The sequence below is a fragment of the Bos grunniens genome, chromosome 19, assembly GCF_055505025.1.
Source record: "Bos grunniens cultivar Pamir isolate PY7600 chromosome 19, Bosgru_T2T1.0, whole genome shotgun sequence".
NCBI lineage: Eukaryota > Metazoa > Chordata > Mammalia > Artiodactyla > Bovidae > Bos > Bos grunniens.
This window is the reverse complement of record NC_141183.1, coordinates 57,156,198-57,228,286: the sequence shown is the minus strand read 5'-3', so window position 1 is coordinate 57,228,286 and position 72,089 is coordinate 57,156,198. Positions and strand designations below refer to the sequence as shown.

The following is a 72,089-nucleotide window of genomic DNA, read 5'->3' as shown; positions in this document are numbered from 1 at the left end:
CCAGGCTCCTCTGTCCATGGGATTTTCCAGGCAAGAGTACTGGAGTGGGGTGCCATTGCCTTTTCCACTTAAAATGCTAAGAGTAAATAAAGTTGTTATTAGTGACAGTGATAAATGCTGAGTTGAGAGCAATAGTTTAAATAATGATGATTAGGATGTTCATTCCTAGATTCTAGGTCATGTGATAGCTTATTTACATACATTACAGCATTTAACTTTTCCAACAACCTTATAAGTCAGAGAAATAAGACCTACATATGTGAAGTGACTTGTCAAAGGTCACACAGCCTGTAAATACTAGATTACATTTTGGAATCAAAGACTTTTGTCTTCTCAGACTCTTTGATTTATGTACTGGCAAATCTGATGCATAAAATGCCCTTCCTTCTCCCAAGATGACGCATCTCACTTCTATCAGAACTTGGATTAACCTCACCTCTTCTAAGAAGCATTCACTGCCACCTATCAGCCTTGAGTTTTAGGAAAAACTCTTTAACATGAGTTTGTTCATCCATAAAAAGGAGGTCAAAACACTTGCCTCAAGAGTTGTTGCAAAGATCAAAGGAATCAACTTTAAAAATCTGGCTAACAGCACACGCTTTCCTGATTATGATTTATTTTTCATACTGATTGTTAGACTTTCTATGCTTTGTCCTAATCATGAGGAATGCAAGCAACAAAAAGAGAGTCATATTAAGCCAATGCTCACAGGATTTTGATGTCAGCACATTGTTCCAGTTCACTCATATTAATGATGAGTTGTAATCTTGTCTCTCTGTCTAAAGCTCTTATCAGTTTTGCATTGAACCTTAATCTTGTCACTGCTAATGGAGAATTAAATATCCTAGAGAAAGAGGTCCAAAGAGAAGTGCAAAACTAGCATGAAGCAAAACTTATATATCCTCAGAGAATAAAACTTTCCCCCAGCACATTTAATGTATAGTTTTCAAGATGTTTGACAAATAGATTTGAGCCAATTGGTTATCAGGCAACTGTTCCAACATATTTTTCCATCAATATCTGATGAGGCAGTGGTGTCCAAGAAATATTGAAATAATGCAAAGAGAGTAAAGACCCAGCCAACCCTGAATGCTGCATCAGTAGTTTCGTCCAACCTTGGCTTAAAGAAGATGTTTTGTCAAAAAAAAAAAAAAGAACAACTATATTTTTCCTTCTGTTTCCAAAAGAGAAACTGTAATTTGACATGAAAAGAATAGTATTTAAGGGTTCATTTCATAGTCCCCAAAATAGTAGTTGTCTTTTTAATTTTTTCTCTCCTCCTGTGAAAGAGTCATCTTTTTCCTTAAAACAAACAAAATGTTCTTATGACTTGAGACTGAGTTGAGTCTTATTTTTCTTTTATTTGGAAAGTTTCACTAGGTATGACTTTCTATCTGTTGGCACCACAGAACCCCTTAGAGTAAGCAGGGTTAGTTTCATCATCTCTATCTTATAGATTGGGGAAGGAAGCTTGGAAAATGTTGTGACACATCCAGATGTCTTCGCTTGTAAGTTGTGGGGCCAGGACTAAAGCCTGTAAGTTCTGACTGTGGTTTCCAAAAGTCAGAGATCCTCATAGAGCTTCTGTTTGCACTTTTGTTGTTATTGCTGTTGCTGTGTCTGTATGTATCCTCCAGACATATGGCGTATAGAGATTCACTATCCTGAATCATAAAAGAATGAACCCCAAAACAATGAAACTGTTACTACCTAGAAACTTACCTTCTGGTTGGCCTATAAGTGACACTATCCTGAACAGAAACAAAGTCCCTGTAACTAGATGCTGGGAAAACTGAGCAAACTGATGATAGAACTTGCATGAGAGTCAACAGAGAAGGATCCATGGTTCTCCGAAATCCAAGGCCCTGGTTTTTCCAACTGCTGAGACAACCACGGCTGGGGGTACTGTCCTATGAGTGGTATGTGCTTTTATGAAGTTCCTCACTGAGTGCTCTATTAAAGAGATTTTATTACCTGCTACTGCCTTGATCCCAGGAGTAAACTCGTTCTACTCATTGTCCCTAAAAGATGACAGGGCCAAGACAAGTTACACTGTTACTGCTCATGAGATTTGTAGGGCCTCATTGTGGATGGATATAATATTTGAAAAGGTGTTCTAGGGACGTGGATCAAGTTTCTCGAATTCCCAAAGAGTCAGTTAGGAGTAACCATAGTCTGGAGAGAAATTGGGATCAAAAACCTAAAGACTGAACCATGTGTTAATTTTACTGGGCAAGACTAGGATAAAATAATAGCTAGGCCATGTAAGCTGGTATACAACAGATCAGGAGAATGAAAATAAGAATTGATGCATGCAGTAGAGGAAATCTGGTGATTCTGTGAGAAAACACTGAATACCTTGGATTTGTGTGTGTTTGTGTGTGTGTTTGGCTACAACTAAGCTGTCAGAGCTTATCAGAGCAAGTTGGAGAGTTTCTACCAAGTTACTTGCCCTTCCTTCCCTCCTATCAATTACTACAGTTCTTAAATTCCCTGAAAGTCTTAGTTCTAATAATTTTCTCCTGCAGAGAATTATTCCAAGCCACCTAGAAGATAAGGATCTTGCTCAGTTGAAATATATTCCAAACAGCTCTGTATCTTCATTTCTTTTGTTATATATGAAGTCTATTCTATAAAAAGAATATAACCTTATTAAAGCAAAAGTGAGAATGTGATGCCCTTTGAAAATCCCCAAGGCCTTAGTAAAATAATCATTAAAACTGTAGCAAACACACATTGGGGTCTTACATGTGCCATGCTGTCCTCTGAGCACTTTTCATACATCTCATTTGCTCCTGGTAACAACAACGTGTACCACCTTATTATTATTATTCTATTTTATGTAGGAGGAAACTTCGTCCTGGAGAGTTTAAAGCTATATCCCCGAGGTTTCTTAGTTTCAACTGCTGAGATGTTAATTTCTGCATTCTCCCCAGGCCCAGGACAGTTTCTTTCAGGCTTTTCCTGGCTCAGATGCCAAGGAAGTAGGTGTTACATGCATTCTGAATATAGCACCTGGATGTAGAGAAATGCTTGTCTGATGATTCACACTTTTAAATAAAATAGGAAAATGCTGGCTGGACTTCTTCAGTGTCCCAGTCCTGGGATGTGGTTACTGTGGTTCCAAAACAAACTTGGAAGATATTCCTGCTCAAATAACATAATTTGCACATTCACTGGGAAGTATTGGACAGTAGTCTTGTGATCACAGTCCCTGTCCAGCACCTGCCAAAAGTTGGCTTATGCTTTGGTTCCCTCGTTGTTGAAAGAAAAAACAAGACTGGGAGCTGACTGTGGCTCAGATCGTGAACTGCTTATTGCCAAATCCAGACTTAAATTGAAGAAAGTAGGGAAAACCACTACACCATTCAGGCATGACCTAAATGAAATCCCTTATGATTATACAGTGGAAGTGACAAATAGATTCAAGGGATTAGATCTGATAGATTGCATGAAGAACTACGGATGGAGGTTCATGACATTGTATAGGAGGCAGGGATCAAGACCATCCCCAAGAAAAAGAAATGCAAAAAGGCAAAATGTTTGCCTAAGGAGGTCTTACAAATAGCCGAGAAAGCAAGAGAAGCTAAAGGCAAAAGAGAAAAGGAAAGATACATCCAACTGAATGCAGGGTTCCAAAGAATAGCAAGGAGAGATAAGAAAGCCTTCCTTAGTGATCAGTGCAAAGAAATAGAGGAAAACAACAGAATGGGAAAGACTTGAGATCTCTTCAAGAAAATTAGATACCAAGGGAACATTTCATGCACAGATAGGCACAATAAAGGACAGAAAAATTATGGACCTAACAGAAGCAGAAGATATTAAGAAGAGGTGGCAAGAATACACAGAAGAACTATGTAGAAAAGATCTTCATGACCCAGATAATCACGATGGTGTGATCATCCACCTAGAGCCAGACATCCTTGAATGCGAAATCAAGTGGGCCTTAGGAAGTTTCACTATGAACAAAGCTAGTGGAGGTGATGGAATTCCAGTTGAGCTATTTCAAGTCCTAAAAGATGATGCTGTTAAAGTGCGCACTCAATATGCCAGTAAATTTGGAAAACTCAGCAGTGGCCACAGGACTGGAAAAGGTCAGTTTTCATTCCAATACCAAAGAAAGGCAGTGCCAAAAAACGTTCACATTACCGCACAATTGCACTAATCTCATATGCTAGCAAAGAAATGCTCAAAATTCTCGCAGCCAGGCTTCAACAGTACATGAACTGTGAACTTCCATATGTTCAAGCTGGTTTTTGAAAAGGCAGAGGAACCAGTTATCAATTGCCAACATCCATTGAATAATAGAAAAAGCAAGAGAGTTCCAGATAAAATGTATACTTCTACTTTATTGATTATACCAAAGCTTTTGACTGTGTAGATCACAACAAACTCTGGAAAATCCTTAAAGAGATGGGAATACCAGACCACCTTACCTGCCTCCTGAAAAATCTGTATGCAGGTCAAGAAGCAACAGTTAGAACAGGACATGGAACAACAGACTAGTTCCAAATTGAGAAAGGAGTAAATCAAGGCTGTATATTGTCACCCTGCTTATCTAACTTATATGAAGAGTATATCATGTGAAATGCCAGGCTGGAGGAAGCACAAGCTGGAATCAAGATTGCCAGAAGTATCAATAACCTCAGATATGCAGATGACACCACCCTTATGGCAGAAAGTGAAGAAGAACTAAAGAGCCTCTTGATGAAAGTGAAAGAGGAGATTGAAAAAGCTGGCTTAAAACTCAATATTCAGTAAATAAAGATCATGGCATCCACTCACATCATTCATGGGAAATAGATGGGGAAACAGTGGAAGCAGTGAGAGACTATTTTTGTGGGGGGGGGGGGGGGCTCCAAAATCACTGCAGATGGTGACTACAGCCATGAAATTAAAAGATGCTTGCTCCTTTGAAGAAAAGCTATGACAAACCTAGACAGCATATTAAAAAAGCAGAGACATTACTTTGCTAACAAAGGTCCATACATTTATAGCTATGGTTTTTCTAGTAGTCATGTATTGATGTGAGAGTTGGATTATAAAGAAAGCTTAGTGCCAAAAATTTGATGCTTTTGAACTGTGGTGTTGTAGAAGACTCTTGAGTCCCTTAGACTGCAAGGAGATCAAACCAGTCCATCCTAAAGGAAATCAGTCCTGAATATTCATTGAAAGGACTGATGCTAAAGCTGATACTCCAATACTTTAGTCACCTGATCCAAAGAACTAACTCATTTGAAAAGAGTGTGATTCTGGGAAAGATTGAAGGCAGGAAGAGAAAGGGATGACAGAGGATGAAATGGTTGGATGGCATCACTGACTCAATGGACATGAGTTTGAGCAAGCTCCAGGAGTTGGTGATGGACAGGGAGGCCTGGCGTGCTGCTGTCTATGGGTTCACAAAGAGTCAGACATGACTGAGCCACTTAGCTGAATTCAACTTGTTGAAAGCAGCACAAAGGAAGGTGGGATGTCTTCTATAGTTACAAATATATGCTAAGAGAAGACAAGTTGGGTGAGTGGTCAACCTAAGTACTGATTCAACCATTACTTAATGAGCACTTAGTATATATCGAACATCATCCCATATCCTAGTATAGTGGTCTCCCCAGGAGCACTGTGTGGTGAGTGTCACTATCCGAGATTTATAGCTGTTGTAATAGATTCAGTAGTCCTAAGTACTTGTTAAAATCATTCAACTACTAGAATGGAAGGGATCTCATTCCTGGTTCCCTGTTCTTGCTGTCACATAAACGTGCTGCTAGCTCACCTTGTGGTGAATAAAGTGAGGAATGGAGGGGAAATATAATAAAGATGATGAGAGTGATTCAAGATGGTGGAATAGAAGAACGTGCACTCTTTTCTGCCAGAGCAAATAGCAACTAGTTATTGAACAACCATTGACAGGCACACCCCAGAACCCACCAAAAAAAGATACCCTACATCCAAGGACAAGGGAGAACCCACAACAAAATGGTAAAAGAGGCACAATGTTGATAAAATAAAATCCTGTACCTTCTCAAACTGGAGAACAATAATAGTACGAAAGTTCTTGCAATGTTGTGAAGGTACCCAGCCTGAGGATTTGGCCAAGGAACTAGAAATCTTCAGAGAATTTGACTTTGACCAGCAGGATTTGATTATAGATCATTTATAGGACTTGGGGAAACAGATTCTTGGAGGGCACAGACAAAATTTTGTGAACACCAGGACCCAGGGGAAAGGAGCAGTGACTCCACAGGAGACTGAGCCGTACTTACCTGAGTGTTTGAGGGTCTCCTGCAGAAGTGTGGGTTGGCAGTGTCCTGCCATGGAATGGGGACACAGGCAGCACCAGTCCTGGGAGATGCATCTTGGCATAAGTCCTCTTTGAGGTCACCAATAGCCTTACTATAGAAGCCTATAGATTCCTAGACTGGGTTGCCTCAGACCAAACAACTAACAGGGAGGGAACACAGCTCCATCCATCAGCAGACAATTGAATTGAAGTTTTACTGAACATGGCACTGCCTACAAGAGCAAGATCCAGTTTTCTCCACAGCCAGTCCCTTCCATCAGGAAGCTTGCACAAACCTCATATCCTCATCCATCATAGGACAGAAAGAAGAAATAAGAACTACAATCCCATCTGCCCCCAGAACCAATACTACAATCACAGAAAGCTACCCAAAGTGAAAAGAAATAGGATAATGCCCCAGTTAAAGGAACCAGATAAATCCCTAGAAAGCCAACTAAATGAAGTGGAGATAGGAAACCTCCCAGAAAAAGAATTCAGAATAATGATAGTGAAGATGATTCAGGATCTCAGAAAAAGAATGGAAGCAAAGATTGAGAAGATGCAATAAATGTTTACCAAGGACCTAGAAAAACTAAAGAAAGAGCAAACAGAGATTAATAATACTCTAGGAATCAATAGCAGAACATCTGAGGCAGAAGAATGGATAAGTGACCTGGAAGATAGAATGGTGGAAATCGAAGCTGCAAAACAGAATATAGAAAAAAGAATGAAAAGAAATGAAGATGGCTTGACAGAACTCTGGGACAACATTAAACACACCAATATTCACATTATTGGGGTTATAGAAGAGAAGAAAGAGTAAAAGGACCTAAGAAAATATTTGAAGATATACTAGCTGCAAACTTCCCTATCATGGGAAAGGAAATAGTCAACCATGTCCAGGAAGCACAGAGAGTCCCAGGCAGGCTAAATCCAGGGAGGAACACACCAAGGCACATGGGAATCAAGCTTATAAAAGTTAAAGGCAATTTTAATAAACTATTAAAAACAAGGGAAAAAAGACAAATAACACATAAGGGAAAACCCATAATATTATCAGCTGATTTCTCAACAGAAAAACTATGGGCAAGAAGGGATGGCATGATATATTCCAAGTGTTAAAAGGGAAGAACCTACAATCAAGAATACCCAGCAAGACTCTCATTCAGATTTGATGGAGAAATTAAAAGCTTTTTAGACAAGCAAGAGAATTCAGCACCACTAAACCAGTTGTACAACAAATACTAAAGGAACTTCTCTAGGCAGGAAACACTATTGAAGGAAAAGATCTACAAAAAAAACAAAGCAAAACAATTCACAAAATGGTAATAGGATCAGACATCTTGATAATTACCTTAAATGTAATGGATTAAAATGCACCAGTCAAAAGATATAGACTGACTGGGTGGATACAAAAAACAAGACCCATACATACATTGTCTACAAGAGACTCACTTTATATCTACTGATACTTACAGACTGAAAGTAAGGGAATGGGAGGTGTGTTATGCAAATGGAAATCATAAGAAAGCTGGAGCATACTAATACTCATATTAGGCAAAATAGATTTTAAAACAAAGATGGTTTATAAGAGACAAACAAGGGTACTACATAGTGATCAAGGGTTCAATCCAAGGAGAAGATACAGCAATTATAAATAGGACTTCCCTGGTGGCTCAGACGGTAAAGCGTCTGCCTACAATGCGGGAGACTTGGGTTCAATCCCTGGGTTGGGAAGATTTCCTGTAGAAGGAAATGGCAACCCACTCCAGTATTCTTGCCTGGAAAATCCCATGGACAGAGGAGCCTGGTAGACTACAGTCTATGGTGTCGCAAAGAGTCGGACATGACTGAGCGACTTCACCTTCACTTCATGCACCCAACATAGAAGCCCCTCAATATGTAAGGCAAATATTAACAAACACAAAGGGAGAAATCAATAGTAACACAATAATAGTGAGGGATTTTTACACCACTTTGATTAATGGACAGATCGTACAACAAAACACTAATAAGGAAACATAGGCCTTAAAAGACACTTTAGATGAGTTGGAATTAATTGATATTTATAGAGCATCCCATCCAAAAGCAGCAGAATACACATTTTTCTCAAGTCAGTTCAGCTCAGTTGCTCAGTCATGTCCAGCTCTTTGTGACCCCATGGACTGCAGCATGCCAGGCTTCCCTGCCCATCACCAACTCCTGGAGCTGGCTCAAACTCATATCTACTGAGTTGGTGATGCCATCTAAGTATCTCATTTTCTGTCATCCTTATCTCCTACTGTCTTCAATCTTTCCCAGCTCAAGAGCACACAAAATATTCTCCAGGATTGACCACATCCTGGGCCACAAGCTTTGGTAAATTTAAGAAATTTGGAATCATATCAAGCATAGTTTTTTATCAGAATGCTATGAGATTAGAAACAAACTACAAGAAAAATACTCTAAGAAACACAAACACGTGGTGGCTAAACAACCATTGAATCACTGAAGAAAACAAAGAAGAAATTAAAAAAAAAAAAAAAAAAAACCTCAGTTCATTTCAGTTCAGTCACTTAGTCGTGTCCGACTCTTTGCAACCCCATGAATCGCAGCACACCAGGCCTCCCTGTCCATCACCAAACCCCGGAGTTCACTCAGACTCACGTCCATTGAGTCAGTGATGCCATCCAGCTATCTCATCCTCTGCCGTCCTCTTCTCTTCCTGCCCCCAATCCCTCCCAGCATCAGGGTCTTTTCCAATGAGTCAACTCTTCGCATGAGGTGGCCAAAGTACTGGAGTTTCAGCTTTAACATCATTCCTTCCAAAGAAATCCCAGGGCCGATCTCTTTCAGAATGGACTGGTTGGGTCTTCTTGCAGTCCAAGAGACTCTCAAGAGTCTTCTCCAACACCACAGTTCAAAGGCCTCAGTTAAAAAAAAAAAAACAAAAAAAACCTAGAGACAAATGAAAATGAAAGCACAAAGTTCCAAAACTTACGGGATGCAGCAAACTAAGAGGGAAGTTTATAGCCATACAATCTTTTTGAAATTTTTATTTTGAGATTTTTCTTGTCAAATAAACAAATATCTCAAATAAACAACTCAACCTTACAAAGATCTCAAATAAATCTCAAATAAAATCTAAAATAAACAACTTAACCTTACAACTAAAACACCTAGAGAAAGAAAAACAAATAAAACCTAAAGTTAGTAGAAGGAAGAAAATCATAAAGCTCAGAGTAGAAATAAATGGAATAGAGACAAAACAATTGCAAAGATCAATGAAACTAAAAGCTGGTTCTCTGAAAAGATAATCAAGACTGATAAACCTTTAGCCAGACTCATCAAGAAAAAAGGGAAAGGATTTAAAACAATAAAATTAAAAATGGAAAAGGAGAAGTTACAACTGACTCCACAGGAATACAAAGAGTCATAAAAGATTACTATAAACAACTATGCCAATAAAATGGACAACCTGGCAGAAATGGACAAATTCTTAGAAAGATACAGTCTCCCTAGGCTGAACTAGAAAGAAATAGAAAATATGAACAGACCAACTACAAGCACTGAAGTTGAAACCGTGATTAAAAATCTCCAACAAACTAAAGTACAGGACCTGACAGCTTCACAGATGAATTTTATCAAACATTTAGAGAAGAGTTAACACCTACCATTCTGAAACTGTTCCAAAAATTTTCAGAGGAAGAGAAACTTCCGAAATCATTTTCTGAGGCCACCATCACTCTGATACCAGAACCAGACAAATATACCACAGAAAAAGAAATTACAGGCCAGTATCACTGATGAACATAGATGTGAAAATTCTCAACAAAATATAGCAGTCTGTATCCAATAGTACTTTGAAAATATCATGCATGATGGTCAAGTGTGATTCATCCCAGGGTTGCAAGGATTTTTCAACATTCACAAATCAATCAATGTGACATACCATATCAACAAATTGAAGAATAAAAACCATGTGATCATCTCAATTGATGCAGAAAAGGCTTTTAACAAAATTCAGAACCCATTTATGATAAAAACTCTCCACAAAGTGAGCATAGAGGATGCATTCCTCAAAATGATTAAGGACATATATGACAAACCTATAGCTAGAATCATGCTCAATGGTGAAAAGCCAAAAGGTCAGGAATCCTTTAAGATCAGGAACAAGACAAGGATGTCCACTCTCACCACTTTCATTCAAGATAGTTTTAGAAGTCCTAGCTTGAGCAATCAGAGAAGAAAAAGAAGTAAAGGGAATCCATACAAGAAAGAGGTTAAATTGTCACTGTTTGCAGATGACATGATACTATACATAGAAGACTCTAAAGTTGCTACCAGAAAACTACTAGAACTCATCAATGAATTTGGTAAAGTTGTAAGTTACAAAAGTAATACACAGAAGTCTGTTGCATTTCTATGCACTCACAAGAAAAGATTAGAAAGAGAAATTCAAACGGTAAATTTGATGCATGTAGCATTGCAACAAAAAGAATAAAACACCTAGGAATAAACCTACTGAAGGACACAAAAGACCTATATTCTGAAAACTATAAATGCTGATCAAAGAAATTGAAGAAGACATATGTAAAGATATACCATGTTCATAGATTGGAAGAATCAATACTGTTAAAATGACCATACTACCCAAGGCAATCCACAAATTAAGTGCAATCAATTCCTATCAAATTACCAATGATGTTTTTCACAGAACTAGAACAAAAAAAATCTCAGAATTTGTATGGAGACACAAAAGACCCCAAATAGCCAAACCAATCTTGAAAAAGAAAAGGAGCTGGAGAAAGAGGCCTCCTAACTTCACAGTGTACTACTAAGCTACAATCATCAAAACAGTGTGGTGCTGAACAAAGATAGAAATATAGATCAATGGAATAGAATAGAAAACCAAGAAATAAGCCCATGCACCTACAGTCAATTAATCTATGACAGAGGAGGCAAGAGTGCACAATGTTGGAAAGACAGTCTCTTCAGCAAATAGTGCTGGGGAAACTGGACAGCCACGTGTAAAAATGAAATTAGATCATTCCTTAACTCCATACACAAAAATAAGTCCAAAATGGATTAAACACCTAAATGTTAGACCAGAAACTATAAAACTCTTGGAGGAAAACATAGGCGGAACATTCTCTGACACAAGTCGCAGCAACATTTTTTGTACTCCATCTCCCCGAGTAATGGAAATAAAAGAAAAAATAAACAAATGGAACCTACTTAAACTCAAAAGCTTTTGCACAGCAAAGGAAAAATAACCAAAATGAAAAGACAACCCACAGATTAGGAGAAAATATTTGCAAATGATGTGACTGATAAAGGATTAGTCTCCAAAACTTACAAACAGCTTATGATACTTAATATAATCAAAGCAAGAAACCCATTCAAAGAATGGTCAGAAGGCCCAAATAGACATTTCTCTAAAGAGGACTTACAGATGGCCAATTGGCACATGAAAAAATATTCAAAATAGCTTAGTTATTAGAGAAATGCAAATCAACTCTACAACGAGATATCACCTCACACTGGTCAGAATGGCTCTTATCAAAAAATCTACAAACAGCAAATGCAGGAGAGGGTGTGAAGAGAAGGAACCCTCCTGCACTGTTGGTGGGAATGTAAATTAGTACAGCCACTAATGGAGAACAGTATGGCGGTTCCTTAAAAAGTTAAAAATAGAGCTACCATATGATCCTGCAATCCCACTCCTGGGCATATATCCAGAGAAAAACATGGCCTGAAAATATACATGCACCCCAATGCTCACTGAAGCACTGTTTACAGTAGCCAGACATGGACACAACCTACCTGTTGTTTAAGGAATGCTCGATAACATTCCTTGTATATATATGTGTGTATGTATATATATATATATATATATATATATATATATATATATATATACTGCAACTTCTTTTACGTACACACATACAATACAGTATTACTCAGCCATTGAAAATAATGACATAAAGCCATTTGCAGTGACATGAACAGACTTAGAGGGTGTCATGCTGAGTGAAGTAATAAAGATGATGATGATAGCAACATCACTACTAACATCCACTGAGTTCTCACCATGTGCTGGGCACCGTGGGAACACTTTCCAAGGATATTTCATTTCATCCTCACATCAATCATGTGAAGAAGGCTCTAGTACTTCCCTCATATTACAAAGAGGGAAAGTGATTGCTCAGAGATAGGTCATTAATCGAAGATAATAAATGAAAGCACCAAGAGCTGAGCCCAAGCATTTTGTCATGGTTGCTATATATAATATTAACAATAGCAGCTATATATAACACTAACAATAACAGCTATGTATAACATTAACAATAGCAGCTATACCTGCACATACATTGTGTGGGTTCTGGATTGGATTCTCTCCTTCCCTGGGTCTTGAGCCTGAGCACCAAGAGAGGAGTGAGAAAAGCAATTTTAGAAAAGTAAGTCAGACTGCCAACATTTTCAACAGAACTCACTAAACCAAAGTCACAGTTCTCAGCCCTAAACTCTGTGCTCTAAATGTGACTTAAGTAAACTGCAGGTAGACATTGGGGCAGATGATGGAGTTATTGAGATGGAACTTCACCTGGTCTGGAGGTCAGGATGTCCAGGGAGGCATTTACCTGTGTCAGGAAGTCCTTCTTATCCCATCTGATGGTGAGTCAACTGAAGGGGACATGTGGGTACGTGGCCCAACTTTTGAAGGTTCAGAACCCTGTCACTGAGATATGAGAAGGACCCTTTGGTTCTGACACCCCTTCTGGAAGATAACCAGTGATGTGCCCTCTGCAGTCTTGGGAGTTGTCACCCTGCCCCACAAGAGCAGTGGAAACTCCTTGCAGAATGTTTGAGTCAGAGTCATGCCTGGCAAGACATGGAGGGAATAGAAGGAACGGCAGATTGAAGATTAGTTTTATATCCAGTTATTAAGATACTAACAGAAGCAGGGCTGTTTTGTGTGGGTGCATTATTTGTAATACATTTCCCTTTCCCTTCTCATTAAAAAGAGACAACTTTTAAACATTATTATAGAAACATTAGAAACAGTTTAACAAAGAAAATATTCACATTCTGTTTTGGTTCTTTATGATCCTTGCTACTCTTTGCTCATATACTGTCCATTTTTATGCGACTGCGATCATAGACTAGAAAAGTGAAAGGGAAGGTCGTTCAGTCATGTCCGAATCTTTGAGACCTCATGGACTATATATAGCATGGGATTCTCCAGGTCAGAATACTGGAGTGGGTGGCCATTTCCTTCTCGAGGGGATCTTCCCAACCCACGGATTGAACCAGGGTCCCCTGCATTGCAGGTGGACTCTTTATGCATTGAGCTATGAGGGAAGCCCCAAAGGGGAAACTGTGGCTGCATCAGCTGGGAATCGAACCAGTGTGGTAGGTAAGAATTCTACCACTGAACCACCTGTGTACCACATAGACTGAGTCAGTGGGAATGGCAAGCCACTCCAGTATCCTTGCCTGGAGAATTCCATGGACACAGGAAACTGGTGGAGCTACAGACCACGAGGTAGAAAAGAGTCAGACACGACCGAGTGACTAACACATGTGTTACTGGAGTAGCTTGCCATTCCCTTCTTTAGGGAATCTTCTCGACCCAGGAATCAAACCCAAGTCTCCTGCATTGAAGGCAGATTCTTTACTGTCTGAGCCACTCTTTTTTCCATCTTTTTTTCATTGACCTCTCTGATGTTTGCACCTCCAGGCTTGAGTGTAAGCTTATTCATATCCATTCCAGAGAGTGCAGAGGATGAAAATCCAGGAAAGAGTAAAATTTTCTATTCTGTCATGTAGTCATGACTCCAGTGGAAAATAAGACAGCTGTTAGTAAGAAGATAGGAGAAGGAAAAGAAGGGGGAAAACTGGTTTTTAAAAGGAGTCTTCATTCTAGTCATTTTCAATTTAGGAAAACTGACAGTGAGGGCACTCAGCAACAAGCTGACAAGCAGCTCTGCACTCGGCAGGCTTGGCAGTGCCCAGCAGCTACACCCAGAGGAGGGCATCTCTGGCTGTGCCAGCAGCCTTTCCAAGACTGGGTGAGGGGAGGGGAAAATGCTTCACATTCCTCTGTCTCTGTTCAGTCACCGACTCAGGAAATCAGTCTGTGTTACTCAGCTGATAGCTTCACTACATTTTTCCTGGGAGGCCAAGGGTTCAAGTTCCACCCCAGGAGCTTGGCAGCTCCCCAAAGGCAATGCTTGCCTTGTCATGGAAGACGGATAATTGCATGCAGTGGAAAAGAGACCTTTTTCTCTTTGGTTCTCTCAGGGAAATGGGGAGCAGAGGAGCAGGAATGACACCATATGACTCATCTTAGTTTGATCCAGAAACTCCAAAGAACCCCAATATGAAACTGGCATAACTGTCACCCAGTTGCAGGCACTTATAAGAAGAAAGGAAAAATTGAACTCCCTGCCCCCATGCTTCACCATCTCCTTAAATCAGCACTTAGCTCAGACTTTGTTTCCACCACAAGAATGCAGGCAAGAATGCCACAAAACGGGGGTAGGTCTGCATTGCCAGAGTGAGGAAGCAGAGGTCCACAGGTATAGAACACTAAATGTGGAGCTCAGGGTCACACTTGTGCAAAATATTCTCTTGATGAACTTTTTCTCCAAAATGCTTATACACAACACTTCTTGACTGTCTAATATTACAAAAGCAATTTATCACTTGTATACTTATAAAAGTTTGGAAAGTATGATCACATTAGAAGTTATTTGGAATCATTTATATTAAATACACCTGTTAAGTTTGCTTTTGATTTAATATTGGAAACTGGAGAACTAACAAAATGGTGGCAGAGAGTGGGTTTGGAGAGAGTGAAGATGATGATGAATCTTTAAAATAAAATAAGTCCCCCTGGATAAAAATTAAATCCTTTAGGCATGCAATGTAATTTATTATTCTATCTGAACAATTTCTACGGCAGCCTGCCTGGCCTGAAAAAAAAAAAAAAAGTTTTGTGTTGTTTGTGTATTGGGCAATATTTAGGTTTATAAATAGCATCAAGGGTAGCCTTGTTTGTTTATTTTGTGGACAGCCCTGACTCCAGAGCCCTTTGCCCCAGGATCATGGGGGACCGTGTGTTGGGGGTGAGGGGAATGGTTCTTTTCTGGAGAAACTGTCTTTAGACTGGAGAAGCTAAGGTGACGGGAGAAACGTCTCAGCTGATGGACCATCACTCTCCCTCCTCTCCCCTTTGAAAAAGACACTGTGCTTGTGACCAGTTGTTCAGGAGGTAGAACCAGCACCAGGACCCCACCAAGAGGCTCAGGTCTGGTGCTTTTGCTCTCAGGACATCTTTCACCAACTCCCCATGGGTTTCATCTCTAGTCAGTTATTAGATTCTCTCTTCCCACTACTGTAAGTCCCTCCCAGACCTAAACAAGTCTTACGAGAAAAGATGACTGCTTCAGAGGAAAGGAAAGTTGAAAGCCAGAAGGGAGCTGGGCTGTGTGGATCTCCCTCAGCCCCCGTGGAGCCTGAACTTAGTTCTCATGTTTGCACCTGAAAGTATTAACATCTTTTCTCTGTTTGCAAGAGCAAGTTTTTTGTGTTTTTTAAAACAGTTTTATTGAAAATAATTCACATACCATACAATTTGTCCACCTAAAGTGTACAGTTCAGGGCTTTACTATATATACAGAGTTGTGCAACCCTCACCACAATTAACTTAAGAACATTTTATTACCCTCCCCAGAGAAACTCCACATTCTTTAAGCCAGTCCTTCTCCAATTACCCCATCCTCCCAGATCTAGAAAACCACTAATCTAATTTTTGTCTCTATGGATTTGCCTATCTTGGATATTTCACAGAAATGGAATGAATGAGCTTCTAAAGCATCCCTCTATTCTTCCACAGAGTTTGGCAAAAGACCTTGAATCTAGTAGTGTTTGAGTAAGGTTAAATTAGATTACTTGGTTTTAGAATTAATATAACCCACTAAGTGGGAAACTAGATAGTCTTTTTTTTAATTTTTTTATTTTTAAACTTTACATAATTGTATTAGTTTTGCCAAATATCAAAATGAATCCACCACAGGTATACATGTGTTCCCCATCCTGAGCCCTCCTCCCTCCTCCCTCCCTATACCATCCCTCTGGGTCGTCCCAGTGCACTAGCCCCAAGCATCCAGTATCGTGCATCGAACCTGGACTGGCAACTCGTTTCATACATGATATTTTACATGTTTCAATGCCATTCTCCCAAATCTTCCCACACTCTCCCTCTCCCACAGAGTCCATAAGACTGTTCTATACATCAGTGTCTCTTTTGCTGTCTCATACACAGGGTTATTGTTACCATCTTTCTAAATTCCATATATATGCGTTAGTATACTGTATTGGTGTTTTTCTTTCTGGCTTACTTCACTCTGTATAATAGGCTCCAGTTTCATCCACCTCATTAGAACTGATTCAAATGTATTCTTTTTTAATGGCTGAATAATACTCCATTGTGTATATGTACCACAGCTTTCTTATCCATTCATCTGCTGATGGACATCTAGGTTGCTTCCATGTCCTGGCTATTATAAACAGTGCTGTGATGAACATTGGGGTACACGTGTCTCTTTCCCTTCTGGTTTCCTCAGTGTGTATGCCCAGCAGTGGGATTGCTGGATCATAAGGCAGTTCTATTTCCAGTTTTTTTAAGGAAAATCCTAAAGACTCCACCAGAAAATTACTAGAACTAATCAACGACTATAGTAAAGTTGCAGGATATAAAATCAACACACAGAAATCCCTTGCATTCCTATACACTAATAATGAGAAAACAGAAAGAGAAATTAAGGAAACAATTCCATTCACCATTGCAACGGAAAGAATAAAATACTTAGGAATATATCTTCCTAAAGAAACTAAAGACCTATACATAGAAAACTATAAAACACTAGTGAAAGAAATCAAAGAGGACACTAATAGATGGAGAAATATACCATGTTCATGGATTGGAAGAATCAATATAGTGAAAATGAGTATACTACCCAAAGCAATTTATAGATTCAATGCAATCCCTATCAAGCTACCAACAGTATTCTTCACAGAGCTAGAACAAATAATTTCACAATTTGTATGGAAATACAAAAAACCTCGAATAGCCAAAGTGATCTTGAGAAAGAAGAATGGAACTGGAGGAATCAACCTGCCTGACTTCAGGCTCTACTACAAAGCCACAGTTATCAAGACAGTATGGTACTGGCACAAAGACAGAAATACAGATCAATGGAACAAAATAGAAAGCCCAGAGATAAATCCACGCACATATGGACACCTTATCTTTGACAAAGGAGGCAAGAATATACAATGGATTAAAGACAATCTCTTTAACAAGTGGTGCTGGGAAATCTGGTCAACCACTTGTAAAAGAATGAAACTAGAACACTTTCTAACACCATACACAAAAATAAACTCAAAATGGATTAAAGATCTAAACGTAAGACCAGAAACTATAAAACTCCTAGAGGAGAACATAGGCAAAACACTCTCCGACATACATCACAGCAGGATCCTCTATGACCCACCTCCCAGAATATTGGAAATAAAAGCAAAAATAAACAAATGGGACCTAATTAACCTTAAAAGCTTCTGCACATCAAAGGAAACTATCAGCAAGGTGAAAAGACAGACTTCAAAATGGGAGAAAATAATAGCAAATGAAGCAACTGACAAACAACTAATTTCAAAAATATACAAGAACTCCTACAGCTCAACTCCAGAAAAATAAATGACCCAATCAAAAAATGGGCCAAAGAACTAAATAGACATTTCTCCAAGGAACACATACAGATGGCTAACAAACACATGAAAAGATGCTCAACATCACTCATTATCAGAGAAATGCAAATCAAAACCACAATGAGGTACCATCTCATTGCAGCCAGTCAGAATGGCTGCAATCCAAAAGTCTACAAATAATAAATGCTGGACAGTGTGTTGAGAAAAGGGAACCCTCTTACACTGTTGGTGGGAATGCAAACTAGTACAGCCACTATGGAGAACAGTGTGGAGATTCCTAGATAGTCTTATATGAAAAGCCTCAAATACCATTACTTAGAGTGGGCTCATGGCCTGGATATTATCAGAATGGAAAGACAACCTATGATCACAGCTTCCCTTAAGTTAGCTCTCCCAAATATGGCATCCTGTTCTGACAGCCCCTTCAACTTTACAACAGGTAAACCATAAGCTCAACAATTTAGAAATCTATCAATCCCTTAGAATATGGGTATTCTCTCATGAGCTGGCACACCTGTTAACAGGCAATAACACCAAAATGCACTAAAAACCATGTAATTCATTCCCAACATGCTGTTATTCTTTCCAAAACATTTGCTAAGTGAACATTTGTAGAACATTTGCTGTATGTTGCCTTTATTTACAAGGATTGAGGTAAAGATCATATGCAACCAATAGTTGAGAGATAATTGGATAAGTGTCCAATTATCTCTTTACCCTTTCAACCTCAGATGAATTCCTCTGCCTGAGTAAATTTTCCAGTAAGAATTTCCTTTTAATGGAATGTGAAAGTTTTTAAGAAAAATGGAGCTTACAGATCACAGTGTGGTCTGTTAGATAAATAACCAGGAGTACTATTTTTTAAAACCACATTTTATAAACAAAGTTATCAGAAAACCCAGAAGAAAAAAAAAACACCCCACAGTGGTTCAGCATTCATGCTTAAATGAAGATAACACATGTGCCTGAAGCTCAAGATGTGCCAGGGCTTGGAGGGAAATTGGGGAGGACTAATACCAAGAGCCTTTCAGGGGCTGTTAGGCACTGTCATCCTAGGTCTGACCTCAAGGCCTTCTCTTTGAAGAGAAAGCAAAATGAGACTGACTGGATTAAGGTTTAGCTCTCAGAGCTGTGACAAAGGATCCAGAAATACTTCGTCATGCAGCTGGCTTCTTTTCACTGAGATGGCACTGAGTCATAAGTGAAATAATCATTTTGTTTAATAATTGAAGACAAGAGTGGCTTTTCAACCTAAAGATGGTCTCTGGCAATGACTCTGGACCCCTGGATGTTGAGAAGTATCTAAGAAGGCTAGGGTGCTCTTGCCTTGTGTTTGAAGTGAGGCCTTTGGATTCTTCCTTTGCATCATCACTTTTCCTAAGATCTGCCTCATGGTGACCTGGTGACTGTGAATAGTGCTTTTCAGAGTGGAAAGGTGGTTTTACTGCTTTAAGTTCAGATTTCACACACTTGAGCCCCTTGCATTAGACACAGATTCTTCTTCACAATTAAAGGAAACATGAAACTGTCCCAATCATTTCTCTCTTTGGGTAGGGATGTAGTTTATACCTTCTCCCAGGAAGGGCATCTGTCCATAAGAGCTCATCTTAAAGATTAAATCAGTCATTTAGAAAGCACTGGGCTAGGAATTTCTTGAGTCCAGGATGACAGAGTAGAACTAACCATGGAGAAGACCTTCAAGATACTCATGTTTTATTGGTGTTGTTTATAAACTCATGTTTATTGTTGTGGGGGAGAAGGGGGAGAACATTAAAGTGGTGAGCATTGTGACATAAGTGGTGTGGCGTATGATGAAGCACAGCCTGCTGTAGGTTAGAAAGACTTCCCAGGGGAAGTGATTTCTTTATTGGGCCTTGAAGTAGGAATAGGAATTGACCGGGCATCTACAAGTTAGCAGTTGAGGAGAAGAGACAGGCAGAGTTATAAGCCTATGAAAAGGCACAGGAGTAGAAATAGATTGATGTGGTCTGGTTGCCTTGCGTGGTGGATATATGTTTTTCAGAAAATGGGGCTGTACAAGTCAGCAAAAGCCAGAGAAATAGAAGCCTTGCATTGAAATGAGACAGAACTTTTTTCTAGCTCTTTCTTGCTCTTCCAACATGCAAATGATGCCTGTTGGAGTTTTATCTTACTGATTACTTTCTGATTTATATTACTGATTACTACTGAATGTATGTACCTCTCTTTTGCTCTAAATGGACAAAACTGTACTCCAGTTTTGGGTCTGCCACTTACTGTGTAGTCTCAGACAAATTAGCCACATAGAGCCTTTGTTTTGTGTTTTGAAAAATGGACCAAACTAGGAACAAAATCATGAGACTATTGTGAGTGTTATCAGTATCAAACAAGCACAATGACGGGCATTAAAAAGTTTTCATAAAATATTTGTGGAATCATACTGGTACACGAGTGAAAAGGAAACTTTGCCATCTGGAAAATAGCCTTTAGCTGCCCAGACACCAGTAGCTGCCAAAGCAGTCTAGGAGACCTGGGAAGAGACAGAAAGGGGATCTGAACTCTGAAGTGACAGGAAGCCAGGGGCCCCAGAGCCAGGAGACAGTGGGCCAGAAGAGTGGATAAAAGTGGAGGGATGCAGCTTGTGTCAGACAACAAGGGCACCACAGGTCAGGAGTGCAGACAGGAGGGACGGGTGGCAGATGCTGCTCACCGCACTTCAGGGAGTGAACGCACAGCAGCCCGTGGCTTCCTCTTTCCTGTGGTAGTCCTGGTGTCCCACCAGACTGGAAAGAAATCACAAAAGGGAGTATAGAGAGAGGTATAAAAAAGGGAAAACAGAACAGCTTTGTTTTTGTATAGTAACAGTATCATTCTGTCATGATACTCTCAGTGGGAAGGAACTTAACCTGTGAAAGACCATCCATGAACAACCAGCAGCTAATCTTATTCTTAATGATGAATGTTTCTCCCACAGTCAGTCTCTCCCACCAGGAAGCTTCCATGAGCCTCTTATCCTTATTAATCAGAGGGCAGACAGACTGAAAACCACAATCACAGAAACCTAGTCAAACTAATTAAACTAATAATGACAAGGACCATAGCCTTGTTTAACTCAATGAAACTATGAGCCATGCTGTGTAGGGCCACTCAAGACAGATAGGTAATGGTAGAAAGTTCTGACAAAAAATAGTCCACTGGAGAAGGGAATGGCAAACCACTTCAGTATTCTTGCTTGAGAACCCCACGAACAGTATGAAAAGGCAAAAATATATGCTACTGAAAGACAAACTCTCCAATTTGGTAGGTGCCCAATATACTACTGGAGAAGAGTGGAGAAATAACTCCAGAAAGAATGAAGAAACAGAGCCAAAGTGGAAATAATGCCCAGATGTGGATGTGACTGGTGATGGAAGTAAAGTCCAATGCTGTAAGAACAATATTGCATAGGAACCTGGGATGTTAGGTCCATGAATCAATGTAAATTGGAAGTGGTCAAACAGGAGATGGCAAGAGTGAACGTTTACATTTTAGGAATCAGTGAACTAAAATGGACCGGAATGAGGGAATTTGACTCAGATGACCATTATATCTACCATTGTGGTCAAGAATCCCTTAGAAGAAATGGAGTAGCCCTCTCTCCTAGTCAACAAAAGTGTCTGAAATGAAGTTCAGGTGCAGTATCAAAAATGAAAAAAATGATCTCTGTTCATTTCCAAGGCAAATCATTCAATATCACAGTAATCCAAGTCTACGCCCCAACTAGTAATGCTGAAGAAGCTGAAATTGAATGGTCCTATGAAGACCTATGAGACCTTCTAGAACTAATATTCCCCAAAAAAGTCCTTTTCATCATAGGGGACTGGAATGTAAAAGTAGGAAATCAAGAGATACCTGGAATAACAGGCAAGTTTGGCCTTGAAGTACAAAATGAAGCAGGGCAAAGGTTAACAGAGTTTTGCCAATAGAACGCCCTGGTCATGGCAAACTCCCTTTTCCAACAAGAGAAGACTCTACACATGTCCATCACCAGATGGCCAGTACTGAAATCAGATTCGTTATATTCTTTGTGGCCGAAGATGGAGAAGCTCTATAGAGTCAGCAAAAACAAGACCGGGAGCTGACTGTGGCTCCAATCATGAGCTGCTGCTGCTGCTGCTGCTAAGTCGCTTCAGTTGTGTCTGACTTTGTGCGACCCCATAGATAGCAGCCCACCAGGCTCCGCCGTCCCTGGGATTCTCCAGGCAAGAGCACTGGAGTGGGTTGCCATTTCCTTCTCCAATGCGTGAAAGTGAAAAGTGAAAGTGAAGTCACTCAGTCATGTCGACTCTTAGCGACCCTATGGACTGCAGCCTATGAGGCTCCTCCATCCATGGGATTTTTCAGGCAAGAGTACTGGAGTGTGTTGCCATCATGAGCTACTTATTGGCAAATTCAGTCTTAAATTGAAGAAAGTAGGGAAAAGCACTAGACCATTCAGATATGACCTAAATGAAATCCCTTATGATTATACAGTGGAGGTGAGAAATAGATTCAAGGGGTTAGATCTGATAGACAGAGTGCCTGAAGAAGTATGGATGGAGGTTCATGACCTTGTACAGAAGGCAGTGATCAAGACCATCCCCAAGAAAAAGAAATGTATTAGAAATACTACAGTAAATAAAACAGACAAAATCCCTTGCCCTACTGGGGTTCATATTCATATGGTTAAAAAAATAATTATCATTATCATTTGGGAGATATTAAATTGTTTTTGTTTCAGTCACTAAGTCATGTCCAACACTTTTGTGACCCCATGGACTGATGCCCACCAGGCTCCTCTGTCCATGGGATTTCCCAGGCAAGGGTACTGGAGTGGGCTTCCATTTTATTTTCTAGGGGGCCTTCCCAACCCAGGGATTGAACTTGCATTTCCTGCATTTGCAGGTGAATTCTTTACCACTAAACCACTTGGAAAACCCATAATATTAATAGCTAGTTTTTAAAAGAAAGTTGATGAGTTGGTCAAAGAGGGTTAGAATTTATTTTTGTCTCCTATATGCAGCTGTAAACCCCTATTAGACTTTTTGCCCTAGTAATACAAATATTTTTTCTATTTTGCTGATAAATTTTAACACTGACCTCCATTGAATGAAATACATTGTCTTTACCACTAACATAGCATCTTATGCACAAAGCTAAATTTTTGAGTGAAAAAGCACATAGATGCATCCTTTAAAAATTTTTCCCCAAAATAACTAAAAAAATGGAGATTGGGAAATGCAGTGAGAAAGTAAAATTTGAACGTAAAGATATTAAAGAGAATTTTATGAAAAAAGTAACAATCAGATTTGCATTTTGCTTTAAGGTGACAGGATGGTTCCCAGTCTCCCCTTCCTTCCATTTCTGCATATCAATGTCATACAATTCTTTGTGGCAGGAAATCTTGTTTTAAGTGGATTCCAGTCTAGGCAATAATCAACAGAGCTCCTGTATGGTACTGTTTTGAATATATTAACAGCTACAACTTTTTCAGTGCTGCATTAGCCCAGCCTTGCTTTCACTGCTTCTGAGCCTCCAGCTTGTCACAGCTGCTTTTGCTGATGTTCCCTAGCTAGAGGCTGAGCTCCCTTCCCTGTTCTTTTTTTTTTTTTTTAATTTTATTTTATTTTTAAACTTTACATAATTGTATTAGTTTTGCCAAATATCAAAATGAATCCGCCACAGGTATACATGTGTTCCCCATCCTGAACCCTCCTCCCTCCTCCCTCTCCATACCCTCCCTCTGGATCGTCCCAGTGCACTAGCCCCAAGCATCCAGTATCGTGCATCGAACCTGGACTGGCAACTCGTTTCTTGCATGATATTTCACGTTTCAATGTCATTCTCCCAAATCTTCCCACCCTCTCCCTCTCCCGCAGAGTCCATAAGACTGTTCTATACATCAGTGTCTCTTTTGCTGTCTCGTACACCGGGTTATTGTTACCATCTTTCTAAATTCCATATATATGCGTTAGTATACTGTATTTATGTTTTTCCTTCTGGCTTACTTCACTCTGTATAATAGGCTCCAGTTTCATCCACCTCATTAGAACTGATTCAAATGTATTCTTTTTAATGGCTGAGTAATACTCCATTGTGTATATGTACCACAGCTTTCTTATCCATTCATCTGCTGATGGACATCTAGGTTGCTTCCATGTCCCTGTTCTTGATAAAGACGAATAATGAAACAATACTCCTCCTCCAGGTTTGTATTGTTATTTGAGATCATAGATTCAAGAACCCTGGATAACTGAAGAGCTCCCATACTGCTTGCCACTAATCAGAGCTGAGATGTACTGGCAGGATTGGTTACCAGGAGAGATTGGGTACATTTGGGTTGCAGTTCACTTCTTCTGCCTTCTTACCCTGCATTTACCAAGTCCACAATTTAGAGCTGCAGCCCTGATGTCCTCTCCTTTATCTAATCTGTTTACATCTCTAGTTTACTAGTTCAGATTCTAGCTCTGGTGATCTAATTAATGATCTGGATATTCTTGCTTTGAAAAAGACCTTGGAGACTGTGTCCATCTTTCTTGTTAGATTGGTCAGTTTCCACCAGTCTAATTCTTGTTCCAATGACTGGGTGCAATTTATTGGAAAAGCCTCTTCAAAAAGTGAAGATGAAGACAGGTACAGTCCCAGCAACACTGCGCATAATCTGACTTCTAGCACCTCTAGAACTGTCCTTTGTCTCACCTCAGTGTTCATGTTCAAGCTAATTCCTGCTCCTATGCCAGCTCACCTGATAATACTGTAGGCATCAGTGAAAAAGGCCTAAGGCCCAAATCTCAGGCAAGAATAATTTATAACTGGAGCTACCTCATGATAGTGAGGGATACTTTTGGTGTTAACATATGTTAGCTGTTAGACATTCCCCCTGGTCACAGAAATAAACAGATATGGGTTTTACATTTATCCCAGTTTCCTGAAGAAGGTCAAGTCTTTTGAAAACAGGGGTGGCCTTCTCTGTGCTAATTCAAGACTCCTTCTGTCTTCCTTTGGGAACTTCCTGGGATTCACAGCTCTAGATTTTTGGGGGCACCCAGAATGTGGGATGGATTTCATATCATCATCAGTCTCTTTTAATGTTTCCTGCTTTTTCTTTTATCTGTATTTTAAGGGTCTTTTTTAAAAAACACACACACAACAATAACAACTTTTGGTGTACAAATGAATTTGAGCATGGGAGGAAGGAATCTTGGAGAAAAGTGAAAGTGAAATTAAAAAGAGAACCAGATGGCTCTTAACAAGAAAGTGGGCTATATTGCCACCAAGTATATTGATAAGTCCTGCCTTCTACCCTCTCTTTTTGAATTCCTGCCAATCACCTTGGGCCACACTCTTGCCCTAATCTTTAACACATACTAAGCCTGTGTGTGGCCTCCCTTGAAAGCAGAAGAGCTGTGGCTGTGGAAGAATGGCCTCTGCCAGCAGGTTCTCTGAAGAGGAGTTCCAGAAGGCCTGTGCAGAACTCCAGCATCTCCAGGTATCAGGCTGGGAGCTGCCAGTGGTCACCTCAGTCGTTAAGGTCTACCAGCGGCCACTGAAAAAGGTAAGGTAGCAGCATGAAGGGGACCCCTGGGAGGCTGCAGCCTGTCCAGACCCCAGGAGTCTTCCAGATCTAGGAGGAACAAGTGGTCCTGGGGTAGTGCCTCCAGCTAACTTTGCCACTGTGGAAGCAGGAGGTGAAGAGGTAAACTGAAATTACTCTCAGGTCTGAGATCTACCCAACAGAGAATGTGGTTTGTTAGAAGTTAGTGATAGTGTTATAATGTGGGTCTGCCTGATTATTAGCCCCATGCACTTGCCTGCAAAGGATATGGAGTCCCCCTCCTTGGTTGATGCCAGTGGTATTTGTGTGGCAGGGCATATCTTAGGTTTGAATATAGGTAAAGAAGAGACTGGAGTTTCCAGAGAGTGGGTGTTCAGGGTAATGTGTGTGAAGAAATCCAATGAGCTCCTAACTAGCTTCTTGGCCTTAAGCCGCCCTCTACCCCTTCCATCTTACACACTACAGCTCAGTCAAGCACCTGAAAGAGAGGCTGTGATCCATCAATTCCCTCCAGTGGTACTGTTGATTGCCGAATTAATAATAATAGCTACAGTAATAGCGAATGCATTGCATGTTGTCTTAGGGTCTGGGCACTGTTTAAATGCTTTGAAGGCATTGCCTTATTCAGTCCTCATATCAGCCCTAACATAAGGTTCTACGATTGTGGACAATTGGTTAAGAAACTGCAGTGAGTTGTGACTATGATTTAAATGATGCTATAACAAAGCTATTATTTATTTTTTATTTTTTTAAATTTTATTATTATTATTATTATTTTTTAATTTTACAATATTATATTGGTTTTGCCATACATCAACATGCATCTGCCACAGGTGTACACGTGTTCCCCATCCTGACCCCCACTCCCTCTTCCCTCCTCATACCATCCCTCTGGGTCATCTCACTGCACCAGCCCCAAGCTTCCTGTATCTTGCATTGAACCTGGACTGGTGAGTCGTTTCTTATATGATATTATACATGTTTTAATGCCATTCTCCCAAAGCATCCTCCCCCCCGCCCGCCCCCGCCCACAGAGTCCAAAAGACTGTTCCATACATCTGTGTCTCTTTTGCTGTCTCGCATACAGTGTTGTCGTTACCATCTTTCTAAATTCCATATATATGCATTAGTATACTGTATTGGTGTTTTTCTTTCTGGCTTACTTCGCTCTGTATAATAAGCTCCAGTTTCATCCACTTCATTTTCTGTGATTAAATAGGAAAAGAGAAAATTAAAATCTATCAAAAGTAACAATTTTTCCAAGATTCAGAATACAAAGCTGAATACGAAGAATATCCATTTGAGAATACAAAGCTATTATTATATGTTTGGAAAAGATTTAAGTGTAGAAGCACTTGAGAGAGTTTACAATGTAACAAATAGATTGTATTTAAAATAAAACAGATTGTGATTTTAGTAGACACAAATAATTCTGAATCTTGGACAAATTGTTACTTTTGATAGATTTTAATTTTCTCTTTTCCTATTTAATCACAGAATTTTAAACTTAGAAATTCTCTTCAAAATCATTCTGTCCTACACCATCACATTTTCCTTTCAATTTTTTTAAAATTTTCTTTTCCTTTTCTATTTCCCTGTTCTCACCTTCTCTTTTTTTGCCCAGGTAATAATGGTAGTAATTTATCTTTACATGGTGCTTTAATATACAAAATGCTTCTACATAATAGTTTTCATTTATCCCTCTCAAGAATTAGAAGATAGATACAGGCTTATTTTCCTATTTTATGGATGGCATAAGACCCAGAGTTATTAGGTGAGCCATACAAGACCGCACAACTAGTAACCGGATATGAACCAGTCGACTTTGATGAACTCAGTACCAAAATATGCAGCTTGCTTCAATTCAGAAGTAACTTCTCTTTCCCCAAACTAAGCAAAACTAGTGCAAAACCGCTGTGTGCTATTCCATGCGCTACTTAGGGAAGAACATGGATTTTGGAGGCAGATAGTCTTGGATTAAAATCTCTGCTCCTCCCCACTCTCATTCATTGATTTAGGAGATATCCATCAAATGCCTAGCATGTGGTACTGCTCTGTAGGCACTGCAGATATGCAGGGAATGGGAATTTGGAGCTGCTGGTTCAATAAATGAGCTTCTTGAACAATAAACTATATTCACTGATGATAATAAACTCATAGTATATAATGAAATGGCAGCTGAAGATCTCTACAAAGAAAGTAAAGTGGGATGAAGGAATACAGAGATGTTATGGTGGAGGGCATCCAGGGGTGATGTGATGCACTTTAGATAAATAGAATATGGAAAGTCTCTCTTCCATAAGTAACAATCAAGTGGAAATAGAAATAAAATGAGAGATTGTGTCCTGAAAATATCTGGAGGAGAAATGCACCAGAGACTGTTTCTCAAAGCTCAAGCACATTAAAATTGTTTGGGGAGCTCTAAGGACATTAGCAAGATTTACTTAGAGCCCAAATTTAATTGAGCTGTGGTAGAACTTGAAGGGATGGTCCTTTGGAAAAACTGCCCTCTCACATAGAGGTTGATCATTCTGTCCTCCCTACTTTTGTGTGTGTTGAAATGCTAGTGTGCCAGAATCACCTGCAGGGCCTGTTAAAATTCACAGTAAGAACCCAAATCCCAATTGTGATTCAGTGCATCTGGATTTGAAGTTTGCTTTTAACTTCTTTTTTCCTTCCACTTCCCCTTTCTCTCTTTCTCCTCCTTCTTCCCTTCCTCCTTCCTGTTTTTCATTTTCTTTTTAACCAGTTCTCTGGTTACATAGAAATTCTTGGTCCAGGGACCAGACTTTAATAACCATTGATGTATGCAGAGCATCTTGCATGGTGCTCAAGGAGGTTCTGACTTTGGAGTCAGGAGAGGGCCCTAGAGATGAGAAACTGTGGGAACTGAAAGGCAAGAGTGAAAGTAAAAGAGTGTCTTAAGATGAAAGCAACATCTACTTTAAGATTCACTTTCCCTGATTTTTAAATTAGTGGCCACTTGGGAGTGAATGTGGTTCCCTGAACAGTGCTGAGAAGTTCTCCTGGCAGGATAAGGCCATAGATCACTCACAAAAGTTTTCCAAGGAACTACAGTCAGGTCTAGATGGAGTTTTAGGCTGGTTCCTATGTCAGTAGACACAGTGACATGACAGTCGGTGGTTTGCAGAGGCTCACATCATTGACTCAGACCAAGAAAATGTTGGTATAAAGAAAGATCTAGGAATTCCCTGGAGGTCCAGGGGATAGGACTCTGTGCTTTCACTGTTGAAGTCACGGATTTGATCCCTGGGCAGGGAACTAAGACCCCACAAGCCAATGTGGCAAAATACCAAGATCTGGTTGATGGTTGGACGTCTTATGTTTTTTAAGCCCACTGTCTGGCACTGTGAGAGGGGCCTGTGTTTGTTCTTTCATAGGTCTTCTAATCAGTGAGTTTGGTGAGGGGCAGACCGTATTTTCCCAGGGACTGTTCTTTCCTATGTTGACAATCTACTAAATTGTTGAGAGCCTGGCCTCTTGAGTAAAACTGTGGCTCACCAGGCAGGGCTGAGAGAAAGTTTGACTTTTCAGAGGGAAGCAGATATTTAATTGCCATGAGAACACACTTACCTCCATGAAAGAGAAGCTTCCACTCCCATTCTCGAGGTAGGATCACAATCTGATAGCAACATGGGATTTTTTTACTTCTGGATGACAGGACTATTCTACTTTCTCCCACCCTTCTATGTACCAGCATGATTGTTGGAACAGTTACTGTACCAAGAACACTTAATGGAGCCTATTTATTCATGGGTGAAACCACCACAGCTTAAAGCTGAGCACCTGGTGTGGCCTCCTTCTATTTCCTGCCACTGATCAAGACCACCTCTCACTCTCTGTCTCTCATCCCTATTCCTTCATCCTGGAGATCCCTGAGCATACAACTGGATAGGCAGACATGTCAGAGCCTCAGTTCTCTTTCAGGAGGAGGGTGCGGTATCAGGCAGTATGAAGATGCTGGTTCCAAGATGTAGCTTTGAGGGAATGAAGGGAGAGGGAATGAAGAGGATTCCCTACTTCTGTCTGCAGATAAAAGTATAACTTTCACCTCACTCAGCCTTGCCAGTCGGAGGAAAAACAAATAAACAAACAAAAACTCAGCATAAATCTCACCCTATTTGAAGCTCACACAAACTACTGGACCAACCTTAGGAGGGCAGAAATCAAAAGGAATAAAGAATTCAACCTTCTTCAAGGAAAAAATTCAACCTTCCTTGAAGCCTGGGAAAAAGAAACCTCAAACACAATAACCTAAAAAAACAAATGAAAAGGCAGAGAAATACTGCACAAATGAAGGAACAAACGAGACACACAGAAGTCCAAATAAATGAAGAGGAAATAGGAAAATTGTCTGAAAATGAATTCAGAATAATGATAGTAAAGATGATCAAAAACCTTGAAAACAAAATGGAGAAAATTAAGAATCAATTAACAAAGACCTAGAAGAATTAAAGAATAAACATACAGAGATGAACAACACAATTACTGAAATTAAGAATACTCTAGAAGGAATCAGGAGCAGAATATCTGAAGCAGAAGAAAGAATCAGTGAGCTGGAAGATAAAATGGTGGAAATAACTTCTGAAGAGGAGAATAAAGTAAAATGAATGAAAAGAGCTGAGGACAGTCTCAGAGACTTCTGAGACCATTTCAAACACACCAACATTTATAGGAGTCCCAGAAGAAGAAGAGAAAAAGAAAGGATATGATAAAAATTTTTGAAGAGATTATAGTTGAAAATATCCTCAGCGTGGAAAAGGAAATACTCAATCATGTCCAAGAGGCACAAAAAGTCCCATACAGGATAAACCCAAAGAGAAACATACTAATCAAACTAACAAATGTTAAACACAAAGAAGAAATATTAAAAGCAGCAAGGGAGAAGCCACATGTAACATGCAATGGAAACCCCATACTCTTAACAACTGATCTTTCAGCAGAAACTCTGTAGGCCAGAAAGGAATGGAAAGATATATTTAAAGTACTGAAAGAGAAAAATATACAACCAAGATTACTATATTCAGCAAGGATCTTGTTCAAAACTGATGGAGAAATAAAAAGCTTTTCAGACAAGTAAAAGTTAAGAGAACAGAGTACACCAAATCAGCTTTACAACAAATGTTAAACAGACTTATATGGTCAAGAAATACAATAGAAGAAAAAAGATCTACAAAATCAACCCCAAACAATTAGAAAATGGCAATAGGAACATATATATCAATAATTACTTTAAATGTAAATGGATTAAATGCTCCAACGAAAAGACACAGACTGGCTGAATGGATACAAAAACAAGACCCATATATATGTTGTCTACAAGAAACCCACTTCAGACTTCAAGACACATATAGATTGAAAGTGAGAGGATGGAAAAATATATTCCATGCAAATGGGAAGCAAAGAAAGCTGGAGTAGCAATCCTCATATCAGACAAAATAGACCTTAAAATAAAGAAGATTACAAGAGATAAGGAAGGACACTACATAATAATCGAAGGATCAATCCAAGAGGAAGACACAACAATTGTAAATATCTATGCATCCAACATAGGGACGCCTCAGTACATAAGACAAACAGTAACAGACATATAAAGATAAATTGACGATAACACAAAAATAATAGGGGACTTTAGCACCCCACTCACACCAATGGACAGACCATCAAAACAGAAAATTAATAAGAAAATACAAGTCTTAAATGATACTTTAGATGAGATGGATCTCATTGATATCTTCAGGACATTCCATACAAATGCAGAAGAGTACACCTTCTTCCCAAGTGCACATGGAACATTCTCCAGGATAGACCACATCTTGGGTCACAAATCAAACCTCAGTAAATTTAAGAAAATTAAAATCATATCAACATTATGGTTTTGATTTGCATGTGGGAGAGGGAGAGGGTGGGCTGATTTGGGAGAATGGCATTGAAACATGTATAATATCATATAAGAAACGAATCACCAGTCCAGGTTCAATGCAGGATTCAGGATGCTTGGGGCTGGTGTACTGGGATGACCCAGAGGGATGGTATGGGGAGGGAGGTGGGAGAGGGGTTCAGGATGGGGAGCATGTGTACACCCATGGCGGATTCATGTTGATGTATGGCAAAACCAATACAATATTTTAAAGTAATTAACCTCCAATTAAAATAAATAAATTTAACAAAAAAGTAAAATCATATCAAGTATCTTCTCCAACCACAATGCTATGAAACTAGATATCAATTAGAAGAAAAGAACTGTAAGAAATACAAACACATGGAGATTAAACAATATGTTTCTAAATAACCAACAGGTTACTGAAGAAATGAAAAGGGAAATCAAAAAATTTCTAGTAACAAATGATAATGAAAACACAACTCAAAACCTATGGGATGCAGCAAAAGCAGTCCTAAGAGGGAAGTTTATAGCAATACAATCCTACCTCAAGAAACAAGAAAAACATAAAATAGACAACCTAACATTACACCTAAAGCAACTGGAGAAAGAAGAAGGAAAAAAAATTAGTAAAAGGAAATAAATCATAAAGATCCAAGCAGAAATAAATGAAAAGGAAATGAAAGAAACAATAGTAAAGATTAATAAAACTAAATGCTGGTTCTTTGAAAAGATAAACAAAATTGACAAACCCTTAGCCAGACTCATCAAGAAAAAAAGAGAGAAGAATCAAATCAACAAAATTAGAAACAAAAAAGGAGAGGTTACAGCAGACAGTACAGAAATACAAAGGATTATAAGAGACTATTATGAACAACTATATGGCAATAAAATAGATAACTTGGAAGAAATGGACAAATTCTTAGAAAAATTCTATCTTCCAAGACTGAACCAGGAAGAAATAGAAATTATGAACAGCCCAATTACAAACACTGAAATTGAAGCTGTGATCAAAAATCTCCCCAAAATCAAAAACCCAGGACCAGATGGCTTCAAAGAAGAATTCTATCAAACATTTAGAGAAGAGCTGGTGCCTATCCTTCTAAATTGCAGAGGAAAGAACACTTCCAAATTCATTCTACAAGGCCACCATCACCGTGATACCAAAATCAGACAAAGACAACAAAGAAAAAAGAGAACTACAAGCCAATATCACTGATGAACATAGATGCAAAACTCCTCTACAAAATTTTAACAAACAGAATTCAGCAATGCATCAAAAAGTTCATACAGCATGATCAAGTTGGGTTTATTCCAGGAATGCAAGCATTCTTCAATATATGCAAATCAATCAATGTGATACACTATGTTAACAAATTGAAAGATTAAAAACCATATGATCATCTTAATAGATGCAGAAAAAGCCTTTGACAAAATTCAGCACCCATTTATGATTAAAACTCTTCAAAAAACGGACATAAAAGGAAACTACCTCAACTTAGTAAAGGCAGTATATGATAAGCTGACAGCAAACATTATTCTCAGTGATGAAAAACTGAAAGCATCCCCCTAAGATCAGGAACAAAACAAGGGTGTCCACTTTTACCACTATTATTCAACATAGTTCTGGAAGTCCTAGCTACAGCAATCAGAGGAGAAAAAGAAGTCAAAGGAATCTAGATTGGAAAAGAAGAAGTAAAGGTCTCACTGTTTGCACAAGACATGACATAGTGCATAGAAAACCCTAAAGAGAGTATCAGAAAATTACCAGAGCTAATCAGTTAATTTCACAAAGTGGCAGGATCCAAAATCAGTACTCAGAAATCACTTGCATTTCTATATACTAACAATGAAATATCAGAAAGAGAAATTAAGGAGTCAATCCCATTCACCACTGCAACAAAAAGAATTAAATATCTAGGAATAAACTTACATAAGCAGAGAAAAGAACTATACACAGAAAACTATAAAACACTAATGAAAGAAATCAAAGACTAAATAAACAGATGGAGTGATATTCCATGTTCCTTGGTAGGAAGAATCAATATTGTGAAAATGGCAATACTGTCAAATGCAATCTACAGATTTAATGTGATCCCTACCAAATTACCAAGGGCATTTTTCACAGAAACAGAACAAAAAAGTTCACAATTCTTATGGAAACACAAAAGATCCTGAATAGCCAAAGCAGTCTTGAGAAAGAAGAATGGAGTTGGAGGAATCAACTTTCCTGACTTCAGATTATTCTGCAAAGCTACAGTCATCAAGACAGTATGGTACCGGAACAAAAACAGACATATGGACCAATGGAACTAGATAGAAAGCCCAGAAATAAACCCATGCACCTATGGGTACCTTATTTTTGGCAAAGGAGGCAAGAATATACAATGGGGCAAAGAAAACCTCTTCAATAAATGGTATTGGGAAAACTGGACAGCTACATGTAAAAGAATGAAATTAGAACACTTCCTAACACCATACACAAAGATAAACTCAAAATGGATTAAAGACCTAAATGTAAGACTAGAAACTATAAACTCTTAGAGGAAAACATAGGCAGAACACTCAATGACATAAATGAAAGCAAGATCCTCTATGACCTACTTCCTACAGTAATGGAAATAAGAACAAAAGTAAACAAGTGGGACCTGATTAAGCTTAAAAGCTTTTGCACAGCAAAGTAAACTAAAAGCAAGGTGAAAAGACAGCCCTCAGGATGGGGGAACATAACAGAAAATGAAACAACTGACAAAGGATTAATTTTCAAAATATACAAGGAGCTCATACAACTCAATGCCTGAAAAACAAACAACCCAATCAAAAAGTGAGAAAAAGACCTAAACAGACATTTCTCCAAAGAAGACATACAGATGGATAACAAACACATGAAAAGATGCTCAACATCACTCATTATTAGAGAAATGCAAATCAAAACTAGAATGAGATATCACCTCACACTGGTCAGAATGGCCATCATCAAAATGTCTAAAAACAATAAGTGCTGGAGAGGGTGTGGAGTAAAGGGAATGCTCTTTCACTGTTGGTGGGAATGTAAATTGATACAGCCACTATGGAAGACGGTATGGAGATTCCTTAAAAAACTGGGATTAAAACCACCATATGACCCAGCAGTCCCACTCCTAGGCATAAACCCTGAGGAAACCAAAATTGAAAGAGACACATGTATCCCATTGTTCATTGCAGCACTATTTACAATAGCTAGAACATGGAAGCAACCTAGATGTCTCAACAGATGAATGGGTAAAGAAGTTGTGATACATATACACAATGGAATATTACTCAGCCATAAAAAGGAACACATTTGCATCAGTTCTAATGAAGTGGATGAATCTATAACCTGTTATACAGAGTGAAGTGAGTCAGAAAACGAAAGTTAAATACTGTATTCTAACACATATATACGGAATCTAAAAAATGGTTCTGAAAAATTTATTTACAGGGCAACAATGGAGAAACAGACATAGAGAACAGACTTATGGACCTGGGGAGAGGGGAGGAGGAGTTGAGATGTATGGAGAGAGTAACATGGAAACTTACATTACCATATGTAAACTTGACAGCCAATGGAATTTGCTGTATGGCTCAGGAAACTCAAACAGGGGCTCTGTATCAACCTAGAGGGGTGGGATGGGGAGGGATATGGGAGGGAGGTTCAAAAGGGAGGTGATACATGTATAGCGATGGCTGATTCATGTTGAGATTTGACAGAAAACAGCAAAATTCTGTAAAGCAATTATCCTTCAATAAAAAATAAATAAATTAAAAAATATATACATATTTGTGCTGCCACCCTGTCTTGAACCCCATCCTTGCATGAAGATCACACCAGGTGGCTATTAATCAACCAAAGCTTTTATTATCATTGGGCCTTGGAAAACCTTGACAGGCAAGGTGACTTTTAGGAAGGTTTTGGACATTCCAGATCCTTGGACGTAACACCATACCAATACCTGTGTGAATCATGAGTTGAACCAGGGCAATGCCAAGTAGAAGTCAATTCTTGCCTGGTCTTCCAACTGGTCTTTAACATCAGAATCAACACCTGTGGGCAGAAGGAGAATTCTAACAGGCTCTCAGTGTGAGTACTTTGTTACCTGACAAGCTCACCGCTCCCTGACACTATTTTGGAAAACTATTTTACTGTTCATGGAAACCATGCAAATGGTTATTGTTTTGTAAGAAAGGGAGAATCCCTGTGAATATGAACTTTTACATTTTACCCTGGGACTTTTAATGTGTTGCTAATACACAAAAAGGCTTAGAAATATAACATAGCTACCTCATCTTATATAAATATATACATCTTATACAAATATAATAGCTACCATTTAATGTAGGAAGCAGATCCTTCTATAGCTGCCTTTGGATTTTCTGAATATACCTTCATAAGAAGAATACACAAGAATATTGCTTCATGACCCATTTGGCAATCTTTCAGAATTTATTGTTTGCCTGTGTTTTCCTAAGCCCTGATGAATAAGACAAAGCTCCTGTCTTTCACAAGCTTTAAGACAAGAGACACTTTCAATGTTATGTAGATCTGAGTTCCTGACCTATACTTTTTTCTCATTCAGAAATGTCTTTTAACATTTCTTCCACAGTAGTCTGCTGCTGATGGACTCCCTCAGTTTTTATTTCTTCACTTTTGAAGGACAGTTTCATTGGATGTAGAGTTCTAGGTCAGTGGCTTATTTCTTTCAAAATGTTCTGTATTCCACCCCACACTCTTTTAGCAGGGTGGTTTCTGATAGGATGTCTGCTATAATCCTCATCTGTATTCCTCTATTGATAAAGTGCTCCCCCATCCTCCTCCCCTATCTAGCTTCTTTAAAGATTTTCTTTTTCTTTTTGGTTTTCTGAATTTGTATATGAAATATTTAAGTTTTGTGGGGGTTTTTTTTGGTATTTATTTTCTATGGTGTTCTAAAGATTGACAGATTTAGTTTGAAGGGTGGTCTGAACTTAAATCATAAAGTCCCATGTGATTCAGAATACAGTACAATATATTTAGAACTTATGCCAGAAAGATTCTTTTCTTACAGGTGGAAATGCAATGTGACTAGTAATTCACATCTTTCTCAGGTTATATGTTTTAAAAGTAATGGTGGCAATGGTTTAAAGCAGAGATTGCCAACTTTTTTTTCTGTAAAAGCCACATAGAAAATATTTTGGGCTTTACAGGCTATAAGGCAAAATGGAAGTTATTTTGTATTGACTTATATAACTGCTTAGAAATGTAGAAAACATTCTTAGCTTGTGGACTGTTTAAAAATAATCAGCATGACAGATTTAGTAACCTCTGGTCTAAAGTATAATTTTGACGCTTAATTGTTCTAGGATTTTAAGATTTATGAACCTAAAACCCTAGCTGAGTCTCAGCTTCCCCATCTATACACTGGAGATAAATCTTGCTCTTCCAAATTTGTCCAGAGATCTAATGAGAAGATGTTTTGAAGCACCTAATTAATTAAATGGCCTTTGTCTGTGAGCTGTAGATAGGGTGATCTATATCCCAGTATATCCATTACAGGTTTAGTTTACCCTTGCCTTGGTGGAAAAAAAAAATTATAACACCTCTCTCACTAAAATGAGTTATGGTTGGAATGACAAAATATAAATTATCCTTGCTATAACTGTGTGCATTTCAGTGGATTATTATTAGGTTGGTGCAAAACATAATTGTGGTTTCATACCATGTATTTTAAATCTTTATAACTAGGTTCAAACACATCTTTATTAATCAAAACAGGAATCATTGCAATCAACACATTTTTGCCAACAAGAGAAAAGACAGGTATACCTGTGGCAGATTCATTTCGATATTTGGCAAAACTAATACAATATTGTAAAGTTTAAAAATAAAATAAAATTTAAAAAAATAAAATAAAAAAATAAAAATAAAAATCCAAGCTTTGGATTTTAAAGAACTCTAGAAAGCATTTTCTGCCTCTCGCTGGTTGTGAAAGCATTTTCCCTGCAAAAAGTTGTTGAGATGCTTGAAGAAGTGGTAGCTGGTTGGCAAGAGGTCAGATAAATATGGCAGATGAGGCAAAACTTCGTAGACGAATTCATTCAGCTTTTGAAGCATTGGTTGTGTGACATACAGTCAGGAGTTGTCATGGAGAAGAATTAGACCCTTTCTGTAGACCAATGCTGGCTGCAGGCATTGCAGTTTTTGGTGCATCTCATCTATTTGCTGAGCATACTGCTCAGATGCAGTGTTTTTTCCAGGATTCAGAAAGCTACAGTGGATCAGACCAGCAGCAGACCTCCAAACAGTGACCATGACCTTTTTTTGGTGCAAGTTTGGCTTTGAAAAATGCTTTGGAGCTTCTTCTCATTTCAACCACTGAGCTAGTTGTTGCCGGTTGCCCTATAAAGTCCACTTTTCATTGTACATCACAATCTGATTGAGAGATGGTTCATTGTTGTTGCATAGAATTAGAGAAAATGACTCTTCAAAATGACAATTTTTTTGTAATCAGCTCATGAGGCACCAAGGTTTTTCACCTTTCCAATTTGTTTCAAATGTTGAATAACCATAAATGGTGAATATCAAGTTCTTGGGGAACTTCTTGTGTAGTTGTAACAGGATCAGCTTTGATGATTCTCCCAATTGGTCACTGTCAACTTCTGATGGCCAGTCATTGCACTCCTCATCTTCAAGGCTCTTGTCTCCTTTTCAAAACTTCTTGAACCACCACTGCACTGTACATTCGTTAGCAGTTCCTAGTCCAAATGCTTTGTTAATGTTGTGAGTTGTCTCTGATGCTTTATGACCCATTTTGAACTTGGATAAGAAAATTACTCTAATTTGGTTTTGATCTAACATCATTTTGCTAGTCTAAAATAAATATTAAATAAACAGCAAGTAATAAGTCATTAGCAAAAAACATAAAGTGAGAAATGCACATTAAAATGATGTATAATATAACCACATTTATATAAGAATGTATTCCAATACAAAGGGAAATTTTCAACAATGCAAAACAGCAATTACTTTTGTCTCAACCTAATATTTATCTAATAATATGTTGGGAGAAGTTAGTGACTTTTGGAGGCAGGATAATAAACTTTGAACTCTACTGTCACATCACTGGCTTCAGGTTCAAGTTCTGTTGTAACTAATGAACTTCAAGCCAAGTGTGTTATGAAACTTGGGTAAGTTTCATAACATATATATATATATATATATATATATATATATAATTAAAAGCTTTGAAGATTTATTAACTACCGTAAAATACATTAATTTAAAGTGTTGCGATTCAATGGTTTTTAGTAAATTTATGGAGTTATGCAACATTCACCAGAGTCTAATTTTGGAACATTTGTGTAACCTCCAAATAAATGTCTTGCTCATTTTCAATCTCTTTTTGTTCCCATTCCTAATCTCAGACAAACACCAAGCTACTTCCTGTGTTTACAAATTAACTTTTCTAGGAATTTCTCAGAACTTCCTTAAACCTCAATTTTGTTGTCTTTAAATGGGTTTACTAATGGTCCACATCTCATGTTTTCATTGTGCAGATTAAGTAGGGTGACCCTTGTAAAGCACTCAGCCCAGGCTCTGGTATTCAGTAAGCACTCAATAAGCATTTGCTATTAGTGTTATCTTTGCCAGCTCTCTACAGTCCTTCAGTATTAAACTTGCTGTGTGTTTTGAAGAGATATCAAACACTGAATCAGATTTAGTCACCTGTCTTTCTTCTTACAGTCATGGTACACACTTCCCAGTGGCAGCTACAGCTTTGACACCTGCAATTAGGAGTGTTTCCCCTTGATGAAAAAATGTTTGATTTTCATACCTTCTGAGCCTGTTACTCTTGCCCCAGAGGGCTAGTGTTGGAAATCTCCCAAAGTAGTGGGTTGAGGAGACTTCCTGGCCCCTGAAGAATGGAAATGAACTCTTCTGTTAAAGGCAAAGAAAATTCAGTGCACATTTGATGTGTACTGATAGGATTAGAAAGATGTGATTCATCAGGGCTGTCTTATGGTTAGTGATATAAATGCGGATAAATACCAAAATTAAAGCAAATGAGAGATGACTTTCTCCAGGTCAAGTGGCAGGGTATAGGGGCAGTGGGGGTTACTCCTCTGTATGAAGTACTGTCATGTGGGAATTGCAAATGTCATATACAAATGTTATGATATTTGGATATTTGTCATATGTAAATGCATTGGCTCTTATAGACTTTATTCTGCTTTAGGACAAGTAACTGTACAATTGTCAGTAGTGTTTCACTAATGTTAATATTAGAGTTAATATTAACTCTAGTATGTTAATATTTAGGGTATTTATCTATAAAGTTTTTAACAGTACTTTTTAACAGTACTTTAGTGTAATATCAGATAAAAAACAAACCTGGACTTAACAAGGAAAGACTTTCATTCAAAGGATTATTGCCAAGGGTTGGGGTTTTTTTTTTTTTTACACAAAATTCACATTTTATTTAGGTTGAAATAAACTATACAAAATTGATTTTCTTCACCAAAAATAACAGCAATATTTTCTGTATTATTCCTAGATAAACTACAAAACACTTATTTTTGTAGGCTTTCTAGGCTTTGCTTGTAAATCAAGATGAGGCAGTAGATACAGTCATGGAAAAAACCAGAAGAAAACAGACAAATCAGCTGTCAGTATCCATGGCCTCTGATCCTTTCTTGACCATGAAATTGAAGTGTTCAACATATACCTGCCAAAAAGCTTATGAAGACGTAGGCTCAATAAAGGAATGTAAACAGCAATACCAGATGTGGAACAATGGCAGGCTCTTCCATTCAAATTTTAACTTCATTTGATAGAGAGAAAATCTACACTGAAATCCTTGTTGGACAAGCTTACACATTTCTCTTAGAGTCTGATAATTTTCTTAACTGTCCTTTACAGATTTTTAATAGCATACTTATAACTCCTACTATTCAAAAGTCAGTCATGAGCTTCACTGTAACATTTTACAAAATGCATTCCTTCCTCCCATACCTCCTCTAATTTTATTTTTTCAAAGATTCGATAACTTAATACCTGACAATTTGATCCACAGTGATAAACGTAATGTCTAAAATCACTTAACTAAAACAATTCCAAAGTGCCATTAGCAGAGATCACATAAAACTGTAATATGGTACTTTCAATGCTATCTTCTGGAAGAACAGTTAGGTCTCCAAAGCATGGGCATTTGAACAGGCCATTTAAACAGGCAGATTATCAATGACTAATATACTCAATGGGAGGCCTACAGATCAAGATATTCAGTGATTAAGTGGCCTACCCTTACAACTTTTCTGTAAGATATTTTAAAATTTCTTACATTTTTTTTTCAAATATCAAATATAAGAGAAAGTCTCGGTTAAAAGTCTCTTAGGTATTTTCAATGGTTTCTGAATTATCTGTAGGAAGCTCTGACTTACTTGTATACAGTTTGATATATGTATCCACCATTAAATCCAAATCGTGTTTTATATCAAAATTTATGTTAAGCAAAGCCAAGTTACTTGATCTTTGATCTGTTAAAGTGTTCCTCAGGTATGCTTTGAGATGCTTTCGCCCATTTTCATAGCATTCATTCTCAACTTTCATCACAGGAAGAATACATAGGACCTTCAGCAATGCATAAACATTAGGAAAAAACTTGATGTCTGGTAGATGAAGGGCTTCATAAATAGTGGATGGAAGTTCTATATCTTTCCCTCTGTGTTTCCATTTAATTCTCCAACAATGCAGCTCAGCAGAGAGTGTGTCAGGATTAGGTAAGTCACTTCGGTACATGTCAGCATGGTGCTCCTCTGATGTATTGAATTTGAGCTGTCCCATGACAGAGGGTACCAGGGATAAGCATTTAAGCGCTTTGAGGTGCTGTTCTGAGAATATATCTTTCAGTTCCTGAATAATGTGTTCCACAGTTGGAACACTTAGAGTTTCTTTGTAGTAACTCTCAGAGGTTAGCTGAGATTCCAGGTTACTGTGCTGAGCTCTGCGAAATTTCCCTGGGAGTTTCATCTGAATATCAAGTTTGGTTGCCAAATTTGTGGCTTCCTCAAACCAAAATTCATGATAAACTTCAATATTTTCCATCACTTCATTTAGTGAATGTAATACTGCAGTCAAGCTACTGGCTGCAAAAAAGACATCAGAGGTTTGCCCCTGAAGATTTTTCCCAAAAGCTCTTGTAAAAGATAAAACATTTTTAAGAACAACAATGGTAACGATGAAATCAAAATCTGTTACCGCACTACACAGCACAAATGCTCGGCCAGCTATACAGTTATTCCATCTAACATTTGTGTCACTATTTATACCATCTAAACATAAAACAAGTGCTTGTAGGAGGTCCACTAAGATTTCAAAAGCATCATGCCTGCCTGTCCACTGAGAATGGCAAATTTCCTTCAGTTCTTTGCCCCTTTCTTCATTGTTCTGAAAGAGGAGAGAAATTACATTTTCAAGCTCTAAAAGCAGTTGTGGTGATCGATGAAAAAAAGAACAAACTTCCTCAATTGTTCCTAATGCAACAGATACTCCCATAACAGGCACTGATTTTGCCAACCACATATTTAAGGCACAGGAAGAGCAGAGTGTGTAGATAGCTTGGGGATATTTCTCTAAAAGTCTAGAAGCAACAACTTTCATTTTGGATGAAAATCCACTAGATACAATGTAAGCCGGGCCACGACAGTACTCCATGTTTAATCCCCATTTCTCAGTTATTGTAGTGTGAAATTTCACAGCCAAAATTTCTGCATCAGCTTCGTAAGGCAGGAAGCCTACAAATTCCTCTCTCAGGTTGTGAGCTTCGTCGACAAACCTCACCAACACCGGCAGGTGCTCTTCCCCTGCTATGTCCACCACATCATCAGTGATGATGGAGAAGAAGTGAGAATCTCTCACTTCCCTGAGGGTTTCTTCCCGAATGCAGCTCTCACAGATCTCCAGCATCTGTTTCTGCTGTGTTTTGGAACAGAACAATGTGTTAACTGCTGTTGTCTCAAAGCGCTTTCTCAGAACCTCTTCACCAGAATTGATCCGGCACTCTAGCAGTGCTTGAAAGTTATCAGGAGTAAAAAGACCTTCTGGGATTTCATCAGTTTCATGTCCATCCAGAGGTATGTTTTGTTTTCCCGTAAGAATCAAAATTTCAAATAAAGATTTTAAATATTCCTTGTTTTCCTTCTCTCCAAGAGTTAAAGGTAAAATGTCTTCATCCTGCTCTTCACCCACTTCTTCTGCACTGGGATTCTGAGCATTGCTGTTGTTTATTTCCTTATGTTTTGGTTCCTGTTCAGAAGTTTCATCAGTTTTTTTCTGTTTCAGTGTCCTGATTTCATCTTCACTCAATTCTTTTATTCGTTTTCTGTGTCTACTATGTGGATTATTCAAATGGCTGGTAAGATCGAATATTGTTCGTATGGCATTATCTCGGAGAACTGTCCTGTAAGGACTAGTTCTGCAGATCAAAGAAGTTTCAAAGTGTTTGGCACACAGTCGATAATGTTTATTTAGTTGATCAGGTGTTTTATCTTCTAAGTCTGCTCTCCTACAGTTCTCCACCCACTTCTGGCATCTGGTCGGATCCCGCGGGAACCTGAAGAAGGCCAGGTCCGACTGCGTGCTCTTCCGCGTGCAGTTGGGGGCCGCGCAGAAGTTCGGCATCGTTGTCTGCCAGCCGGCCGACCCAGCCCTCACCTCCCCGCCTCCTCAGGGCAGCCCGCCCGCCCGTCGGGGCCGGGGAGGGGAGCCAGGCCGGCCGGCCGGGCCGTGAGAGCCGGTTCGCTGGGGGGGTGGGGCGGGCAAGAAGCCGGGGGGGTTATTATAGTAGGTAGAATTGTTGCTGTTCAGTCACTCAGTCATGTCCGACTCTTTGTGACCCCATGGACTGCAGCATGCCAGGCTTCCCTGTCCTTCACCATCTCCTGAAACTTGCTCAAACTCATGTCCATTGAGGCAGAATACTTTGACCATAAAATCTGTAGGTGTCTCAGGAGTGAGGCAGAAAGGTATTTTTTACAGACAGGAGTCAACAAAACTGAAGTCATGTGTGGGGAAGTGATATGAAGGTGGCCTGACTGGAGAATAGAAAAGAGATTTTTGTTGCCTGGAACCAGTTTATTTTTAGAAGTATCTAGATGCTGCTCAGGCTGAGCTTGATCAAGTTTAGGGATCTGAAGGAAGGAAATATGTTTAACCAGTTTGGTTATCAAGCATTTTGTTCTGATTGATCATTGGAGTAAACTGTTTCGGTGATCATTTATGGGACAATGAAAGGAAATTTGGAGGTGCTGTGTCTGGCCTTGTGATAGGTGAATAAGACATGTGTGTGTGTATGAGTCTCATCTAAATCATGGGGAGAAAGGTGGCTTTTTTGTGGTAAGCTGTTTTCTGGAACACAAAGATAGTGAGTGTTTCATACCTCTACTCTTTTCCAGGATCACAGAACTGAAGTAAAATTCATTGTCAGTAGGACTACTCAAAATAATTAGGATTGCTTTTTAGTTACAAGTAAAGGAAAACTGGATTAACAATGACTTTATAAAATGAGGTTTATTTTTTTCACCTAATAAGTAGTTAGAGGTCACCAGTTGCTAGCATTGGATCACCTGACCAGTATGGCTAGTAAAACTCTTTGAATCTTTTTAGTCCACATCCTCTTTGCTGTCTCTTAGCCACAGAATAGCTATTGTAGTTGTTAATGTCCTGTATGTATTCCAAACAGGAAGGAGGTGTCATATGGGCTTCCCTGGTGGCTCAGCTGGTAAAGAATCCATCTGCAATGCAGGAGACCTGGGTTTGATCCCTGGGTTGGAAAGATCCTCTGGAAAAGGGAACAGCTACCCACTCCAGTATTTTGGCCTGGAGAATTCCATGGACTGTATAGTCCATGGGGCCGCAAAGAGTTGAACACGACTGAGTGACTTTCATTTTTGCCTTCACCGGCATAGGAGACAGGATAGTTATTAACTATGCACATGGCCATAGGGATTCTCTAGCAAGAAAGATAGTATATACTCTAACAAATATTCTGTTTCTTCTGCTAATTGTGTTATACTCTTCATACTAATTCTCTACTATTGAATAATTCATTAACTATTTGAAGTATAGGGAATTAAATACCCTATAAATAGAGTATTAGAAAATCATGCGATGTGTTTTACTTTAGATAAAGAAATTGAGTCATTCTTAGAACTGGTCTTTTGGAGGAGCCTTAGGACAAGCCAAGAACCCCTTGAATAAGCTTGTTTGGAGTCACTGAAATGTTAGTATGCTTGGAAAAGTATCTTCAACAGGTGTTGCAGAGCTTACATATCAATACTTTGCAAGAGACTTACACATCAATACTAAAAACATTGACCAAATAAAACTAAGGTTTATGCTCTTTTCCTATTAAATGTTTTTGTAGAAACAGTGGTACCCAATACTGATAAGATGCTCCTGTGCTACTGGTGAGAATACAAAAATGGAAAACAGTTTCCTTAAACATTTGTAAACATTTATAAAAACTATAAACAGACAAAGTGTTAGTATCATTTACCCTAAAAATATATCTCTACTAAAATTTCCTGCTTTCTGAAGGAAAAATTGTCATTATTGTCCATGTTTATATAGAATAGTTGTTTCAAAAATATTTCACATTTGTAGAAGTATATGGAAACAGAAATAATTCGTGGTAATTAATAAATTAGGTGTTATCTCTCCAAGCTTCAAAGTAATATTCTTTAAAATAGCATAACTTGTTTATATTACTTCCATTTTGTAACAATTACAACTATCTATTTACTTAAAAGAAATATGTCTACTTTCCCAAAAAGCAAAATACACATTATTTTCAAGTGCACTTGGGAAATTCTCTAGGATTGATGACATACTAGGTCACAAGAAAGGCCTCAACAAATTTAAGAGTATAGAAATTATTTCAAGCATCTTAAATATGTTATGATGAAGTCAGAGAATAAACTAAAAATATCTTGAGACAAATGATAATGAAAACCCAGTGATATAAAATCTATGGGATGCAGGAAAACCAGTTCTTAGAAGGAAGTTCATAGTGATACAGGTCTTCTTTAAGAAATAAGAAATCTCAGTTAAACAATCTAACATTAACCTAGAAGAGTTAGAAAAGCAAAAGAACAAACAAAACTTAAAGGCAGCAGAAGGAAGGAGATAATAATGATCAGAAAGGAAACAATAAAATAGAGATTATGAAACAGGAAAAATCAATATAACCAGGACCTGGTGCTTTGAAAGGGTAAAAAAAAAAAAAAAGACAAACCTCTGGCCATACCCACCAAGAAGATAAGATGGAAAACAAGACCAAAAACAAAATAAGAACTGAAAGAGGAGAGATAACAATCAATACCATAGATTGCTAGAAATAGCAATCAATACCATAGAAAATTGGATTTCTTGTGCTCCAAAATCACTGTGGACAGTGACTGCAGCCATGAAATTAAAAGACACTTTCTCCTTGGAAGAAAAAGCAGTGACAAACCTAGACATCATATTGAAAATCAGAGACATTACTATGTCAACAAAAGTCTGTCTAGTCAAAGCTATGGTTTTTCCAGTAGTCATGTACAGATGGGAAAGCTGGACAGTAAAAATGGCTGAGCACCAAAGAATTGATCCCTTCGAACTGTGATGCTGGAGAAGACCCTTGAGAATCCCTTGGACAACAAAAGTTCAAACCAGTCAATCCTAAAGGTAATCAACCCTGAAAACTCACTGGAAGGACTGATGCTGAAACTGAAGCTCCAATACTTTGGCCACCTGATGCAAAAAGCTGACTCACTAGAAAAGACCCTGATATTGGGAAAGGTTGAAGACAAGAGGAGAAGGAGATGATAAAGGATGAGATGGTTGAATGGTATCACCAAATCAATGCGCATGAGTTTAAGCAAGTTCTGGGAGATGGTGAAGGATAGCATGCAGACATGACTGAGCAACTTAACAACAACAATAACAACCATTAAAAAAAATATATATATATATATACACACACACACATATTAGACTATAAGCCATTATATACCAACAAATTTGACAAGCTAGAAAAAAGAGACAACTTTCTAGAAACACACACCCCATCAAAATTGAATCAAGAAGAAATAAATTGCACGATCAGATCAATCACTAAAAGTGAAATTGGATTTATAATTTAAAAAATCCCTACAAACAAAAGTCCAGAACAAGATGGCCTCACAGTTAAATTCTACCAAACACACAGAGAAGAACTTGTACCAATCTTCCTCAAACTGTTCCAAAAGTTTGAAGAGGAATGAACATGCCTGAAAACATTCTATTAAGCCATCACTCTGATACTAAAACCAGAGAAAGATATTATAGAAAAAGAAAATTACAGGCCAATATTTTTGGTAAATATAGATACAAAAAATCTCAACAAAATATTAATAAATCAATTCCAACAGCAATAAAAAAGTCATACACCACAACCAAGTTGAAATCCTCTCAGGCCACCATAACGTTTCAACACGCAAATCAATAAGTATGTACATCATATCAGCAAAAGTGACAAAGCCCGCAGGATCATCTCAATAGATGCAAGAAAATAATTTGGTAAAATTTCATATCCATTTATGATAAAACTCTTACGAAAGTCAGTATAGAGGGAAAATATCTCAGCATAATAAAAGTTACTTATGACAAAGTCACAGCCAATATAATAACCAAGGGTGAGAAGTTGGAAGTCTTTCCATTAAAATCTGGAACAACACAAAGATAACCACTCTCACGATTTCTCTTCAACATAGTATTGGAAGTCTTAGACACACAAACCAGACAATAAAAAGAAATAAAACCTATTCAAAATGATAAGGAGGAGGTAAAATTGTCATTATATATAATAGTTGACTTAAAGCTCAACATTCAGAAAATGAAGATCACGGCATCTTGTCCCATCACTTCATGGGAAATATATGGGGAAACAGTAGAAACAGTGTCAGACTTTCTTTTTTGGGGCTCCAAAATCACTGCAGATGGTAACTGCAGCCATGAAATTAAAAGACGCTTGCTCCTTGGAAGAAAAGTTATGACCAACCCGATAGCATATTGAAAAGCAGAGACATTACTTTGCCAACAAAGGTCCATCTAGTCAAGGCTATGGTTTCTCCAGTGGTCATGTATGGATGTGAGAGTTGGACTCTGAAGAAAGCTGAGCCCTGAAGAATTGATGCTTTTGCACTGTGGTGTTGGAGAAGACTCTTGAGAGTCCCTTGGACTGCAAGGAGATCCAACCAGTCCATTGTGAAGGAGATCAGCCCTGGGATTTCTTTGGAAGGAATGATGCTCAAGCTGAAACTCCAGTACTTTGGCCACCTCATGCGAAGAGTTGACTCACTGGAAAAGACTCTGATGCTGGGAGGGATTGGGGGCAGGAGGAGAAGGGGATGACAGAGGATGGGATGGCTGGATGGCATCACTGACTCTATGGACATGAGTCTGAGTGAACTCCGGGAGTTGGTGATGGACAGGGAGGCCTGGTGTGCTGCGATTCATGGGATCTCAAAGAGTCGGACACAACTGAGAGATTGAACTGAACTGAACTGATGTTCATATATAATGATATGATATGATTTGATACTGCATGTAGAAAACCATAAAGACTCACTTCACAAACTGTTAGAACTGATAAATGAATTCAGCAAAGTAGCAGAATACAAGATTAACATACATACATCTGTTACATTTCTTTATGCTAACTTGAACTATCAGAAAGAGAATGCAAAAATCGCAGCAAAAAAGTAAAGTATCTAGGAGGTAAAACCTGACTAAGGAGGTGAAAGACATACACTGTGAACTGTAACACATTAATAAAGAAAATTAAAGAAATTCCAAGGAATAGAAAGATATCCCATGCTCTTAGATTGTAAGAATAAATATTGTTAAAATGGCCAAACTATCCAAAGCAATATAAAGATTTAATACAATACCTATCAACATATTCATTACATTTTTCACAGAACCATAGAAAATAATCCTTAAATTCATATGGAACCATAAAAGACCCAGAATTGCCAAAACAATCTTGAGGACAAAGAGCAAAGCAGGAAGCATAACCATCCCAGACTTTAGACAATACTACAAAGCCACAGTAGTCAAATCCATACGGTATTGGCACAAAAACAGACATATGAATCAATGGCACAGAATAGAGAGTCCAACAATACACCAACATATTTATGGACAATTAATCTTTGATAAGTGAAGCAAGGACATACAATTGGTAAAGAACAATTGCTTCAGAGGTGGTGCTGGGAAAGTTGGACAGCCAAATGTAAATCAATGAAGTAGGTACATACCCTCGCACCACACAAAAATAAACTCAAAATGCCTTAAAAATTTAAATATGAGACAAGACACCAGATGACTCCTAGAAGAGGCAAAAAATTTCTGACATGTCATACCAATGTGTTCTTAGGTCAGTTTCCCAAGGCAATGGAAATATCAGTAAAAATAAACAAATGGGACCTAATTAGACATAAGTTTTGCACAGCAAAGGAAACCATAAACAAAACAAAAAGACAGCCTATGGACTGTGAGAAAATATTTGTAAATGATATGACTAACAAGGCTTAATTTAACCTCTCCTACAATTCAATAACAAAAAAATACAACCCAATAGAAAAATGAGCAGAAGACCTAAATAGACATTTCTTCAAAGAAGATACACAGATGGCCAACAGGCATTTGAAAAGATGGTCATCATCACTAATTATTCAGTTCAGTTCAGTTCAGTTGCTCAGTCGTGTCCAACTCTTTGTGACCCCATGAATCACAGCACACCAGGCCTCCCTGTCCATCACCAACTCCTGGAGTTCACCCAAACTCATGTGCATCGAGTCGGTGATGCCATCCAGCCATCCCATCCTCTGTCATCCCCTTCTCCTCCTGCCCCCAATCCCTCCTAGAATCAGGGTCTTTTCCAATGAGTCAATTCTTCTTATGAGGTGGCCAAAGTACTGGAGTTTCAGCCTCAGCATCAGTCCTTCCAATGATATTATTAGAGAAATGCAAATCCAAAGAACAAGGTCCCACCTCACACTAGTCAGAAAGGCTATCATTAAAAATCTACAAATAATGACTGATGGAGAGGGTGTGAGAAGGAACCTCTTACATTGTTGCTGGCAATGAAATAATGCCATTTTCAGCAATATTATTGGACCTAGAAATTACCCTACTAAGTGAAAAAGTCAGAAAGAGAAAGACAAATGCCATATGATATCACTTTTATGTTAAATCCATAGTATGAAACAAATGAATGTACTTATGAACAAAAACAGACTAACAGAAATGTAGAACAGGCTTGTGGTTGCCAAGAGGGAGAGGAAGGATTAGGGAGTGAAGGATTGGGGAGTTTAGGATTAGCAGATGCAGTCTATTGTATACATGATGGATAAACAACAAAGTTCTATTGTAAAGCTCAGGGAACTATATTCAATGTCCTGTGATAAATCACAATGGAAAAGAATATACATATATATTACAACTGAGTCACTTTGCTGTACAGCAGATATTAACACAATATTGTAAATCAACTGTTTCAATAAAATATTTTGAAAAAAGGAGAAATATGTCATATATTGCAATTAGGTGTTTGTGAATTATAGAGTTGCATGGCATTTTAACTTTGTTATTTTGGGCATTTTATAATTTTTCTTAAAGATTATGAATTATTTTTATAATTATAAAAATTCACTTTATTTTTTCAATGACAAAACATTATTGTGTTGGCTGAATTTCTCTTTTAAAAGAAATGATGGTTTAAAAAAGTGCATTGATCCAAATTTGAGTGAGGCTGCTAAGTGCCTGAAAAAAACATTTTACTGATAGACTAGGAAAGGAGTCATTAAGCATTTGGTTTCTTCGGTGTTCTGGCATTTTTCAGTCGTATCATGAAGGGAATGTTTAAAGGAAGTTGTCATAATAATTCATTCTTGGGTATTGACACAAATCACAGCATTATATTTCTCTCTTATTAGAGGGCTTTCTGTTTCCTTTTCTGCAATATTACAGGACTGAAGTCACTAAGAGCTAAAATTATCAATACATTTAGGAGGAAAGGGAAACACTCTTAGAGGATTCAGTTTGCCTTAATTCATCCAAATAATCAAAGCTAACTCATGTGAAGTTGGGAAGATCATAATCTCTATACATAATTATCCCCTTTGTTCACTCTGTGTAGAAAATGGGGCCACATTATTCCTGAAGAGCAGCTAATTCTCTCTCTCTCAAAGCTGATTAAAGTGTGTATGAGTGTAGATGTGTGTTGTCTATAAACCCTCACTGTCTTCCCATCCTTGAGAAGGAGGGGAGAGGGAGGAGAAGAAGATATTTTCACCTTGACCTGCCCTTCTTTGGGGCATCCATGGCACAGCATGTAAAGGGGTCAGACCTACCAGCATGTCATTTGCTGGTTGGAAATACTTGGTATAAAGCCATTTACTTTTAAAGCTGACACTTCCTTCTGAATTCAGTTTCAATTTTATTTTCCATTTCCTGCCAGGTACCCTCACATACATCTGAGATTCCTCAACTGGGAATTATGGTTATGCCCCCTGAGTCAGGAGACCCTTGAAACCTCAGAATCTCTAGAAAGATTTCCATGTTTACCCCTTGACTTCACATAAGTTCCTGGGACAGTGTTTAAGAACATGTGTTCATTCATGTTTGATTAGGCAATAGCATTGCGTTAACAACTGGAAGTACGAGTCCATCTAAAAGGTTCACTTTGTTTAGTTTATTAGCTTTTGCACTGAAATTAATTAAGTCATTGCTGCTGCTGCTGCTGCTGCTAAGTCACTTCAGTCGTGTCCCACTCTGTGCAACCCCATAGACAGCAGCCCACCAGGCTCCCCTGTCCCTGGGATTCTCCAGCCAAGAACACTGGTGTGGGTTGCCATTTCCTTGTCCAATGCATGAAAGTGAAAAGTCAAAGTGAAGTCGCTTAGTCATGTCCGACTCTTCGCGACCCCATGGACTGCAGCCCACCAGGTTCCTCTGCCCATGGGATTTTCCAGGCAAGAGTACTGGAATGGGTTGCATTGCCTTCTCCAGATTACGTCATTAGTTTAACCTTAACAATATAGTCTCTAGTCAAGGTGAAGGTCAGGAATTCTTAGCTGCCATTGTATAGAGAGTGGAGTGTATCTACTCCAGCCCACATCCTCACATAATATGGCTTAACATAGAAACAAGGAATATGTTTTCTAGTTAGGAATCTAGAAATGGCCCTTTTCTGATTAAAAGGGACTAGTATGGTTTGAAGTTGGTATTTCTTCCCCTCTTTCATTCTTTTCTATACACGAGTTGCTTACAGAAAAAAGGATGCAGTTGGTGAAAAATTCTGTGTTGAAATTGGTAAAACAATATTTTTAATTTCATTATTCTCTGTGGTTATCTAAACTAGTCTGAAGCCTGGATGCTAGCTGCCTATATGATACCTCCACATGGATATTTAATAACCATTTCTAGCTCAACATTCTCACCATAGAGCTCTTGGTTACCCTGAAGCCGTAAGATCACCACCTCCGCAAGTTGTAGCTATCTCAGAAAAGTGATCTCCTGTCTACCTGGTTGTTTAAGCAAATGTTATAAGACTTTTAAAAAATTCTTTGCTTTCTCTGTCCCCACAGCCAGTCTGTCAGCAATTCCTGTTGACATTACTTGAAAATGTGTCCCTAAATCACTAACTTCTCCCCGTCATTTCTGCTACCTTTGTCCAGTCACCAACGTCTCTTCTCTGGATCATTGTCCTGGTCTTCTAACCCATCTTCTTGCCCCCTTATGATCTATTTTCAAGCAGCAAGAACCATGTTTTTAAAAATTATTTCCTTGTTTTAATTAATTCGTTTTCCATAGCAATTAGAATAAGACCTCTTACCCCTTTACGTTGGTTCACAAATCCCTTTGGACCCAGCCCCCGCTGCTTCTCTGACTGTCCCCCATCATGGTTCTCTGGACCCCTTGACTTTCTGTTCTTTGAGTAAGACAATCAATCAACCTGAAGGCCCTTTCCCAACCAGGAATGGGCTTTCCTAATCTTCCCATAGCTGGCTCCTTCTACTATTTAGAAAAAATTCTTCTGATCAGTCCAACATAGAGACATTTCCCGGACACTTGACCACCAGCCCACCAAAACTAGATACCATTTATCACATAACTCTCTTTTATCCTATTTACATTACCTGGGTAGCTGTCACCACCAGTGGCAAAGGCAATGAGAGCAGAATCCTCACCTGCTTTTTCAGCATTGCATCACCGAGTCTACAGAGGAGGTGCTCAGGAATGACGTTGCACAAACAACAACTTTTCGTGTGCTGTGTAATAGCAACTCGAGAATCAGTAGGCTATTTCTGTCTGCTCTCATTTTATAGCTGACTGGACTTCATGAGTATAAGGTCTCTGGTATTGTGAGATCTCCACCAGATCTACTTGCAGATGTCTATATGGACTTAGAATATAGAAAACAGTGGGACCAGTATGTCCAAGGTGAGTCACACTTGATCTAAAAACACTATTAGAAAGTAGAATATATTCCTATTTACTCTACCCAGTAGAATGCAATAGGTTTAGTTATATTATGTTATATATGCAATAAGTTTAGTTATATTATGTTTCATTTAAAATTTTGGCTTAAATATCTGAAGTGCTGGGCTTAAATGTGGTATTTTGCCCTTACTGCAAGTTTGTTGTCATCTCATACATATATATACCTGAATATCCAGGTATATGTACCTGGATATATATATACCTGGATGTTCATGAAAGGCTTTTTGGAAGAGATCATGTTTGAACTTTGCTTTAGAAGTGGAATCAAAGTTTTATAAATGGCAAGAATACATGTGTATGGGGAAGTGAGAGATGAGGGGGTGAGTGGAATAAGGATATTTGGCCCAAATAACAGCATTAGTAAAATGAAAAAGACCTGAAACAACATGAAATGTTAAAAAAGGAAGACAACTATGAGCAATTTTGTGTTCTTGCATAGTTGTGGTAGCAGAATTGGAATTAGCCCCAAAGGTCTAGGCTGGCCACCTGGCTACACTTCTTAGATTTTTCCTATAAGTGATGGAGAATTATAGAGGGAATAGATAAGGTATCTTTTTCCCACTTAGAGTGAGCAATGGCCTCTGCCATCTCAGTCACTGTGAAATAGATACACAGCTAGCTGAGGGGCATAGAAATCCTGACAGACCCTTGCTGTGGTCAAGAATTTTGTTTGCAAGTAAGAAAAGCTAACAAATGGCACTGTAAGGAAAGGAAAGAGTTTATTGTTTCATGGCAGTAAAAATCCAAGAGTATCTGGCCTCCAGGACAGCTGTATTCGGTACTTCAGTTCTCCAGTTTGACTGTTTTCTTTTGTGTTGACCACAATCTCAGGCAGATTCTTGTATCTTGGCAGAAATACCACCAGAAGATGTAGGCTTACATTCTAACCATGTACACAACCACAGAAGGACAGGAACATTCTTACTTATGGCATCCAGATTCCCAGGATTGGCTTCTATTGCTTCAGCATGGATCATGCGCTTATTTCCTGGGGATGTTTGTCATGGTTTGGGGTCATTTAATGTTATAAAATACTCTTACTATTTAGGGTTCATTGTGATGCCCACTAATTCAAGGGAGAAGTCACACATTCTCTGTTCATCTTCCTAGCAGTCATGGTTCAGTCATGGGCTGTAGATGCTGGCAGAGCCTCTGATGTGTGGGACTTGGCATTAAGAGTCTGCACTATGGAGTATGGTCCAGAGGCTGCAGTAGCTTGACATCTCTGGAGCAATCCTGAGGTTCCTAACCTAACTCTATTCCTCCTAGATCTTCTCTGAGCTTCCTGAGAGCCTTTACAAAACCACTTTTGGGCCTAAACTTGCTAGAGTGGCAAGCCAAGACTATCCACACATGCCTTCCCTAAACCAATTGCTGTGATCATGTTTGACTAATTTTTCCCATCCCCGAAATTAACACTGAGTCAGTGCTGCTTAAACCATACTGTGGAGAAGGAGGGGAAGGGTGATGATCTGAAGGAGAAAGAGATTCTGGTGCAAGAAGGGGAGAGTCATAGCAGAGTAGCCAAAAGCAACGGATGGTCCCTCCTTCCCTTCCTTTCAAGGGCATTTTCAGCCTCTTGTAGTAATGGACTGATAAGTTCTTTACTGCATAGTCTGCTTCTAATAGGTTTTATTTCTTTCAGAAGCTGAATTAAATAACACATTTCTGCTGTCAGCACCTCCTCAAGGGGCTCTCTCGGCTCTTTCAGCAGTCTTAGCTTGACTCCTCTACATGGTTAGTTAGAAGCTTCCCACCCAGCTTGAGGGCAGAGGCTGTGCACTTCATCATATCCCTTTGCTATCCTCCTTGAACTGATGTTATTTGCATACAAAAGGATGGTGGACATTATGCAGATTTACTTCCTGTCTCTGTAGTATAAAACAAAACGGGAGAGAGGCAAGTAGCATAGTGTTAGCATAGTTAAGCTCCTTCCTGCTTAGGATGAAGACTAACCTCTCCAAAACCTTCATTAAACAACTGTAAACACTAAACTGCATTGCTCAGTCCCAGGATAGTTGTAATATGTCAATAAATTTAAGGTGAGGAGTAAGGTCACAACAGTAGAACTATTGGTATTGCAGTGCCGTCCAATGGTTACCATGATTTAATAACTTGAAATTTTATTTTTTGGAAGCCTAATTTTATTATCACATTCTACCTCAGAATGTGTGTAGCTTCCAATGAACAAATTTTGTTGGATTCATTTATTTTTAATGTGTTTTTAAGTCTACTAAACATTGTTCCTGGGCAACAACTTTCAGTGATAATGACTTTTCCTGGAAGTCAGTGCCTTCTGAGTTAGTGGTTTATCGTCTTCTACAAGACTGTCATATCAACACTTTTTGTTAATTGAAGCCAAAGAGACTTCCAGATGCAATAACGTCATTTGATTTTTTTTTTTTTTTAAGAACTCCGTGAAATAAAAGTCGATGGAGAAGAAGCGGTCTATTGGCAAATGAAGTACCCTTTTCCCATGTCCAACAGAGATGTATCCTTTCCAAAAGTCAAGTGTTAGTCCCTCAAAAGTGTCCAACTCTGCAACCCCATGAACTGTAGCCTGCCATTCTCTTCTATCTGTGGGATTCTCCAAGTAAGAATACTGGAGTAAGTAGCAATTCTCTTTTCCAGGGGATCTTCTGGTTCTAGGGATGGGACTCCAATTGCATGCAGATTCTTTATCATCTGAGCTACCAGGGAAGCCCATCCTGGTGTAACATTGATCAGCTTTCTTAGTGTTTCTGTGCCTCGTGGCTATCACCCAATGGTGGCATGGCCAGGAGTTGTAGACAACACTGTCTTTTACTCTTGTGTAAGCATCTGCTAAAGCTGTTGCTTCTTGTGTGGCTTTCAGAGACCTCAGGGTGTGACTTCTGAGCCTGACTACATGTAGCATCAGTAACGGTGGGAGGCAGCTAATAGTTTCTTGACAACTTTTCTAGGAAATATTCTTGTGTCAGAATTGAGGACCTGAAAAAACTTTTCATAAAAAGTATTCAATACACTCCCTCAGTCTGCAGAGGAGGATGCGGGAACCTAGAGAGTTAAGGTGACAGAGGTGCACAGACAGGTGGTTAGCAGCTGACTTGGGGCTGCAATCAGTTCAGCTCAGTTCAGTCGCTCAGTCAAGTCCGACTCTTTGAGACCGCATAGATTGCAGCACCAGGCCTCCCTGTCCATCACCAACTCCAGGAGTCCACCCAAACCCATGTCCATTGAGTGGTGATGCCATCCAACCATCTCATCCTCTGTCATCCCCTTCTCTTCATGCCCTCAATCTTTTTCAGCATCAGGGTCTTTTCAAATGAGTCAGCTCTTCGCATCCAGTGGCCAAATTACTGGAGTTTCAGCTACAACATTAGTCCTTCCAATGAACACCCAGGACTGATCTCCTTTAGGATGGACTGGTTGGACCTCCTTGCAGCCCAAGGGACTCTAAAGAGTCTTCTCCAATACCACAGTTCAAAAGCATCAATTCTTCTGTGCTCAGCTTTCATTATAGTCCAACTCTCACATCCATACATGACCACTGGAAAAACCATAGCCTTGACTAGATGGACCTTTGTTGGCAAAGTAATGTCTCTGCTTTTTAATATACTGTCTAGGTTGGTCACAACTTTCCTTCCAAGGTGTAAGCGTCTTTTAATTTCATGGCTGAAATCACCATTTGCAGTGATTTTAGAGCCCCCCAAAATAAAATCAGCCACTGTTTCCACTGTTACCCTATCTATTTGCCATGAAGTGATGGGATCAGATGCCATGATCTTAGTTTTCTGAATGTTGAGCTTTAAGTCACCTTTTCACTCTCCTCTTTCACTTTCATCAAGAGGCTTTTGAGTTCCTCTTCACTTTCTGCCATAAGACTGGTGTCATCTGCATATCTGAGGTTATTGATACTTCTCCTGGCAATCTTGATTCCAGCTTGTGTTTCTTCCAGTCCAGTGTTTCTCATGATGTACTCTGCATATAAGTTAAATAAGCAGGATGACAATATACAGCCTTGATGTACTCCTTTTCCTATTTGGAACCAGTCTGTTGTTCCATGTCCAGTTCTAACTGTTGCTTCCTGACCTGCATACAGGTTTCTCAAGAGGCAGGTCAGGTGGTCTGGTATTCCCATCTCTTTCAGAATTTCCCACAGTTTATTGTGATCCACACAGTCAAAGGCTTTGGCATAGTCAATAAAGCAGAAATAGATGTTTTTCTGGAACTTTCTTGTGTTTTCGATGATCCAGCAGATGCTGGCAATTTGATCTCTGGTTCCTCTGCCTTTTCTAAAACCAGCTTGAACATCTGGAAGTTCACAGTTCACGTATTGCTGAAGCCTGGCTTGGAGAATTTTAAGCCTTACTTTATTAGCATGTGAGATGAGTGCAATTGTGCGGTAGTTTGAGCATTCTTTGTCATTGCCTTTCTTTGGGATTGGAATGAAAACTGACCTTTTCCAGTCCTGTGGCCACTGCTGAGTCTTCCAAGTTTGCTGGCATATTGAGTACAGCACTTTCACAGCATCATCTTTCAGGATTTGAAATAGCTCAACTGGAATTCCATTACCTCCACCAGCTTTGTTCGTAGTGATGCTTCCCTCAATGCATGCTCTCAAATGGGAACAGCAGGTGGGAAGAGCCATGGTGTTGCAGGGTATGTAGGACAGGAAGTGAAGTAACAATAAAGGGAGCAAACACCAAGTGGAGGAAGAGAATCATGTCCCTTTGCTTCTGACTCGTCTGAGATGCTGGACTTGATGTTGTGCCTTGACTGGTGGTGTAGTGTGTCTATGTGCGGCAGCGGCGAGAGCTGAACTTTGAAGGGCAGAAGGTCCACGTGATCCTGGCCCAGAGCATCTCTGTGCCGTGGTTTTCAGAGAAGTCGGGCATGATCCGGGTGAAGCAGTACAAGCAGAGCCTGGCAATCCAGAGCTATGACTCTTGGAGGAGTGAAGGTAAATACTGGGCATATGTTGGTGCACCTGCCTGGGCCACCCATGTGAAGGCCACATGGGTTGCAGGCCTATCAAATGCAGGATGCTTTTTCCCTGAGGTCAGAGACTGAGCATGGGTGCAAATAAATCAAATGAGACTCAGTTCACCCCAGAAGCTTAGCTACAATGAGAGATGGATGTTTAAATCTGATCAGTCCATTCTTTACTAACTCCATTGTCCAGATGAAATCAAAACATCCAAGTGAACCAGAAGGTTTAGAAACTCACTTCAGGAAAGTCCTGTACATGCACAAGCTGGACAGGGGTGGGCAGGAGGGCTGGTGGGACCACCTCTGGGGAGGCAGCTCCTTCTCAGCAAAAACCCAGGGACTCAGAACCTGTCTGCCTTGAGTTCCAGCCTTAGAAAAGAGTCTGGGAGGAGTCAATGCAGCCATCTGCTGGAATGGAATGGATGTGACCTTGAGGCAGCAGCAAAATCTGAACTTAGTTCTGACATGTGTTAAATCTGCCACCTTTACATGTCACTTTACTCTTCTGAGTCTTCATTTTATCATTTATAAACTGGCATTCAATTTTATCAACTTTTTATAATTGATACAGTTAATGAGAGAAAAAATTAAATGGGAGATATATCCCATTTAGATATAGATAATAAGTATCATGCCTTTAATAAAAAGAAGAAGAATGTGCCTGGGCTGTTTTCCTAAATGCATATATGTAAGTCTCCCACAAGACAAGGCAGAGGCAAGAGTTCACTTGAATTCAGTGTTACTTCCCTCCTTAATTTCTGGAATGAATATAAGCCTGGGCATTTCCAGGGGTTTGGCTCTATTTTTCCTTCTTGTAAATTGTGCTTTCTTTCCCTCTCTAGTTTTCATGTATTACTTCAATAACCCAGGTGGCCAAATTCCGTTCTGGATCCTTAACAATTTCACCAAGGTAAGATCCCAGAAGGCAGCAGGGGAGGTGTGTTTGGCAGATGTTAACTTAGCCTGTAGTGCTGTCGGTCTGGAGAGATGCGCTGTCTCGGGCCTCACACAGCTTGTTTGACTGAGTCTGGTTAGGACTGGAGTTGCAGCCAGGACAGCAGCCGGGACAAAAGACATAGAGTCTTTACCTGGAATGCCAGTCCTCCCTGCTTGCCCACAAAGAGCTCATCAGGATCACTCTCTGGAACCTCCAGATAATAGCCTGCTCCTTGTAGGAACAATGGTGCCTGCGGGCCCTGTATTTGCTTATGGAGGAGTTAGGCCAAGCTGACTTGGGAGGCAGTGAGTCATGTCCAAGCCTGGGAAAACTTCCAGTTTTGTTCTTATTTTCTTTTTCTGTTGAGAAGTGGGAGCCTCAGTTGACCCGGATCACTAGAGACTGCTTAGGACCTGGAATTATGCCTGCCATTCAGTCTGCTTTGTAAGGTCCTACCTACTGACTGGAGGGATCACCAGTTCTCTGGGGGAATGAAAAAGCACATAGGCTTTGAATCAAGCACAAGATATTTTGAATCCTGACCTTGTTTCTGACTGTGTAATCTAGGCAAGCCATCAGTTTCCCCCTCCAAAAAATAGAGATGGATATCCCCACTCTATAGAGAAGGATTAAATAAAACAACATTTGGGGAAATTGAAATGATCAATGCTAACTGAAGGATCACATATCCTGCTTCATTCCCCTGCCCACCCCCATCCTTACCATTTTCTAATTCTGTAAAGCAAGTCCTTTCTCTCACTTTTTTGAAAGAGTCCCACAGCCCATCCCTATCTCCTATCTTCCTTTTTCTTTCAAAATATGATATCTCAGAAATATCTTAGCTTTTTATTAGCAAAATACACAAGGTCTTACAACAGTGGCCACCTTGCCTTACCAGTGCCTTGTGTCTTAACTTGTGTCATCATCTGTGGCCACATTCTGTGGAAACCTGCTCGGGGGCCCTATTGTCACGTTTATTATTCCAAAGGCCATCTTCGTTATCTTTGCCACTTCCTGAAGAATCAAGAGAGAGCACTGTGAGGACAGAGAAGTGACAAGTTTCCTTTCCTTTGCAGAGTGAAATTCCTGGCTTCCTGAGAGACTTGGAGAATGCCTGTCTGAAGTACCACAGAGCCGAAGAGAGAGATTTGTGAGCCCTGTGTCCGTGGAGTGATGTACATAGAATGATGTCTGCAAGGGCCACAAACACTGACACTCAGCCTGCCTCTCTCTTTTCCGTCCTCGGAGGCCCACACGCTCTCCATCAGCTTGTTCTCAAGTGCGTTTGCCTGAAATCCGCTTCCTTTGCCGCTCTCCCCACCTGGGACCCACTGCCTTCTTCCACTGTTGAATGTGGATGATGTTAAGGAAACCTTTGTTTGTTTATTTTTAAAAAGGGGAGTCCTCTAGGGAGCACAGCCATTTCATTATGCCATTCTAGGTTGTTGTGGGTGAAGGACTGACACCACCACCTCAGGGCGACTGATCCCAGTGAGACGGCTCCTTCCCACACCTGGGTCATTGCAACTCAGGAGAGTGATCTCCTGTTGCAGTTGCTTTGCCTTCAGAACTGACTCTCAGTGTGCCAAGACCAGAAGACGTATGTCCATTGGCCTTATGCTTTGCTGATTTGAGATGATAATCCCCTAAACCTCTACGCATTCCTACTTGGGGAGGATCATGAGCTGTTTTGATTTCAAACCATTTTGAAAGATGTCACAGCCCTGACTATGCATATAGTGTGAGACAGTTTTCGTCTCATCATCCATGCCTGAATTTTTCTCTTTCCCACATGCCACTGGGGAAGGCTGCCTGTACCTCTCTAGTTCCATGTTTTACTGGACAATGAGGCATTAAGATAACTCTGGTGGTTAGAATTAGCCAACTTGCTCTGCACACAGCATTGAGATTAATTTTCTTTACGTGTAATTTCCTTCTATAACATTTGGACATGTTTCAAGAATAAGTGTTCACAGCCAGGGAAATATGAATTAGTGGTGTGGTTGACTTTACACCTTTTTTCTCAGGAATTCTAAATTATCTGCCTCTCCCACCAACAGAAGACTTCACTTTTCCTACTTTTATTTTGAATTTTGGAAGGAAAGCTATTCTGTGGACAAAGTCACAGCCTTATAATCTCAGGGAAAAATTTTAATCACTTTGTGTGATGGTACCAAATCTTGATTACTGGACATACAAAATCAGGATGTAATTCCAGAAGCATGGGATTTATTAAAATGGGATAACTCAGACTGTGTCTTTTCTCTCTGGAAAAGGAAGTGTGTTGACTATCAAATAAATACACAGTGATTTATACTTGTCTTGTCTACAGTCTCTTTTCTGCCTTATTCCCTATGAATGAGACTGTTAGGTCTCTTTGGTTTGCAAGTGAAATCCAACCTAACTCATGGACTTGAACATAAAAGAGAATTTTAGGCTCACTTACATGCAAGGTCAGGTGTCGAGTGGCTTTAGGTAGTGGTTGATACAGGTGCTTGACAGAAATCTGCTCTGTCCTTCTTTGAGGTTTCTTAGATTTGGGGCCATGTTTGGTGGCAGGATCACTGCTAGTAGAAAATGGAAGACCTGCATCTTCCCGGGTTCACACCAAGTCAAAAAAAAAAAAATTTTCCTTCAGTAGATCCTGAATCATCCCATGATTCCCTTTAAACCATGTACCAATCCTGTCCCAGTGATTAGTCATGTGGATAGAATTCTGCAAATAAGTGAATACTTCAGAAATGTATCATTAAAATAGCACTATCAGTAATGTAGAGCTTATCTTGTGGCTCAGGTGGTAAATAATTTGCCTACAATGCAGGAGACCCAGGTTCAATCCCTGGGTTGGGTAGATCTCCTGGAGAAGGGAATGGCTATCCACTCCAGTATTCTTCCCAGGAGAATTCCATGGACAGAGGAGCTGCAATTTAATTTTAGGTAAAGTAAATGTGAATATCTCATGTAATAGAGGTTAAGTTGACTGTTTATATATAAAGTCATTGAAATACAAGCACTAGGATTAGAGTCTTTCAGCAGAGACTCCACATGAAATGGTATCATGCAAACTAACAGTGTTTGATAATCTGCTAAGAACACAGAATACTAAGAATGCTGAGTTTCTACATGTGAAAGTGAAAGTGTATCTGAAAGCATTAGTCGACAACTCTTTGTCACCCCATGGACAGTAGCCTGCCAGTCTCCTCTGTCCATGGAATTCTCAAGGCAAAAGTACTAGAGTGGGTAGCCATTCCCTACTCCAGGGGATTTTCCTGATGCAGGAAGATTTCATGCATTGCAGGCAGATTCTTCACCAATTTTTTAGGTAAGGCAGCTTTAAAAATCACCATTTGCTATAATTAGTAGAGTTAAAACCCTTTGGCATTCAAGTTTACTAAATTGGAGAAGATAGTACCAAATAGTGGGAAGCATAGTACCCTTGACCAAACAGTAAATGCCAGAGGACCAAAAAACATGGAACTGGCACTTTGGAGTTTGAGCTAGACTTTTACAATGTGACTCGCTGCAGGGATTGTATGTATCATTTGGAATTTAATGTTGTAATTATATTCTCATTCCTCTAACTCTTTGTTTCACCTATTTCATCTGTCCCTCTGAGTAGATAATAAGATCTTTGTGGGTAGAAACTCTTCTTTCTCTTAGATTACTGACTGCATATGGTGACTGCAGCCATGAAATTAAAAGACACTTACTCCTTGGAAGGAAAGTTATGTCCAACCTAGACAGCATACTCAAAAGCAGAGACATTACTTTGCCAACAAAGGTCCATCTAGTCAAGGCTACGGTTTTTCCAGTGGTCATGTATGGATGTGAGAGTTGGACTGTGAAGGCTGAGTGCCGAAGAATTGATACTTTTGAACTGTGGTGTTGGAGAAGACTCTTGAGAGTCCCTTGGACTGCAAGGAGATCCAACCAGTCCATTCTGAAGGAGATCAGCCCTGGGATTTCTTTGGAAGGAATGATGTTAAAGCTGAAACTCCAGTACTTTGGCCACCTCACATGAAGAGTTGACTCACTGGAAAAGACTCTGATTCTGGGAGGGATTGGGGGCAAGAGGAGAAGGGGATGACAGAGGATGAGATGGTTGGATGGCATCACTGACTCGATGGTCGTGAGTCTGAGTGAACTCCGGGAGTTGGTGATGGACAGGGAGGCCTGGCGTGCTACGATTCATGGGATCGCAAAGAGTCGGACACGACTGAGCGACTGAACTGAACTGAACTGAACTGAAGCGAGTATATTCTAGGCACTCAAATGGTATCTAATGAGGGACTTTAATGATCTGAAGAAGATTGACCATACCCACCCAGAAGGCAAAACGTATCTAGATGCAGAGGTTAGATTTGATTATATGAAATACCATTTTAATAGTTAATAATCTAATCCAAGGCAATTTTCCCCACATCATCATTTTAGGGGTTCTTGATTCCTCAGGATCTCTAGGGTCTTTCCTTGAAAGTGCTCAGGTCCTTTGCTTATAACGGGATGACTTTGCTGATGTGACTATAGGTTATACTTCAATGTTACAAAAATCTTACTGTCTAGACAGTCCAGCTGAGATTAGTCAGGATTTCAGGATTTTGATGACTAAAGTAGCAACTACTCTCAGTGCTAATTTTTTCCCACAGTCTAATTATTCATATTGCATAACAGTTTAAAGTTAATGATGACCTTGGAACTGAGGAATTCCAGTAGATGATCACTTCATGAAAGTGTTGGTATGTCACATTGAGGGTCCTGGCCTGGCTCCTGGCTGAGATTCCTCACCAAAGATCCCCACCTCAAGGGCCTGCCCTTCAAAACTCCTTCTTCCCAACTGGGTTTGAAAGAGAGAAAGCAAGAAGAGCCCATTCAGTCCGGCACCACCCAGTTGGTTCAGAGAATTATCTTTAAATGCTTTGAGATCTATATTCACTTCACAGGTATTTCTCAATGGTCTGGCATCCATCTGGCCAGGGGACAGCACGGTAGCTCCTTGGATGAGTAGGTTCTTGGGGTCCACTCTCAAGGAGCTTATGATCTAGTGAGGAAGACACAGTGGAGAAGCTGTTGAAGGATGACAAATTGTGAGAAAGGGCAAATAAAGTGGGTTAGAGTCTAAACTTGGGGCACTAACTAAATCTGAGGGGTTGCAGAGAACATGTTGGAGTTGGCTGGATGAAGGTTGGAAAAGAAGACTCTTCCACATTTAAAGAACCATTTCCATAAAATCCCTTAAGCAGAAGAGCCAGTCATGTTGCAGGAACTTCCAAAGGATCTGAACAATCAGAGTGGAGGAAGACATTGCTCACATGTGGCTGAAGAAGGAGGCAGTGAGGCTACAGGAGATCCTGAGAACTATGGCAAGGATTTGGACTTTCTACCCAGAATGCGAGTGAAGTTTGAAGAATTTTAGGCTGAGCAGTGACCCAATAAAGCACAGTCATTCCTAACACCAGCTCACTTCCCCCCATGGTTCTCCACCATCTCCAGCCTCCCTTCAGCACTGTCATGGAGGTGCTCTCCAAGATGCTCTAAGCCTTGCCACTCTGTATCCCTCCCACTGTGAGACCGCACTCTCAGTAGTCCACATCCAAACCTAATTTCTAAGGTAGAGCATCAGGCTCTCAAACTTAATTGGAGAGAAAGGGAACATCCATGCCCATCACCCTGACGCTCCTGGCCCATGCTGCTGTCAACATGCCTTCCAGTGTGAGTGCACCACTCACCCCATGAGAGCAGAGTCAGTGCAGGAGCCAGAAGTGGTGGTGAAAAAAGGAAGTCATGCAACATGTAAGCAGGGCTACCTTCACCAAAGTTCAATTTTGTACACAACTCTCCGACTACAAGGAAGAATACTTTTTTTTTTTTCTTGAGAATATAAATACACTTTATCTATTTAGGTTCTCAGAGTTTAGAACCGCCAAAATGGGAGGATTTCAGAAAAGCTATTTGTACTGCTAATCTATTTGTATGTGGTTTTGTGTGTCTGCTTGGATACATATAATGTATGTTCCATTTCCTCAGATAAAATAATGGAGCAACAATGAGGCAGCATGTTATGGGAGTGAGTTTGAAAGTTCTCTACCTGATGTGCCAGGTTAAGTGCTAGGCAGTGGAGTTCATAAAGTTTAATTAATTCTTCTGGTAGAGAATTAACAGACTACAGAGAATATGGAACATGCACACAGTTTACAATAATGAGAAGCTGTGATCACCACCATACAGAAGGAAAACATGATATTTTGGGATTCTGTGGTTAATTGATTAAAAAATAAAAGATAACAGGCCCCAAATGGAGCCTTATGCAAAGCCCCCATTCCAAATGGGGACTAATTTCAGATTTGGCTCTCCCAGGAATAGAATCACAATGTGGTCCATAAAGAATTCTTGATCAGCACAAGTTAATCTGCCTGATAGACCTCTTGCTGTTGTTCAGTCACTAAGTTGTTTCTGGCTCTTTGTGACCCCAAGAACTGCAGCATGCCAGGCTTCCTTATCCTTCAGTATCTCCCAGAGTTTCGTCAAACTCATGTCCATTGAGTCAGTGATGCCATCCAACCATCTCATCCTCTGTAGCCCCTCCTCTCCTCCTGCTCTCAAGCTTTCCCAGAATCAGGGTCTTTTCCACCCAGTTGGCTCTTTGCATCAGATGGCCAAAGTATCAGAGCCTCAGCATCAATTCTTCCAATAAATATTCAGGATTGATCTCCTTTAACATGGTCCACTGGAGAAGGGAATGGCAAACCACTCCAGTATTACTGCCTTGAGGATCTCATGAACAGTATGAAAAGGCAAAAAGATATGACACCAGAAGAAGAGCCCCCCAGGTTGGTAGGTGTCCAGTGTGCTATTGTGGAAGAGTGGAGAAATAGCTTCAGAAAGAGAGCTGGGCCAAAGCAGAAGTGACACTCAGATGTGGTTGTGTCTGTTGGTGAAAGTTAAGTCCAGTGTTGTAAAGAACAATACTGCATAGGAACCTGGAATGTTAAGTCCAGGAATCAAGATAAATTGTATGTAGTCAAGCTGGAGATGGCTTGAATGAAAATTGACATTTTTGGAATCAGTGAACTAGAATGAACAGAAAAGGGTGAATTTAATTCAGATGACCATTATATCAATTAATGTGGTCAAGAACCCCTTAGAAGAAAAGGAGTAGCTCTCATAGTCAACAAAAGAGTCTGAAATGCAGCACTTGGGTGCAGTCTCAAAAGTGACAGAACGATCTTTGTTCATTTCCAAGGCAAACCATTTAACATCACAATAATTCAAGTTTATGCCCCAACCACTAATGCCAAAGTAGCTGTACTTGAACAGTGCTACGAACACCTCCAAGACCTTCTAGAACTAACACCAAAAGAAAAAAAGAAAAAAAAAGCTGTCCTTTGCATCATAGGGGATTAGAATACAAAAGTAGGAAGTCAAGAGACACCTGGAGTAACAGGCAGGTTTGGCCTTGGAGTACAGAATGAAGCAGGGCAAAGGCTAAAGAGTTTTGTCAAAAGAACACACTGGTCAGAGCAAACCCTCTCTTCCAACAACACAAGAGGTGATTTTATACATGGATAGACCCCTGCCCTCCCCTAATGAAAGTAACCTTGTAATAACCAACCTGCTCTTTTCCTAATATAACCTCTTTATTTCTGCTCTCTTCTGCTTACAAAAGTCTCTCATTTATTCATCCCTTGAAGCCCCTTACTGTCTCCTAGGAGAGATGCTGTCCAATTGAATTGACTTTTTTTAAAACAATAATGGCTATCATTTATTGAGCAATTATTATGTGTTAGGAACTAAACTTATTGCATGCTTTATTTCATTGGTTCTTTTTTACCCCCCTTGAATGTATTATTTTTTTTATTTTAAATTTATTTTAATTGGAGGCGAATTACTTTACAATATTGTGATGCTTTTTGCTATACACTGACATGCATCAGCCATGGGTGTACATGTGTCCCCCCATCCTGAACCCCCCTTCCACCTCCCTCCCCATTCCATGCCTCTGGGTTGTCCCAGAGCACCAGCTTTGAGTGCCCTGCTTCTTGCATCGAACTTCAACAGGTCGTCTGTTTTACATATGGTAATATACATGTTTCAATGCTATTCTCTCAAATCATCCTACCCTCAATTTTTACTTAAAGAAGCTCTTAAAAATTTTAATATGTCTTAGTTTATCTTTGAAACATTCTGGGATAAAAAGAGGATATCAAAGAAGACCCCCAGAAGGCCCCCAGGAGCAAAAGCAACCAGACTTGGGTACCTACTGAGCCCCTGAACTCTGCTTTCTTATCAGGAATTTCTGGAGGTGGTAAGTCCCTCTTAGATTCTAGCTCTGCAGCTTTTCCTTGAGGTATCAGACTTTACTTGAGCACATCTTCTTCATGACTGTGTCCAGAAACTGGCTAAAACCAGATTGGATCTGTCTTAAAAATTGGACGGGCTTCCTTGATAGCTCATTTGGTAAGGAATTTGCCTGCAATGCAGGAGACCTGGTTTGATTCTTGGGTTGAGAAGATCCGCTGGAGAAGGGAACAGCTACCCACTCCAGTATTCTGGCCTGGAGAATTCCATGGACTGTGTAGTCCATGGGGGTTTCAAAGAGTCAGACACAACTGAGTTACTTGCACTTCACTAGAAATTGGACTGAGTCTGGGATTGAACTGGATCAAGATTAGAAACTTAAATGAGTGTAGAGTCAGTCTGGATCATACTTAAGTTGGACTGAGACTGGTGTGAGACTTCAGGTGAATAAAATTTTGTTTTAGGGCTGGACCAACAGGATAGCCTTACCAAAGATAATCTTGAATCACAGTGGCCCCAGTGGAGAAATTGTAACCTTGATAATCTTATCATTTATGATATGATCTAGAATAAAAGAGCTTCCTGGGTAGCTCAGCTGGTAAAGAATCCACCTGTAATGCAGGAGACCCTGATTCAACTGCTGGATCAGGAAGTTCCCCTGGAGAAGGGATAGGCTACCCACTCCAGTGTTCTTGGGCTTCCCTGGTGACTCAGATGGTAAAGAATCCTCCTGCAATATGGGATTGCATGTTCGATCCCTGGGTTGGGAAGATCCCCTGGAGGAGAGAATGGCAACCAATATTCTTTCCTGGAGAATCCCCATGGACAGAGGAGCCTGTGGGCTGCAGTCCATGGGGTTGCAGAGTAGAACAGGACTGAGCAACTAAGCACAGCACAGCATTAGAATAAAATGGGAAATCAGAATTGAAAGAGACACGTGTACCCCAATGTTCATTGCAGCACTGCTTATAATAGCCAGGACTTGGAAACAACCTAGATGTCCATCAGCAGATGAATGGATAAGAAAGCTGTGGTACATATACACAATGGAGTATTACTCAGCCATTAAAAAGAATACATTTGAATCAGGTCTAATGAGGTGGATGAAACTGGAGCCTACCATACAGAGTGAAGTAAGCCAGAAAGAAAAACACCAATACAGTATACTAATGCATATATATGGAATTTAGAAAGATGGTAATGATAACCCTGTATGCGAGACAGCAAAAGAGACACAGATGTATAGAACAGTCTTATGGACTCTGTGGGAGAGGTGGGGGGGGGGGATGATTTGGGAGAATGGCATTGAAAAATGTGTAATATCATATAAGAAACGAATCACCAATCCAGGTTCGATGCAGGATACAGGAAGCTTGGGGCTGGTGCACTGGGATGACCCAGAGGGATGGTATAGGGAGGGAGGTAGGAAGGGGGTTCAGGATTGGGAACACATGTACACCCGTGGCGGATTCATGTTGATGTATGGCAAAACCAATACAATATTGTAAAGTAATTAGCCTCTAATTAAAATAAATAAATTTAAATTTAAAAAAATGGGGATCTCAGCCAAGAACTCATTATAAAGGTAGGGGGAATATGATTTTTTCTTCTCTAAAAGTTTAGATGACCAGAATGTGATTTGCTGGACCCTACTCACTCCAGAGCCTGCAGAAAGGATCCTAGGAAAACTGCCAGAAGCCAGCAAAGGTAAGAATTCTTACTAAAGTCAGTTCTCTCATCGCTATCTCCATCAATAGTGCATGGCTAACAGAGGAGGTAAAATTTCATTTTCTCCCTTCCTTTCTAAATTCAGACTGGTAAGCAGTAAGCATTCTTAAGAATTAGATCTTTGAATTGTAAATTGGCTTTTGAGTACCTGAGGGTTGTGGATTCCTTCTTTCTCAAGCACAGCCATTGTGTTCCTGTTTGTCTAACTTCTGTCCTGATAACTTGGCTTGGCAGTAACCAATTTAAAGATCGAAAAATTTTAGCTGGGGGGAAAATGTGGGCTGCACTCCATGTGCAGCCTATGACCTACCACTGTTGTCAGCTTTCAAGGGAGCTATCTGAGCCTTTCTTTCTTTCTTTTTGTTATCTTTGGTATAGTTCTGGAACTTGGGGAGGGGGTGGGGGTAATGTCTTTTGCGCCTTATGGGCTTGTTCAGTATTTATGACCTAGGAGTATGTACTGTTTGTCCAGCAGAACACGGTAAGATATTCATAGGAAAATATATTTTTTAAATTCTATGTTAGGAAATTGGCCAAATTGGAAGTTGACATTCAGAGCTTGTTTAGAAACCTTTTCTTAAGGCCTTTTCTTCTAAACTAAAGTGAAACTATTGAGCCAGAGGCAAAGAAAAATTCTGAAGCCTTTGTGGAAAAGCTTATTAAAACACTTCACAGACACACAGCTCTAAATCTAGAATATAGGGCTTTTTAAAAAAGCAATATTTTGATTATTCTTTATTCTTGAGTAGAAATTTGTTACTATTCCTTCAAATTATATCCTTTAAGTAGGTCTTAATAAATAGCCTTTTTAAAAAATTTTTTGCATTTATCCTTGACTATCACATTTTAAAATTTATTTTTAGTTGGAGGATAATTGCTTTACAATAGTGTGTTGGTTTTAGCCATAAATTAATATGAATCAGCCACAGGCATACATATTCTCCCTCCCTCTTGAACACCCCTCCCACCACCCACCCCTTCCATCTCTCTAGGTTGTCACCCTGTCCAACTCTCTATGAATCAGAGTGCCAGGTTTAAGCTCCCTGTGTCATACAGCAAATTCCCACTGGCTATCTATTTTAAATATGGTAATGTTTATATTTCAATACTATGCTTTCAATTTGTCCCTCCCTCTCCTTCCCCCTCTGTGCCCACAAGTCTGTTCTCTATGTCTGCATCTCCATTCCTGCCCTTCAAATAGCTTCATTAGTACCATCTTTCTGGATTCTATATATATCCATTAATATTCTATATTTGCTTTTCTCTTTATGATTTACAGGCTTCCCTTGTGGCTGGTAAAGAATCCACATGAAATGAGGGAGATTTAGGTTCAGAAGATCTCCTGGAAAAGGGAAAGACTACCCACTCCAGTATTCTGGCCTGGAAAATTCTATGGACTGTATAGTCTCTGAGATTGCAAAGAGTTGGACACAACTAAGAAAGAAAGTTATGACCAACATAGATAGCATATTGAAAAGCAGAGACATTACTTTGCCAACAAAGGTCTGTCTAGTCAAGGCTATGGTTTTTCCTGTGGTCATGTATGGATGTGAGAATTGGACTGTGAAGAAGGCTGAGCGCAGAAGAATTGATGCTTTTGAACTGTGGTGTTGGAGAAGACTCTTGAGAGTCCCTTGGACTGCAAGGAGATCCAACCAGTCCATTGTGAAGGAGATCAGCCCTGGGATTTCTTTGGAAGGAATGATGCTAAAGCTGAAACTCCAGTACTTTGGCCACCTCATGCGAAGAGTTGACTCATTGGAAAAGACTCTGATGCTGGGAGGGATTGAGGGCAAGAGGAGAAGGGGACGACAGAGGATGAGATGGCTGGATGGCATCACTGACTCGATGGACGTGAGTCTGGGTGAACTCTGGGAGTTGGTGATAGACAGGGAGGCCTGGTGTGCTGCGATTCATGGGGTCACAAAGAGTTGGACACGACTGAGTAACTGAACTGAACTAAAGTGCCTTTCACTTTCATTTTCAGTTTCTGACTTACTTCACTCTGTGTAATAGGCTCTAGGATCATCCACCTCATTAGAATTGGCTCATATGTGTTCCTTTTTATGGCTGAGTAATATTCCATTGTACATATGCACCACAACTTCTTTATCCATTCATTAGTTGATGGACATCTAGGTTGTTTCCATTTCCTAGCTTTTGTAAATAGTGCTGCAATGAACATTGGGGAACATGTGTCTCTGTCAATTTTGATTGACTTCCACTTTAGTTGAAGATCTTTTTGTTGATGTTAAAAAGGGAATTCAGGATAACATAGTTGTATGGGTAGGGAAGCCTCCATATCATTCAGATTACCTCCAAGGATTAAATGGCAACCCACTCCAGTACTCTTGCCTGGAAAATGTCATGGACAGAGGAGCCTGGTAGGCTACAGTCTGTGGGATCGCAAAGAAGCGGACCCGACTGAGCAACTTCACTACTTCACTACTTGTCTTATAAATCAAGCCTTTATAAGAACAGAAATGAGGATCTAGAAATAATTCTAAGCCCTCTTATCCTTTCCACCAATCCCCAAATGTACTTTTTTGATCTCAGAAGTCTTGCAGATATTGTAAAAGTTCTGGACTTAAGGAACAACTGGTTCAACTTCCCTTCTTTCTTTGTGCCTTTGAGATGTAAATATTCTACATAATCTTCTTTAGGAAACAAGGGGATTGTTGTCAGAAGGAAAGAAAAAAAAAAAGACTACTTTTGAAATAAGGAGTTTAAAAAAATCTTAAGTCTATCACTTGAACATCCCTCCCACCTCCCTCCCCATCCCACCCCTTTAGGTCGTTACTGAGCCCTGGTTTGAGTTCCCTGAGTCATACAGCAAAGCCCTATTGACTATCTATTTCACATATAATGTATGTTTACATGTTACTCTCTCCATACATCCCACACTCTCCTTCCTCTCCCACAGCTATGTCCATAAATCTTTTCTCTATGTGTCTCTATTGTTGCTCTGCAAATAGACGCATCAGTACCATCATTCTAGATGCCATATATATGTGTTCAGTTCGGTTCCATTCAGTCGCTCAGTTGTGTCCAACTCTTTGCAACCCCATGAATCGCAGCATGCCAGGC

General features: G+C 39.5%; 1 protein-coding gene and 1 pseudogene across 2 annotated transcripts; one reads left to right on the top strand and one right to left on the bottom strand.

Annotated features, from left to right (window-relative positions):
- The first annotated feature begins 25,359 nt into the window (after window positions 1-25,359).
- Window positions 25,360-61,295, top strand: LOC147352764 (phosphatidylcholine transfer protein-like). Its single transcript, XM_086355675.1, has 6 exons — window positions 25,360-25,586; window positions 52,897-53,011; window positions 55,483-55,562; window positions 57,842-58,013; window positions 58,885-58,952; window positions 60,056-61,295. Exons 1-6 carry the CDS (start codon window positions 25,452-25,454, stop codon window positions 60,131-60,133), a joined length of 648 nt encoding a protein of 215 aa, XP_086211801.1. The 5' UTR covers window positions 25,360-25,451; the 3' UTR covers window positions 60,134-61,295.
- Window positions 39,929-43,288, bottom strand: LOC147352765 (52 kDa repressor of the inhibitor of the protein kinase pseudogene; annotated as a pseudogene). The gene has a single exon (XR_015146954.1). The product of XR_015146954.1 is annotated as a 52 kDa repressor of the inhibitor of the protein kinase pseudogene (transcript).
- Window positions 61,296-72,089: the final 10,794 nt, after the last annotated feature.

Excerpts from the sequence above, each read along its gene's own strand:
- LOC147352764 (XM_086355675.1), top strand. The coding sequence starts at position 25,452 with ATGGCCTCTGCCAGCAGGTTCTCTGAAGAGGAGTTCCAGAAGGCCTGT. Across the intron at positions 25,587-52,896 it reads ACCAGCGGCCACTGAAAAAG|CTGACTGGACTTCATGAGTA; the intron begins GTAAGGTAGCAG and ends CTCATTTTATAG. Across the intron at positions 55,563-57,841 it reads TTCCCATGTCCAACAGAGAT|TGTGTCTATGTGCGGCAGCG; the intron begins GTATCCTTTCCA and ends CTGGTGGTGTAG.